General features: G+C 47.6%; 2 protein-coding genes and 1 pseudogene across 6 annotated transcripts; 2 read left to right on the top strand and 1 right to left on the bottom strand.

Annotated features, from left to right (window-relative positions):
* The first annotated feature begins 3,036 nt into the window (after positions 1 to 3,036).
* Trim39 (tripartite motif containing 39) lies at positions 3,037 to 22,105 on the top strand. 3 transcript variants are annotated; one of them, XM_048348143.1, is made up of 11 exons: positions 3,037 to 3,607; positions 5,530 to 5,989; positions 7,734 to 7,829; positions 10,765 to 10,995; positions 14,077 to 14,099; positions 14,853 to 14,968; positions 15,903 to 16,087; positions 20,018 to 20,118; positions 20,222 to 20,304; positions 21,702 to 21,827; positions 21,976 to 22,105. In XM_048348143.1, the coding sequence occupies exons 2-11, from the start codon at positions 5,537 to 5,539 to the stop codon at positions 22,083 to 22,085; spliced, it is 1,524 nt and encodes a 507-aa protein (XP_048204100.1). In that variant the 5' UTR covers positions 3,037 to 3,607; positions 5,530 to 5,536; the 3' UTR covers positions 22,086 to 22,105. The 3 variants fall into 3 exon arrangements, with proteins under 3 accessions (XP_048204100.1, XP_048204098.1, XP_048204099.1); XM_048348141.1 differs by lacking the exons at positions 3,037 to 3,607; positions 20,018 to 20,118; positions 20,222 to 20,304; positions 21,702 to 21,827; positions 21,976 to 22,105 and adding an exon at positions 3,636 to 3,719 and having other exon boundaries at positions 15,903 to 16,876; XM_048348142.1 differs by lacking the exons at positions 3,037 to 3,607; positions 5,530 to 5,989; positions 7,734 to 7,829; ... (2 more) ...; positions 14,853 to 14,968; positions 15,903 to 16,087 and adding an exon at positions 19,836 to 19,943.
* An 893-nt stretch (positions 22,106 to 22,998) lies between these two features.
* Positions 22,999 to 25,661, top strand: LOC125353526 (annotated as a pseudogene).
* Positions 25,662 to 36,451: 10,790 nt separating this feature from the next.
* LOC125352791 (saoe class I histocompatibility antigen, A alpha chain-like) lies at positions 36,452 to 65,143 on the bottom strand. 3 transcript variants are annotated; one of them, XM_048348163.1, is made up of 8 exons: positions 64,987 to 65,143; positions 64,469 to 64,738; positions 64,010 to 64,282; positions 62,860 to 63,135; positions 62,625 to 62,735; positions 62,183 to 62,215; positions 37,043 to 37,090; positions 36,452 to 36,884 (listed from the first exon to the last, which is right to left on the bottom strand). In XM_048348163.1, exons 1-8 carry the CDS (start codon positions 65,048 to 65,050, stop codon positions 36,880 to 36,882), a joined length of 1,080 nt encoding a protein of 359 aa, XP_048204120.1. In that variant the 5' UTR covers positions 65,051 to 65,143; the 3' UTR covers positions 36,452 to 36,879. The 3 variants fall into 3 exon arrangements, with proteins under 3 accessions (XP_048204120.1, XP_048204119.1, XP_048204121.1); XM_048348162.1 differs by lacking the exons at positions 62,183 to 62,215; positions 62,625 to 62,735; positions 62,860 to 63,135; ... (1 more) ...; positions 64,469 to 64,738; positions 64,987 to 65,143 and adding exons at positions 37,221 to 37,253; positions 37,664 to 37,774; positions 37,900 to 38,175; ... (1 more) ...; positions 39,733 to 40,002; positions 40,264 to 40,407; XM_048348164.1 differs by lacking the exons at positions 36,452 to 36,884; positions 37,043 to 37,090 and adding exons at positions 61,679 to 61,852; positions 62,011 to 62,058.
* Between the last annotated feature and the right edge of the window lie 534 nt (positions 65,144 to 65,677).

The raw sequence follows: 65,677 nt of genomic DNA, 5'->3' as shown, positions 1-65,677 counted from the left end.
CAACCCCACCCCCAGTTGGTCATATGGCTTGCACTCTGGGCCTGGGCACTGTCCTTGAGCTTGGTACTGTACTACTTGAGCCACAATCCACTTCTGGTTTTCTGGTAGTTAATTAGAGATAAGAGTCTCAAGGACTTTCCTGCCCGGGCTGGCTTTGAACTGTAGTCCTCAGATCTTAGCCTCCTGAGTAGCTAGGATTATAAGCATGAGCCCCCAGCACCTGGTTGAGGAAAAAGATTTCTGAAAGCATTAATAATACTTTGGTCAAGCTTGGGTGAGTCCCTCTAAGATGCACACTAAGCCCCATTGATTCTACCCCAACTTGCGGAGATCCCCTTGTACACCTTCTGGTCCTGGAGATGTTAACTTTTTTGTGGTATTATTTGAGGTGAAAGCCATGGGTTAATTAGGATTATGGAGCCCAGGAAATTAATCCACATTTGTTGGCTTCCCCCCCCCCCATGTGAACTCGGCATCACTTGTGTCTTAAGGATTAATAAATAAGCAATTCTTTAATTCAAGTGTCTAATATTGAGACGAGGCTCTGAGTGTTTGTAACAAGCCCACCAGCCATCCTCTGCCAGATGGTCAGTAAGGTCAGTGATCAGAGAAGATAGATTTTTTAAATTACTTTATTGTTATTATAAAGGTGTGTATAGAGGGATTACAATTACAAGTCAGAGAACGAGTACATTTCCTTTTGTACAGTATTCCCTCACTCCCACTCATGAGTAGTATAGTTCACTTTCATCAGTGTCTGGTGAGCTTTACTGCTGCACCTTTTCATTTCTTTTCCCTCCAGTTCTCTACCCTCCCACCCCTATTGTCCCAAAGATATACACATGAATACACCATACATAAAGAAAAGAAGCAGAATAATCAAAAAGTAAACTTAAAAAAAAAAAAAGAGATCTCAGGGTTGGGAATATGGCCTACTGGTAAAGTGCTGGCCTCGTATACATGAAGCCCTGGGTTCAATTCCTCAGCACCACATATATAGAAAAAGCCACAAGTAGCGCTGTGGTAGAGTGCTAGCCTTGAGCACAGGTCCTGAGTTCAAGCCCCAGGACTGGCAAAAAAAAAAGAGATCTCGTTTCCATATCGTGGGAGTTTTTCTCCACATATATTTTTTATTTTATGTAAACATACAGACACATAGTGATTATGCCTTTGTGTTTCTCTCCTAAGAGTGTCTTCTTTTGGTCTCACTGTGTGTGTCTAGAATCTTGTATAATTTATCACATCCCAGTGTATTTTAGATCTAATTTCCACATGTTGGCAAGAACATGTGCCATTTGTCTCTATGAGCTTGGCTTACCTCACTTAGCATGGTTTGTTCTAGTTCCATTCATTTCCCTGAAAAATGACATAATTTTATTCTTTCTAATGGCTGTGTAAAAAAGCCATTGTGTATAGGGACCACATTTTTTTAATCCACCCATCTATTGTGTGGCATCTGGGCTGTTTCCCTATCTTGCCTATTGTGACTAGTGTGGCAATGAACATGGATATGCATGTTTCTTATACCCTAGCTCTAGATGTTCAGCGTAGATACCCAGGAGTCATATGGCTGGGTCATAAGGAAGATCTATATTTCGTTTTTTGAGGAACCTCCAGACTGCTGTCCAGAACAGTTGTACTAGCTTACATTCCCACCAACAGGGAAGTGGGGTGGTAAGGAGGAATCTTAAGTGCACATTTCAAGTTATTTCTTTTTCTCACAAGTGCAAACCAAGACAAGTTTCACCTTACAAGCCAATTCTAATTAGTAGCAGCTTATGAAAAAATGAAAAAATCTACAGCTGCATCTGGATTCAACAGGAAAAAATGTAATATAGCAATTTTATGAGACTTGAAATTTTAATAAATTAATAAAGTTACTTTTTTTCTTTTGTGCCAGTCCTGGGGCTTGAACTCAGGGCTAGGACACTGTCCCTGAACTTTTTGCTCAATGCTAGCACCCTACCACTAAGTCACAGCTTCACTTCTGGTAAGAGTTTCATGAACTTTCCTGCCCCAGTGGGCTTTGAACTGTGAGATACTCAGCCCTCAACTTTCTTGTGGCTAGAATTATAGGTGTGAGCCACCAGTGCCCAGATATTCTTAGTATGCCCTCTAGATGATCATTTCCTTAAACCACATTCCTCATACAGACAGAAAGCCAGGGAGAAAAAACAGCGCCTAACATTATGCTACAAACTAATCAAAACCTCAATACCAGCATTACTCCCTCAGAGGCAAGCCTAAAGAAGTTGACAGTCTAGTGACCTTCAAACTATAACACTGTTTCTGAGCCATATCAGTGGTACTAATAAAGTCCCTAAAGGTCAAATAGCAATGAGAAGGTGGAAGAAAGTTAACACATTTTTCTCAAGTTTAATCTTCAGGTTGTTGGAAACAGAAAGAAAAGCAAACGGCAAGGGAATAAGGAAATAAAAATTCAACACATGCCATTATATGTGTTGCCCCTAAATCTTTATACCTTGGTCACAGGGCTCTCAGGATGGGGCTAAGTACTGCACAGCGTTTGTAAACAGAAATGACGAAACCTACACAGGAACAAGTCAAACCATTTCCTGTCCAAGAAGGCTACAGTAAAGTTTGCTCCTCTCTTTCAAACGCGCAGCATGCCAAGTGCTGGCGGGGATAGGGACCGGGCAAGGCTACCTTAGCCGCAGGGCCGTGACTCCTCCCCCCGCCCCCCAACGCTGACTCCTCCCGAGCCCTGTCACACAGTTTCAGCGCTTTCCCTCGCCAGCTTCCTCCTAGATCAGACTTGCACAGCTTTACTGCGGCGAGAGGCCGGAGAAGGCAGGCTACAGCGCCCACCCCCTCACAAGCATCCTCTGCTTGGGGAGAAAACGAGTTACAGCCCCGAGTGGGAAGAACTGGGCTGCAGACCGCGTCCGATCGCTGCGGCCCAGTGCGGACAGCGGGGCCGCGCGCGGTACCCCAGGGCCCCTCGCTCGCCCGCCAGCAGAGGGAGACCGTTCCGACCCAGCTAGATAAGCAGGAGGGCCGGAGGGGCAACCCTGGGAGCCTAACTGGGGCAGAACTCACCCAGTCCCCGAAGCATGAACAGGCCCGACCTCAGGCGGTCGGAAGTGACGTAGCCACCGAGATCCGCGGGGCCGCCACGTAATAGGCCTCCGCCTCAAGTCGCCGTCTTCCACCCGGACTGACCCAAAGAGAGGGGAAGTGTGGCCGAAAGCCGCACCACCCGCCCTCACCCGGCATCCAGCGACTCCCAGGCCCCACCGGGGAACCCGGCAGCACCTAACTGGAACTCGAACCCGCAACCTGGACGGTGCCGCCGCGTCGGCCTGCGCGCCCGTGTGGCGGCGCTCAGCGAGCCATGGGCTTCGGCGCTTCCCCACGCGCATGCGCGGCCCTCGGTCTCGGGAGGACTCCGCGGGTGACCGACACGCGGGCCTCACAGCCGCCGGCACTCCGGGTTCCCAGGTCGCCCTGGTCTCCGGCTGGTCCTGACCTGCGGCCGCGCTTCTCCTCCTCCTGCGGCGCGGTGCGGCGGGGAAGCCCTCCGCGGCCGTCCACCCGCGCCTCAGGCTCGCCCTGACACGAAGTGTCGGCGCGGCTTCCGCTTCCGGTGAGTATTGTGTGCCCAGCCGCAGGGCGGGGGCGAGGGGAGGAGGAAGGAGGGAGGCAGCGCTCGCTCCGGCGGCTCCGCGCCCCGCACTCCCGGACCCGGAGCCGGGAAGGTAGGTGCTGTCCCGCCGCCGCGCCGGGGCCGCACGGCCCACCCCCGCTGGCCGGCTCCTCTCGCCGCATCCCTGCGCCCGGCCACTGCGTCACCGGCCCCCCACACGTAACCACCGCTGCCTCCGCCCGCCTTGGGCCCGGGCGGAGGACGTTTTGCCGCCCCGGCGACGTCAGCGCGTCCGGCGTTGCTTGGCTACCCCGCCGATCCCCCGTCCCGCAGCCACTCGGCTCCCCGGGGGAAGCTGACACCGTCACCGCGGGTCTCGGCTGCGTCAGAGCGCCAGGCATCCCACCTTCACGTCACGCCTCTGCCTCACCTGGACGCGCATCCCTCTCCCCCTCACCACGGCCGCTGTCCCTTCTCTCCAGTCCCCCTGCCCCAGATGTGGCAGGAGGAGATGGAGATGCGGGAGGGACCGGAGAGGGTCGCCAGAAAGAAGCTAAACAGTGATAGAAACAAAATGAGAACATCCCAGAAGTCTGCCCTTCACGAGGGACTGAGGGAGAAGGAAGGACCCACCCAAAGGAACCCCAAGCCCCACGGCTGGCCTCGTCACTCCCCTCCACCCCACCCCCCAGCTCCAGCGCCTCTCCATTTTTTCACTAACATTTTCCCATTTACTCTCTCACACCACTTCTCTGCCAGTCTGTAGCTCCATTGTGGTCCACAAATGTGCATTCAATTCAACTCCTCCAGGTGAGGAAGCCACCCAGGACTAGAAGACTGGCAAAGAGGCAGAGTTCCTAGTCAAAGTTAGATTCAGAGAAAAAAATATATATCATTCAACTGAACTGTCTGATATAGAGAGATGAAATTCAGATCTACATTAGTTACCAGCTGCTACTCCAAAGTAAACACTCTCACCTGTGCCATCCACCTCCCAGAGGTCAAGGCGTAGCTCAGTGGTAGAACACTTGCCTGGCATGCACAAAGCCCTGGGTTTGATGTGGTTTTGCCCCAGTTCATCACATGGCTACTTCTGTGCAGTACTTAGACCTTCCAAATGGCCTTCTTTTGACTGTGTCACTTTGGGAGAAGAGGCAGAAAAGCTTATGGAAATAGAGAGATCAACTTAATCGTGGATAACCATATTGATCTTTTAAGAATGGACTAGGGGACCTGCATTCTGTTTTAAAAATCTGTCAGATACATTTTGAGACCTGACACTTCACATGAGGGTGATTTGATTGCCTCTTCTTCATTTAATTCCCAATTAAGTAGCTATTTGGAAGACTTCAGTGGTTGCTTCCTCTTTAGAATGGATTTACTAGCTCTCCTCTCAAGAAGTTCCTGTCCCAAAGCACACAAGCAGAATGTTGCTTGAAGGTTCTAGACTAAGCAGAGAGTACACTTCGTGTAGGCTAGACTGGTAAAAGGAAGAATAATTTCATTCTTGTTACCTTTAACCTGACTCAACTCATTACCTTCTGTACGCATGAGAGGATGGCGGAAAACCAAGCTTAGGCTCCAATTGACTATTAGAATAAAATTCTTCTGTAACATTAGACTTTAAAATATACCTAATTTAAGAAATCTTAATGCTTTGGCTTATATGGTACTTCTCAAGTCCCACATTCCTTTTTCAGCTATTAGAAAAATAAGCCAAACTAGGATACATTGCTCTGGAACTGTTGGTTCTACAATTACAAGTAAGATCTCCAGAAGAAGTATGTAGATTTTGGATTACACCTTCTGTTTCTAATAAGAGAAAGCACAGATAAAATATAGGATATTGTTCATTAGTTTGCTAACGAAGGAAGAAAATTATTAAATTTCTAATACTTTTTTTTTTCTTTTCTCCTTGCAAGTTAAATAATGGCAGAGACAAGTCTGTTAGAGGCTGGGGCCTCTGCAGCCTCCACAGCTGCTGCACTGGAGAACCTACAGGTGGAGGCGAGCTGCTCTGTGTGCCTGGAGTATCTGAAGGAGCCTGTCATCATCGAGTGTGGGCATAACTTCTGTAAAGCTTGTATTACCCGCTGGTGGGAGGACCTAGAAAGGGACTTCCCTTGTCCTGTATGTCGGAAGACATCTCGCTACCGCAGTCTCCGGCCCAATCGGCAGCTAGGCAGTATGGTAGAAATTGCCAAGCAGCTCCAGGCTGTGAAGCGGAAGATCCGAGATGAGAGCCTCTGCCCGCAGCATCATGAAGCCCTCAGCCTCTTCTGCTATGAAGACCAGGAAGCTGTATGTTTGATATGTGCCATTTCCCACACCCACCGGGCCCACACCGTTGTTCCACTGGATGATGCAACACAGGAGTACAAGGTGAGCAAGGAGATGATGCCAATGTGGAGGAAAAGGGAGAAGCAGCAGAGGGTTGTCACCCCTCAAACCTACATACACGGGTACACAATACATATGATCAGTTCTCTACAATAAGAAAAGTAGAGAAGTGTACCCCCAAATTTTCTATAACTATTGCAGCACATTTGGTCTTATGAGTGCATATTGGTATATGTAGTTTCGGAATAGTGAGTGAAACTGCATGGAGAGGATCAAACTTCAGAGAGCATTTTGATTTCTTGATTCTGCTCCCTGCCTTGTTTTCCCATTGGTTGAAATAGGTAACATCATTTGAGACTGACATCCACCAGACTATTTGCATCTTCCCTTAGATAATGAGTAACATGGCATCTGGTTTAACTAATGGCTGAGCCACAGGGTAAATGTCTGAGTAATACAAAGTAGAGTAGCATTTTATCACATATTTTGCTTAATTATATATAACAAGATGTTGAACTATATTTAAGGTGATTTGTGGCTTAAGTAATGAAGTTTTTGTTCTATTTATAAGTGGTTAGAATTGGATGGGAGGACATGGCACAAAGGTTACTTTGAGCTGAAAATGTAGCTTAGTGGGACAGCATGTGCTTACCATATATAAGTTCCTAGGCTTGATCCCCAGCATCATCACCAAGGGGGTGGGGGAAGTTAGCTTTAGCCAGGGACTGGTAGCCCATGCCTGTAGTCCTAGTTACTCAGAGATTAAAAATCTGAAGACCACAGTTCGAAGCCAACCTGGCCAGGAAAGTCTACAAGATTCATTTCCATTTACCCACCAGAAAAGTCAGAAGTAGAGCTGTGGCCCAAGTGATAGAGTGGTAGAGTGCTAGTCTTGAGCAAAAAAGCTCAAGGACAGCACCCAGGCCCTGAGTTCAAGACCCAGAACTGGCACACACACAAAATAAATATGAGCTGGAAATGTGGCTTAGTGGTAGAGTGCTTGCTATCATGCACAAAGCCCTGGGTTCAATTCTTCAGTACCACATAAACGGAAAAGGCCAGAAGTAGCCCTGTGGCTCAACTGGTAGAGTGCTAGCCATGAGCAAAAGAAGCTCAGACCCTGAGTTCAAGCTCTAGGACTGGCACACACACATGCGCGCGCACACACACACACACTGTAGCTTTGACAGCAATAGACAGTTGTTCTTAAGATAATGGATTGGGTCAGGGAAGGATACAGAGTTGATTACAACTAGAAAACTAGATTCAGTGGGAGGAAAACTGGGTGAGCTGCAAAGCAGATGAGGATAAGCAAGTGGCAAGAGATAGGGATAGGCCTGTAGGAAGTTAACATCTCAAATTACGGGCAAAGAAGGGAGTTGTATGAAGAAATGGTGAGATAGATAGGAACTAAACAAATGGTTTAGAAGTGGAAATGTAGGTCAGTGGTAGAATACTTGAGTAGCCCCAGGTTTTCAAACAGATTAGTAAAACAAATGGATTAGGGCTGGGATATGGCCTAGTGGCAAGAATGCTTGCCTCATATACATGAAGCCCTGGGTTCGATTCCCCAGCACCACATATATGGGAAATGGCCAGAAGTGGCACTGTGGCTCAAGTGGCAGATTGCTAGCCTTGAGCAAAAAGAAGCCAGGGAAAGTGCTCAGTCCAAGGCCCAGGACTGGCAAAAAAAATAAAAAATAAAAAAATTGATTAATCTCTGAGCAAGAGATGTGCCAGTACATCCCAGCTAATACCACCACTCCTATTCTTCCCAACCCCTCAGGAAAAACTGCAGAAGTGCCTGGAGCCCCTGGAATACAAGCTGCAGGAAATCACCCGCTGCAAATCCTCTGAGGAAAAGAAGCCAGGGGAGCTCAAGGTAAAGACAGGAGGTCTTTTTCACACCGCCCTCCAGGTCCTTTGCTTCTGAGGGAATTAAGCACTTGCTATTTAATCACCAGTTCTGATTCTGTAGAAAAACTCTGTTCTCTCAAAAAAAGGTTATTTTTTGATTGTTATTCAACACTGTACTGAAATTACTTGTCATAAATTAATTTTTGAGCAGAAGGATGAAAGAGATGAAGAATATGGTAGAGTACCTGTTAGCAAGTGCAAAGCCCTAAACTCAAACCCCAGCAATTCCAACAAAATAAAACAAAAAGAAGACTCTCTCCTGAGAGTGCCAAAATAGGAGCTTGTTAAAAGAATTGAGGAAAGAAGGATCTGAAAGATTCCCTGGGGAACAAGGGAGAATTCCCAGAGCTTCCCACTGACATTAGGGCCAACCATATTCTCATAACTCAAGTAAGGATAAGTTGGCTAGATCACGTTGCTTCATTCCTTCCCCTCTCCATCCTCACCTGTAGAATTCCGTCTATCTTCCAACTCAGACAAAAGCTACTTCCCCTTCAGTATTCTGACCCTTCACAAATTAACCTACTTAAAGTTTATGTATTTTTGCCAATTGCCAGTGGCTCATGCTTGTGTCCTAGCTACGCAGAACGTTGAGATCTGAGGATTGAGATGCAAAGCTAACTAGGCAGGAAAATCTATGAGACTCTTATATCCAATTAACCACCAAAAAGCCAGAAGTGGAGTTGTAGCTTAAGTGGTAGAGCTCTAGCCTTGAGTACAAAAGCTCAGAGACAGTGTCCAGGCCCTGAATTCAAGCCCCAGGACTGGCGCGCGCACACACACGTGCACACTCGCGCGCGCACACACACACAGAATTTATATGCTTTTGTATCTTTTCCATAGCAGTTCCTTATTTGCAATGTGGTATCTTGCTACATGAATTCTTTCTTCTATTGGACACTGAACAGTCAGCAGTAGCAGCAAAAATAGTACCATTAAATAATATTGAGTAATATTGAGTCCTGTGCTTTAATTTGTTGGTTGTCTGTGACCTTCCAAATTTATACAGTTGTACTAAGTCTTGAAATTCTGCCCAGGTTGGAGGTCTAAGAGTTCATGCTAAGCGTGGAACAGGTAGGATATAGAGAAGCTACAAAGACAAATAGAAGATCCTGAAACCATCTTTGACAGGGGTAAACTTAGATATACTGTAAGGTAGATATTATCATTCCATGTTTACATAGGAGCAAATGAAACTGGGATAAGTATCTAGTCCAAAACCATAAGGCCAATAAGTGACAAAACCGGGGATACTAACTTTTTTTTTTTTTTTTGTCAGTCATGGGGCTTGAACTCTGGGCCTGGGTGCTGTCCCTGAGCTCTTCAACTCAAGGCTAGTGCTCTACCACTGGAACCACAGTACCACTTCTGGTTTTCTGGTAGCTACTTGGAGATAAGAGTCTCACAGACTTTCCTGCCAGGGTTGGCTTTGAACCATGATCCTCAGGTCTTAGCCTCCTGAGTAGCTAGGATTACAGGCATGAGGCACCAGTGCCTAGCTGAGACTAACCATTTTCGAATCAGTAAATTTATTTATTTCTTGGGGTTAGAGTCATGCTTCAGGTGGTAGAGCACCAGCCAAGGAACGAAAATGTCAGATAGGGAGTTTGAGTCCCAGTCTCAGGCAAAAAAGGAAAAACAAATTTATCTAGCTCTTGACATAGGTGTTTGACCATAGCTATCAATGATGAACAAAAACACAATCCATGCCTTCCTTGTACTTAAAAGTCAGGTGAAGAGAATAGGTAATGCCATGTTAAAGGCTTCTGCAAGTAATGAGTGGAGTTGAAATTCAGGGATTACTGGAAAGTAAACATAGGTTTTGAAATATAAACACTAGTTTTCTTTTTTTTTTTAATTTAATTTATGTATTAATTGAACACAAATTTTTTTTTTTGGCCAGTCCTGGGCCTTGGACTCAGGGCCTGAGCACTGTCCCTGGCTTCTTCCCGCTCAAGGCTAGCACTCTGCCACTTGAGCCACAGTGCCGCTTCTGGCCGTTTTCTGTATATGTGGTGCTGGGGAATCGAACCCAGGGCCTCGTGTATCCGAGGCAGGCACTCTTGCCACTAGGCCATATCCCCAGCCCGTGAACACAAATTTTTTTGACAAGGTGTTGTGCAAAAAGGGTACAGTTACATTGTGTACATTTCTTGTGATATCTTATGCCCTGTTTTACTAGTTTTCTAATAATGAGTGATAAACAGAAAACTAGGGCTGTGTGTGTGTGTACTCAGACTTGAACTCAAGGCCTAAGTACTGTCCCTGATCTTTTTTTTTGGGGGGGGGGGGCCAGTCCTGGGGCTTGGACCCAGGGCCTGAGCACTGTCCCTGGCTTCTTCTTGCTCAAGGCTAGCACTCTGCCACTTGAGCCACAGCACCACTTCTGGCCATTTTCTGTATATGTGGTGCTGGGGAATCGAACCTAGGGCCTCATGTATACGAGGCAAGCACTCTTGCCACTAGGCCATATCCCCAGCCCCCCTGATCTTTTTTATATTTTGTTTTTGCTGGTCCTGGGGCTTGAACTCAAGGCGTGGGCACGGTCCCTGTATTTTTTTGTTCAAGGCTGGTGCTCTACCAGTTTGAGCCACAGCACCACATCCAGTTTTCTGGTGGTTAATAGGAGATAAGAGTCTCACGGACTTTCCTGCTAGCTTTGAACTGTGATCCTCAGATCTCAGTCTCCTGAGTAGCTAGGATTATAGGTGTGAGCCAGGATGCCCAGCGAAATTAATTCCTTAAACATTGATGGCCCTCACTACCAGTCCTCTGAATGTGTGTCATTTTAAGCTATCTCCAGGGACACTGGAAGCCTGTGTTCTTGCATGTACATGATGGGCTGGGAGCAGCTCCGTCAGGCCCCACACCCTGTTGACCCAGTCTTCCTCGTTTCTCAGAGACTAGTGGAGAGTCGCCGGCAGCAAATCTTGAAGGAATTTGAAGAGCTTCATAGGCGCCTGGATGAAGAACAGCAGATTCTGCTTTCACGATTGGAAGAGGAGGAACAGGACATCCTACAACAACTGCGGGAAAATGCTGCCCATCTGGGGGACAAGCGCCGGGCCCTGGCCCACCTGGCTGCTGAGGTGGAGGACAAGTGCTTACAGTCTGGCTTCGAGATGCTGAAGGTTTGACCTTTGCCCATGCATAGTTCTTCAGGCCAAGTCCATTATAGCTTTGCAGTCTAGTCTGTCAGCCTGGGCTGCTCTCTCCCCCTGCTCAGCTTCCCTAAGCCCAGCTCTCTCTTTTTTTCTATGGGAAGGTTCCTCTGACTTCCCCATGCCCTTGTATCATTTTTGTGTTATTTATATTTTGTCAACAATCAAAGGCTTAATTTATACCAAAAAAACCCTTCTTTTGTAGGAAGAAAGTCTGAAGTATTTAGATGTGCATTAAAAGTTTCATTTATACAGGCCTGGGGCCTGTAGCTCATGCCTATAATCTTAGCTACTCAGGAGGCTGAGATGTGAGAATCAAAATTCCAAGCCAGCCCAGAAAGTGTTTTTTTTTTTCTTTTTAAGTCCTGGGGCCTGAACTTCGGGCCTGGGCACTGTCCCTGAGCTTCTTTTGCTCAAGGCTAACACTCTACCACTTAAGCCACAGTTCCACACTCTTCTTTGTCTATTTATGTGGTACTAAAGAATTGAACCCAGAGATTCATGCATGCTAGGCAAGCACTCTACCACTCAGCCACATTCCCAGCCCTGTCTCTAAGGGTTTTTTTTTTGTCTGTGCCAGTCCTGAGGCTTGAACTCAGGACCTGAGCACTGTCCCTGGCTTCTTTTTGCTCAAGACTAGCGCTCTACCACTTGAGCCACAGCACCACTTCTGGCTTTTTCTATATATGTGGTGCTGAGGAATCGAACCCAAGGCTTCATGTATAGGAGGCAAGCACTCTACCATTCGGCCATATTACCAGCTCCCTGTCTCTGAGTTTTTACACTCAAGGTTAGCACTCTACCACTTTGAGTCACAGTACCACTTCTGGTTTTCTGGTGGTTAATTGGAGAGAAGAGTCTCACTGACTACTCCATGATCCTCTTATCTTAGCCTCCAAAGTAGCTGGTATTACAGATGTGTGAGCCTCAGGGCACTGGCTTTCCTAGAGACACTTATCTACAGTTAGCCACCAAAAAAAAATAAAAGTGAAAAAATTGCTGGGGGTGAAGGTGTGGCTCCAGTAGTAGAGCCTAGCCTTCAGCAAAAGAGCTGAAAGGCAGGACCTAAGTCCTGAGTTCAAGCCCCAGGACCAAAACAAGAGAAATTTCTTTTAAAGTTTCAGCTCCCGAGTCTGTGCTGCGTCCCTGGCCAGTTAGTTCACTTTTTTACATCCCCAATAAATCCATCCGTCTCTGTGTGGTGGACTCTGGAGGGACGTGGATTTGAGTCCTACTTGGGTTACCTCCCCCGAACCCCATAAATGCAGCTACCATTGCTTTCCAGTACTAGAATTTGATTTACCTCATGCTAAAAAGAATAGAAACATAACTTAAATGATATTTGAAAGTACAGATTATATTTTGTTTCTTAAATGTCAATGGGATCTCTAAATTTTTTTGAAATAGTTCTGCTCTAAAGATGCATAATGCCGGCCAAGCGCCGAAGCTCACACCTGTAATCTTAGCTACTCAGGAGGCTGAAATCCGAGAATCGAGGTTCAAAGCTAGCCCAGGTAGGAAAGTCCATGAGACTTATCTCTAATTAACCACCAGAAAACCAGAAGTGGTACTGTGGTTCAGAGTGGTGGAGCACTAGCCTTGAACACAAAAGCTCATGGACAGGGGGCTGGGAGTATGGGCCTAGTGGCAAGAGCACTTCCCTCGTATACATTTCCTCAGCACCACATATATAGAAAAGGCCAGAAGAGGCACTGTGGCTCAAGTGGCAGAGTGCTAGCCTTGAGCAAAAAGAAGCCAGGGACAGTGCTCAGGCCCTGAGTTCAAGCCCCAGGACTGGCAAAAAAAAAAAAAAAAAAAAGCTCATGGACAGAGCCCAGGCCCTGAGTTCAAGCCCTACACTGACAAAAATAAATAAGTAAATAAGCACAATGTTGGTAAAGCCGATTATTTTATCTTAGATATCAAATAATCTATTTGAATTAGAAAAGCTGCAATGTATACTTATTTGCATATTATATATTACATATTATTTCCTGTGTCGTTTAACATTGGTGCATCTGCTTTCCACATTAAACTTGAAAATCTTTGTGAAGCAGAGATTTATTGTCTTTGTCTTCTTTTTTTTTTTTTTTTTGGCCAGTCCTGGGCCTTGGACCTAAAGGGCCTGAGCACTGGCCCTGGCTTCTTTTTGCTCAAGGCTAGCACTCTGCCACTTGAGCCACAGCGCCACTTCTGGCCATTTTCTGTATATGTGGTGCTGGGGAATTGAACCCAGGACCTCATGTATTCAGGAGGCAAGCACTCTTGCCACTAGGCCATATCCCCAACCCATCTTTGTCTTAACCCCCACATATTTTCTAAATCAGGACTAGTACACATTTACTAATGAATTATCCAGTGCCAGATAGGGGCTACCAAACCACAGTGGGAAAGTATGATTATTTTCCTATGCCACCAGCCTGTACTGATGATCATGGAGACTGAAGTGTGGTCAGTATTTGAAGGACAAAGTAAGGAGCTGATCAAATTTCTGTCTCGTACTGGGAGCTGCCAGTGTCCTGAAGAAGCAAAGACAAACATGAGAAATCATTTGGGAGTAATACTAACTGCCATGCTTCATGATGACCAGCAGTTGAAAGTGGATTGGGTTGACAGAGACACTTAGTTCCTTTTGAAGCTCTTCCCCTTGAGTTGTGACCTTCAGTTTGCCCAGGGACTGTTTTTCCCCTGCTGGGCTTGAACTTAGGGCCTGGGTGCTGTCCCTGAGCTTTTTCAGTTCAAGGCTAATGTTTTAGGTGCCACTTGAGCCACAGCTCAGCTTTCAGCTTTTTCTTTGTGGTGGTGGGAGGTGGGGGGGTTACTTGGAGATTAAGGGTCTCATGGACTTTCCTACCTGGGCTGGCTTTGAACAGTGATCCTCGGATCTCAACCTCCTGAGGTGTAAGGATTACAGGCATGAGGCACTGATGCCTGGCTTACCCAGGGCCTATTTTACAGATCTAGAACTTCGGAGAGAGGTGGAACCTTTTGTCTTCATGATTCTTGAATATCAAGACAAATCTTTCTCTTTTTATTTCTCTTTCCCTGTAGGATGTCAAAAGTACCCTGGAAAAGTAAGTGATTTGTGTATCTCTTTGAGTTAAGTTTTGGGTTGAGGAGTCCAGAAATGAGTTGGGGGTAGAAAGAATGAGATGGGCATACAAAGTCTGGGAAGGATATAAGGAAAGATTCATTCATCCACGAAGCACAATTCCTTAAGAGTAACAACCACTGGCCTTTTTCCCTTGGAGCATGAGGATGTGGTTGGTAAGAAGAATGATAATATAGAACCAGATTCTTTTTTTTTTTTTTTTTTTTTTTTTTGCCAGTCCTAGGCCTTGGACTCAGAGCCTGAGCACTGTCCCTGACTTCTATTTGCTCAAGGCTAGCACTCTGCCACTTGAGCGACAGCACCACTTCTGGCCTTTTCTATATATGTGGTGCTGAGGAAGCGAACCCAGGGCTTCATGTATACAAGGCAAGCCCTCTTGCCACTAGACCATATCCTCAGCCCTAGAACCAGATTCTATTTGTGCTCTGGATGGATTCTATCCAAACAAAATGGCAGGAGAAAAGGGCTGAGAGAACCAGAGATGATTATTCATTTGCATGAGGTACCAGAATGCCCCTAGGAAGTTCTGAGGCTCATTCTCAACATAAGGAACTGTCTAGGGTACCATATAGCTCTATAAAGAAAACACTTGTCATCAAGGAGGAGGGAGAAAGTGGGGAGATGGAAATTTTTACTTATTCACTTTTACATATTCACTTGACTAAAGCTTCCTCTGATCCTGTCTTTTCTTCCCCTACCTCCATGTCCCTGCTAGATGTGAGAAGGTTAAAACTATGGCAGTGACTTCGGTATCCATAGAGTTGAAAAAGAACTTCAGCCATTTTCCCCGACAGTACTTTGCCCTGAGGAAAATCCTTAAACAGCTAATTGGTAAGTTGTTCACAAAAGGAAACTAGCAGAGAAAAGAAAGTCTTTAGATCCTACCTATGAGCTCAAATTCCTTCCTGCCCACACACTCCCACTCTGCTACCTAGCTTTCAGTCTCATCCTGAGTCACAGTGAGAAGCCTTAGGTGTCATGTATTTTAACTTAAGATCCACACCTTTATAAATAGGGACCCAGAAAGGTTCCCTAAGAACCTTTCTGGCTTAGGTTAGAATTTACCTAAGTCATAAGATAGAGTGATCATATAATTTATTAACTCAGCTGGGACAATCTTGAGAGTGAAAAAGAATGTCATTATTATTAATACATATGCAGAGAAAATAATTGTGCCATTCCAGGAAAGCAGGTTCTTCCCCTCACGTGCTTCTTTTTCTATTTATTTTATTTATTTATTTTTTGGTGTCATATTGAGCTCAGGGCCTTGTGCTTAGTAGGCAGGTAGTCTATCACTTGAGCCTCAGCCCTCATTTTTTTGGGGGGGTGAGGGGTTGTCATTTGTGGGCCTGAACTCAGGACCTGAGCACTGCCCCTGAGCTCTTTTTGCTCAAGGTCTTGAGCCCCAACGCCACTTCCAGTTTTGCGTGGTTAATTGGAGATAGGTGTCTTTTCTTTCTTTCCAGCCTACAGACCTCCTCCTTTGCACTTCTGTACACATGATATAAATGTAGGTGTGAGAAAGGAAGAAGATAGAGCAGGAATCTAGAGCCCTGCAAAGTTAAGGAAGATCTTAACCTATTTGAGAGTCTGGGTTCGTGAATCCATTGTTCTTCCCTTCCCTTAGGCAAAACCATGGATTGAGAAAGTTAGCCATCTGGTGGTTTTAAAGAGCCCAGCTTTGTACTAACGAGCTGGAAAAGTGAGACTAGGACACTTAGCAATTCCTGTCCTCATTTACCTCCCTTCTCTGGCATCTTCTCAGCGGATGTGACCTTGGACCCTGAGACCGCTCATCCTAACCTCGTCCTGTCAGAAGATCGCAAGAGTGTCAAGTTCGTAGAGACTAGACTCCGAGATCTCCCTGACACGCCCCAGCGTTTTACCTTCTACCCTTGCGTCTTGGCTACTGAAGGTTTCACCTCAGGTCGACATTACTGGGAGGTGGAAGTGGGCGACAAGACCCACTGGGCAGTGGGTGTGTGCCGGGACTCCGTGAGCCGAAAGGGCGAGCTGACTCCACTCCCTGAGACTGGCTACTGGCGGGTACGGCTGTGGAATGGGGACAAGTATGCAGCCACCACCACACCTTTCACCCCTTTGCACATCAAAGTGAAGCCCAAGAGAGTGGGCATATTCCTAGACTATGAGGCTGGCACACTGTCTTTTTACAACGTCACAGACCGCTCTCATATCTATACCTTCACTGATACTTTTACAGAGAAACTTTGGCCCCTCTTCTATCCAGGCATCCGGGCTGGTCGGAAGAATGCTGCACCACTTACCATCCGGCCCCCAACAGATTGGGAGTGACAGGTTGGCAAATAGGTTTTATTGGGATGAGGCAGGGTCAAGAGCTTCGGGCCTTCATTCCTGTGTCCCGCTGAAATGTCTTGGTGTTTCCTGGGTTCCAGGTCAGAGTCATCTTGGAGAAACACCTTGGCGGTCTCTCTGATGGTTTGGTTAGAGGAATAGGTAGGCCTGGGCTGCATGATAACACTGAGGCTCCCTCCTCACCCTAGGAAGGAAGCCTCACTCCCAGGGAACTGTAGCCCTGCCATCCATCAGGTTTCCTATTGCACAAGGACAGGTCAGGAAGGATGGAGAGGCTTTTGCAGAAACAAAGAAGTCGAGGAGAGGGTCCAACTTGCCCGAACAAGATGAAACTGAAACTTTTAGTGGTTTGTTTTTGGTTTTGGACCCAAAAAACTATTCCACTTTGTTCCTTGAGGAACGTTGGAAAAAACATGAAGCACAGTTGCTGTCATGGGTCTGGAAGTTAAGCAGTTTTTTCTGAGGACAGAGATTGAGCATCAAGAATGTTAGAAGGGGGGCTGGGAATATGGCCTAGTGGCAAGAGAGCTTGTCTCGTATACATGAAGCCCTGGGTTCGATTCCCCAGCACCACATATATAGAAAATAGCCAGAAGTGGCTTTGTGGCTCAAGTGACAGAGTGCTAGCCTTGAGCAAATAGAAGCCAGGGACAGTGCTCAGGCCCTGAGTTCAAGGCCCAGGACTGGCAAAAAAAAAAAATGTTAGAAGGGGGGCTGGGGATATGGCCTAGTGGCAAGAGTGCTTGCCTCATATACATGAAGCCCTGGGTTTAATTCCTCAGCACCACATATATAGAAAATGGCCAGAAGTGGCACTGTGGCTCAAGTGGCAGAGTGCTAGCCTTGAGCAAAAAGAAGCCAGGGACAGTGCTCAGGCCCTGAGTTCAAGTCCCAGGACTGGCAAAAAAAAAAAAAAGAATGTTAGAAGGACGATCAGGGAAAAGGGCTAGAGAAACATAATCCTAGAAACTAATAAAGAAGAGGGAGATATCTTTGATCTTATTCCCAGGGTAAGGCTGCCATTATGAGCAGGATGGCCAGAAGTAGGGAACAAGGGACATGGGAAGAAGGAAAGAGTGGGATGAAGAACTCAAGTCCTTGTGGAGTTTGCTTCTTGCCTACCTCCTTACAGTTGGTTATCTCCAAGAAGTTGCTTACCTGGCTCCTCTCCAGAGGTGAAGTGGGAGAGATCCTGCTAGACACATCTACCCTTCCACAGTTTTCCCAAGAGAAAATGATAGAGTCAGGTATTAGAGGAAAGAGGTGTGTCTACCTAAAGCCCCTAAAGACTGTCACTAAGTACTCCCAAGTTGTCATCCCTGTTACCTGGCTCAGGTATCTTAGGAAAGAAGGAAGGGAAGAAGAAAAGAAAGAAGGGTAATGGAGTCTAAAGGAGTCTTTCTCACCCTAATGACAGGGTAGAAGAGGTTGGTATATGTAAGGAAGGACCAGATAGGCAACTGCCTTTTTCCAGTGAGCATCTGATCCAGAACTGAGTGCTCACAACAGCCTTTTGCTTGTTTGTTACCATCCTTCACCATTCACCATTCCCCTTTACAGAGAATGTATATCATTTTTTATCTTAGGCCAAAATAACCTGTAGGGTACACTGTCAAAGGTAAAGTGATGCATGTCAAACCAAACTAAAACAACTTGGATTATCTGCTGCTCTGAAGACTGAGACAAGAAACTGCAGTTTATTGAGGGCATTGAGTTCCTCCTACCACCTCACCAGGACTTTGTCCACTCTCCTCCTCTACCTTTGTGCCTTGACTGTGGTTCTTTGTGGCCAGATACTTCAGTTGTTTAAAAAAAACAAAAAAAACAATATGAACAAAGGATCCACTGAAGTGATCTTGGTGTTGTGTGATAATTTGATAATAGCCTTATGATGATGTATAAGAATCCCTGAATATGAAAAATGCCTATTAATGGGCCTTACCTTAAGTGCTTATTGAGCACTTGAGTGCTTGATTGGGAATCTAAATTTTAACCACATGCTTCCCATTGACATTTATGAAATGCTACACTGAGGAAGCCTTAGCTAATCTTCCTGTGGGCTGAAGGCCTGGTTCTCTACCCGGCCTGGTGGGAGGTCTGTAATGGGAGGAGTCTTACCTTCTCCTGACTTATGCTGCCCTTCCTATCTCAGAACTCAGTCCACTTCTTTCAACCCCAACCCTTCCATTCCCCAGCTTGCATCCCTCAGCTTCTGACCTCAGGCACTGGGAGTCAGAGGTAAACATGGGGGCATCAAAACAAATGGGAGACATCTAGCGCAAGTGTATGGCTGCCTTGCTTAGGTTGGGCTGTATTGGTGGAGAGAGACTGTTAGAGGATACTGTTGACAAGTTTAACAGGTTTTTGTGCCATGTTGGGAGTTGGGAACTATTCATTAGCAAGTGAAGATTACCTGTTTCATGACCAGGCTGTGTAATACCGAATGTATTTCTTTGTTAAATGGAAAAGTGGAAGTAAGCTTGTGTTTACTGAGGTCCAAGAGCTCTCCATATTATTCCCTCTGATCTGATCCTTTCCATTTTTACTCCCACAGGGACCAGTACTTTGTGTGCATGCCTGCCTGAACTCAGGGCCTGGGGTACTGTCCCTGAGATTTTTTTTTTTTTTTTGGCCATTCCTGGGGCTTGAACTCAGGGCCTGGGCTCTGTCCCTGAGCCTTCCTGTGCTTAAAGCTAGCACCCTACTGCTTGAGCCATAGCACCACTTCTAACTTTTTCTGTTTATGTGCTACTGATGAATCGAACCTAGGGCTTCATGCATGCTGGGCAAGCACTCTTACCAGTAAACCACATTCCCAGCTCCTGTCCCTGAGCTGCTTTTGCTCAAAGCTAGTGCACTACCACATGAGCCACAGCTCCACTTCTGGCTTTTTTTAGTTTATTGGAGATCAGAGTCTCTTGGACTTTATTGCCCTCACTGGCTTCAAACTGCTATCCCCAGATCTCAGCATCCTGATTAGCTAGGATTACAGGGGTTAGCCACTGGTGCATGGCAAGCAATAGTTAAAATAAAAACTATAAACTAAAACCCTCTATTCCTTCAATCTAGATGTTCTAGGCATCTGGCTTTGGCTTCTGGAGCATGGAATGGGAAATGGGGTATAAACTCACCAGTTTAGCTAAATGAAGAAACTAGATTTCTGTCCTGGAAATATCCAACAGCTTAAGATTCTTTCCTATTGTGCTAGTAGCCTCTCTAGTCTTTACTTAATACCATGGTTTTGAGGACGCCTGAAAGGAATCTAAAATAAAGGCCCTGGAATGCCTGGGAGTGGAGGGGGGAGGATGAGTTGACAGGTGCGCCTGTGGGGCTTTGGGCCAAGGCACTACATTTCCCAGGAGGCCTCGCGCGGGCGGAGGAGGCGGAGCCTGCGCGTACGTCCTCCATCTGCGCGATGGCGGGGCCGGTGAAGGACCGTGAGGCCTTCCAGAGGCTCAGCTTCTTGTACCAGGTGAGTCGGCGAGGGGGGCGTGGGAAAAGGGGCTCGGTGCCATCGGTCTCGTAGTGATCGCTCGGCGTCCCCAGGCCGCGCACTGTGTCCTAGCGCAGGACCCCGAGAACCAGGCTCTAGCGAGGTTTTACTGCCACACGGAGAAGACCATCGCCAAGAGGCTCGTCCTGCGGAGGTGAGGGGTGCACGCCCGCCGCGCGACGGGGGACAGAGGGCGGGGCCCAGCAAGCACGGGGGACGGACGGCGGGGCTCTGCTCACCTTCGCCTCCGCCCCCAGGGACCCCTCGGTGAAAAGGACCGTGTGTCGCGGCTGCTCCTCGCTCCTCATCCCGGGTCTCACCTGTACTCAGCGCCAGAGACGTGAGTGCTGCTTCCGCCCGTCGCAGGGCGTTTGCGGAGCCCTGGGGAGGGCCCGGCGGGTCGCCAAACTGCTCCTCCGGCTCCTTAGATGGGTGGGGGCTTGGGATTGCGGGAGCCAGCCTTCTCCCGCTCCCACTCCACTTAAACTAAGGTCAGGACTTGGCTTTTCTTCCCCTACTCGTCCGTAGAAAATTGATCATGCCCTAAAAGAGGAGCCTCGCAGACGAGGTAGCCATTCGTCAAGAAGTGTCAAGTTTCTAAGATTTATAAATGCTAGGTTCATCATTGTTATTCGAACTACAGACTGAAAGAGTAACTATTTTTGTTAGTCGTGGAGCTTGAACTCGAGGCCTGGGCGTTTTCCCTGGGCTTGTCTGCTCCAGGCTACCGCTCTACTACTTTGACCCACAGCTCCACTTCGGTTTTCTGGTAGTTAATTGGAGCTAAGAGGCTCATGGGCTTTTCTGCCAGATCTGGCTTTGAACCCAGAGCCTCAAATCTCAGCCTCTTGCATTGCTAGGATTACAGGCTTGCAACACCAGAACCAGGATCAAGAAAATTTTAAGCAGTGTAGAAAAAAGGCTTTCACTGAGAAAGGAGATTGTTTTGTTCTCATACAAATATTGGTAGGATTTCGATAGCGAAAATCTAGGCCTGGGTTAGGATTCCCAGACAAGAGAATGCTTGCCCTCAGACAATGAGGGTTCTGGATGCTGGAGTTTCAGATAGGCAGGGGCAAGAAAGAGGTAGGGTTAAAGAGGAATACACCAAGCTGGGGATGTGCCTTAGTGGTAGAATGCTTGCCTAGCATGCATGCATCCCTGGGTTTGATCCCTCTGTACCACATAAACCTTAGTGGTGCTGTGGCTCAAGTGGTAGAATGCCAGCCTTAAGCAAAAAGAAGCTCAGGAACAGTGCCCAGACTCTAAGTTCAAGCCCCAGGACTGGCACAAAAATAATAATAATAGGGAAACACCATATTTTAAAGAGTTTAGTTAAGGAATTTGGAATTTATCTTAAACTAGTTAGAAGAGATTGATTGAAAGTTCCATTCTGCTTTTGGGTTTTTGTTTTGTTTTTTTTTGCCAGTCCTGGGCCTTGGACTCAGGGCCTGAGCACTGTCCCTGGCTTCTTTTTGCTCAAGGCTAGCTCCCTACCACTTGATCCACAGCGCTACTTCTGGTCATTTTCTATATATGTGGTGCTGGGGATTCTAACCCAGAGCTTCATGTATACAAGGCAAGCACTCTTGCCACTAGGCTATATTCCCAGCCCTGAAAGTTCCATTCTAGAGAGAAGTAGGAGTGGGATTCCTACTGAAAAGTAGTGGAGGCAAAACTGGTGCAGACCGTTGCTCCTCAGAAGCCTGGGCTCTTCCTTTTCCCACCTTTACCTAGGCCGCAGGGGACAGCGTTGGACAGTACAGACTTGCCTAACATGCTGGCGCAGCCAGCGCTTCCTCAATGACCCCAATCATCTGCTCTGGGGGGACCGGCCTGAGGCCCAGCTAGGGAACCAGCCAGGTGAGCCTTGGTAGGAAAAAGGGGATACCCTGGGGGATGCCACGGTGGAGGCATGGACATGTGGATGGATAGCTGTGGGGACTGGTTAGGGTAAATGGTGCCCAGTCTTAGAAAATTAATTGTGCTCTGATTCTGCTCTTCTACCCAGATTCCAAAGCACCACAGCCCCTGCCAAACACATCCCCCCTTCCTAAAGAGAAAACACAGCCTGAGGCTGCTGCAGCCACTGGGGATGGAGTTACCTCTCCTTCCACATAAATAAAGTTGAACTGTGTTTGTGTGAGTCTGTGATTCTGTTCAGTGGGCATTGGAAGTCACTGTCAAATCTGCCTTCATTCCTACATGTCTGTACTCCCACAATGCAGGGAGCTCCCATAGGCCAGTTGGTCCCATGAAGCAGCTCCCATTTCCAGGGATAACAGAAATGTGGTTGAAAGAATACCTCATGACCTCACACCTGTCATTCTAGATCCTCAGTAGACTGAGATCTGGAGATCGTAGTTCTAAGCCAACGCAGGCAGGATAGTCTGTGAGACTCTTTTTGCTCATTCAAACCTTAAGAACTTTTCTGACAGACTTGTTGGATTCAAAACAAGAGACACACAGGAGATCTCAGAAATAGCCATGTGTCTGGCTGGGAATATGGCTTACCAGTAGAGTGCTTGCCTTGCATTCGTGAAGCACTGGGTTCGAATCCTCAAAACAAAAGGCCAAAGTGGCACTCTCAAGTGGTAGAGTGCTAGCCTTCAGCACAAAGAAGCCAGGGACGGTGCTCAGTTCCTGAATCCAAGCCCCAGGATTGGAAAAAGAAAAGAAAAAGAAATAGCCATGTACAAGCCGCAGTCCCAACATCTGTTGCCTTCCAGTGCATGCAAATCAGAAAAAGACATACTTCATCCTGACTCCAGGCCAATGCATAAGGATGACTACCTTGACCCTGGTCTTTATGTCTGCCAGGGAATTCCAGCTAGACGTGAACATCATGAAGGTCATAGGAAAGTTTGTTAGAAGACAAAATAGGGGCAACATGGCCCCTGCGTGTCCTCCCTCCCAAGGGCACCTGCAGCCAGAAGGGCAGAGCCAGCCCGCTGGGTCCCTGTATGCTCTGTCCAGCCGGGAAGGGTGCAAGTGTGCGACCCCTGGGTGAAAGGAGACACACAGTGCAATGAGCATGGTGGCAAGCTTTGTGGATGGTGGCAGCATGGGCTCCTCCAAGCAATCACCTCACCAAAATACCCATGATGGGCCAAAGACGGATGATGAGAACCCCAGAACCAGCAGTGACAGTTCAGATACAGACCCCAGCAAGACCCAACGGCTCCATAGCCTGAAGAACAGGAAGAAAGCAAACCTTGTACCACCCAGCAGAGGAAAAACAAACTCCCCAGCAAAACCCCTGCAGGTTACCCACTAATGCTGCATGAAGTCAGGAGGAGCATGCGCACATGACCCTTGCTCCTCATCCTAACTGCATTGCTGGGCCAAGAGCAGGTAACATTTTTGAACGAAGATCAGCTGTATGTGGTCCACCAGGTTCTGTGTGGAAAGGTGATGGGCTTTGGGTTTTTTGTATTTTTTAAAATCAGATTATCTGTGTCAGCCACCACAGGTTACTTTCCACACCAGAATCCACCACAGCAACATCAGTCAAGAGCCAGGGAGCCATTGGCCCTGACATCCTTAAACACAAATGCAGTCCTGATTTGACTGTTTCAAAGGGTTTGCTGTGTATTTCTTCCCTTTTGACAGACTATAACCTTGCAGATCTTGTGGTTGGAAGCACAGCCACTCAGTCTTCGACCAACAGAGCAAAGTATGCCATAACCAGACTGGGACCCAGAAAGACCAACATAATTCACATGATTTGTATGCAGTGTGAAGGAACCAAAGCCCTCTTCTCACAGTGCTGCAAATCTGTATTCCCTTTACAATGCACGTTTCTGTATATGTGTTATACTGACTCCACTTCTATCCTTTGGAGACTGGGAGGGTCCCTAGAAAGGTAAATGCTATCAAGAGTAGAATTTTGTACCTGTAGATCAGTTATTTTTAAAAGGTCTGTTTAGCGGGGTGCTGATGACTAATGCTTATAATCCTAGGTACTCAGCTGGCTGAAATCTATAGATAGAGGTTTAAAGCAAGCCAGGCAGGGAAGCCTGGGAGATTCTTATCTCCAATTAACTTCCCGAAAACAGGAAGTGGTGTTGTGACTCAAAGTGGTAGAGCACTAACCTTGAGGTAAAGAGCTCAAGGACAGTTCCCAGGCCTCTCAACCAACAAAGAGAGAGGGAGGGAGGAAGGAAGGAAGGAAGAAAAGAGTCTACTTGTATCCAGTGCTGGTTGCTCCAGATCTGGGGATCGATGTTCAGTCTGTGAGACTTATTGCAAATTAACCACTGAGAAGTCAAAAGTGGTACTGTGGCTCAAGTGGTATAGTGCTAGGCTTGCAGGGGAACTCAATCCCAAGAAACAGAGAAGACACCATTTAAGACACTGAATTAGGGGCTGGGGATATGGCCTAGTGGCAAGAGGACTTGCCTCGTATACATGAAGCCCTGGGTTCAATTCCCCAGCACCACATATATAGAAATGGCCAGAAGTGGCGCTGTGGCTCAAGTGGTAGAGTGCTAGCCTTGAGCAAAAAGAAGCCAGGGACAGTGCTCAGGCCCTGAGTCCAAGGCCCAGGACTGGCAAAAACAAAACAAAACAAAGACACTGAATTAGGAGTCTTTATTGGAGAGCCGGAGGACTGCTGGTGGACTCTTGTCTCAAAGACCAGCATCCAGAATGCAGCTAGCACACAGCTTATATAAGCCAAAACACACAAAAGGTATGAGGAATTTATCCTAACAAAAGTGTTATACAGAAGCAAAGAAAACCAAATGAGGACACATAAACTTAATGAAGGTGTTAAATACAAATAAAGCATCTTAAGGAAACTGGAGAAAATCAAGGGCCAATTATCTAAGCTAAGTAAGACTTTTCTGGAGCTTAACAACTCAGGACACATTTGTAATCCAAAGAACGTCCTCTGTCACTTCTAGAGTTTTTCAGAGCTGGGTAGAAAGCTCCCTTCACCCAGAAAGGCCACCAGGGCTAGGACAAGGCATATTGCTTCAAGGCAAATTGCTTAGACCCACTCTCCTTACCTCACTAGCTTTAAGCAAGAAAAGAAGCTCAGGGACAGCTCCCTGGTCCTGAGTTAAAAGTCTTGCTTTTGGGGAGGTGTCTGTCTGCCTGTCTGTCTGTCTCTCTATCTATTTAATCTGTTGGTCCTCGTGCTTTAACTAAGGGCCTGAGCACTGTCACAGAGCTTACCCCCCACACACAAGGCTAGCACTCTACCACTTGACCCACAGTTCCACATGGAGCTTTTTTGGTTAATTGGAGATAAAACTCTCCTGGCTTTTAGTCCCCCAAGTGGCTTTGAACCACAATCCTCAGATGACGACCTTCTGAGTACCTAAGATAACTGGTATGAGCCACTGATGCCTGTTTAAAAAAAAAAAATGTGATGTACGAAGGATATGTTCCTGAAGTCTACCAAGTATTATAGTGCATTTTAGCCTAATTCACTCTCTGTATGAAGTTACAGAAGTGGCTGTAGATGACTGGGAATTTTGTCATTTGTATTAAGCCCAGATCTGTTTCTCCAATCTGTGGTTCATGACACTGTAGCTCAGAGAACACAGAAGTATCTCAAACACAATGAATATGCTCCTGAAGCCATGGTTTCCTGCCCTATTGTTTCCTGCAGTCTTGCCAGAAGATGTTTCTAAGATGATTGCTGATGAAACACAAGTTGTGGATATGAGACTTACGACTGAGGACTAGTACCAATGAAAGACTTATTAAATTGAGAAATCCTGAGGGGGTGTGGGGAAGAAATGTGGCAGAAAAAGACAGTCCATGGCACAGACCCTCAGTCCATCTCAGCCATCTTGTTCCACTTCAGGATTACAGAAATTGGGGCCTTAGGTTAAATAGGGCAAATTGCAGTCCTTGAAGACACCTTTCAGATTGGTGGGCCTTGTTTCTATTTCCTGTAAAGTCCCAGTGCCAAAGATTTTGTGCTTCATCATTATTTCCTCATTCTTTTAGTCTTTGTCCTTCATTCTTTTGTAGCCCCCAGTCCCTATTTCAGTGTCTGCAGATTATGGTTTATCCACTTGTTCTACCACCTGTAAGTTCTTTGGCCTGGCCTACTACACGTGTGTGTGTGTGTGTGTGTGTGTGTGTGTGTGTGCATGTGAGTGCGCTTACACGCGCTGATCCTGGGTCTTGAACTCAGGGCTTGGACCTACCTCTTGGACCACAGATCTGCTTCTAGCTTTTAGGTGACTAAAAGTCTCCTAAGACTCCTAAGTCTCTGAGACTTTCCTACCCAAGCTGGCTTCAAACCACAATTGAATCTAGCCATTGGTGGCTGACAGCTGTAATCCTAGCTACTCAGGAGGCTGAGATCTGAGGATCTCAGTTCAAAGCCAACCCAGGCAGAAAAGTTCATTAAGACACTTATCTCCAATAAACTACTCAGAAAAAGCCTGAAGTGGCACTGTGGCTCAAGTGGTAGAGCACCAGCCTTGAGCACAAAAGACTCTAAGGAACAGTACCCAAACCCTGAGTTCAAGCCTTAGGACCCAATTAAAAACAAACCTTAAGAGGGTGAGTGACACTGTTCAAAAAGAAATATACTCCTTACCTGACTTATGTAACTGTGACCTCTCTGTACATCACCTTCCCAATAATTTTTTCAGTCGTGGGGCTTGAACTCTGGGGCTTGGTGCTGTCCCTGAGATCTTCAGCTCAAGGCTAGTGCTCTAGGCTGGGAATATGGCCTGGTGGCAAGAGTGCTTGCCTCGTATACATGAAGCCCTGGGTTTGATTCTCCAACGCCACATATATAGAAAATGGCCAGAAGTAGCGCTGTGGCTCAAATGATAGAGTACTAGTCTTGAGCAAAAAGAAGCCAGGAACAGTGCTCAGGCCCTGAGTCCAAGGCCCAGGACTGGCAAAAAAAAAAAAAAAAGGCTAGTGCTCTACCACTTGACCCACTGCACCATTTCTGGTTTTCTTGTAGTTAATTGGAGATAAGAATCTCATGGATGTTCCTGTCTGGGCTGACAATGAACTGTAATTCCAGATCTCAGCCTCTCGAGTACATAAGATGACAGAGGTGAATCACCAGTGCCCAGCAATACAATACTTAAAAATTAAAAACACACACACAGGCTAGGAATATGTCCTAGTGGTAAAGTGCTTGCCTTGTATACATGAAACCTTGGATTCTATTCCTCAGTACCACATATATAGAAAAAGCCAGAAATGGTGCTGTGGCTCAAGTGGTAGAGTGCTAGCCTTGAGCAAAGAGAAGCCAGGGACAGTGCTCAGACCCCAAGTCCAAGGCCCAGGACTGGCAATATACAGACAGACAGACACACACACACACACACACATACACACACACACACACACACACACACACACACAATTGATCCTTAGATCGCAGCCTCCTGAGGCAAGCTAGGACTCCAGGGGTGAGCCACCCATACCCAGCCACTGCCTTCATTTCTACTAACTCATATTACCATGGTTCAAATGGTTCATGCCACTTGCCTAGCAAGTGCAAAGCCCTGAGTTCAAACCCTAGAACAACCAACCTTCTTATTTTTAATAAAAATACCTAGCAATAAACCTAATCAAGAAGATTAAAGACCTCTACAATGAAACACAAAAACACCAAGAAATTGATGGGAAAGACCTCCCATGGTCATGGTTGGACAGAGTTAAACTGTTGAGCTGCTTATAATGTGTGGGATTTTAGAATACAAGGGCAGGAAGTGGCTCTGTGGTTCAAATTGGTAAAGCACTAGCCTTGAGCACAAAAGCTTAGAGACACCATCAAGACCCTAGGTTTAAGTCCCTTGTGTGCCTGCTTACCTCTCTCCCCCGCTCCCAATAAAAGAAGGAAGAGGCTGGCAAGGAAGCAGTGTTTGAATCAGGCTGATCCCCTGCAGCTCTCAGGGTTGAGGAGCCCCTAGTTGTCTGCTGTTTGGCCCTGAGGCAAGTAGGGTTAAGGATTAGAGTCTCCCCAATGACTCAGGTGCATTGGGTGGTTTGCATATCCAAGCTGTTCTCTTGAGACTGTCTTACTTTCTTTACAGGTGCTAACCTTGGGAGGAGTATTCTTTGCCTAGTTTGCTTGGCTCTGTAGTCAAAATATCAGTGCAGTTAAAGCACCCTAACCCAGGCAGCGCAAGGTTAGATTGTTGCAGGCCAGGCCTACAAGGTCTCTTTGACATCAAAAGTTCCCTGAGCCCTGAGCAGTGCAGCCCGGCGGTTGGCAGGGGAGGACACTTCATCCGTGTTAGTTGATGTAGGGATGATCCCTGTTGTCTGCACTGCAAAGTGGAGAAAATGACAACCCCAACCACTTCTCTCTTTCCCGTTGCTCAGATTCTTCTCTTCTCCTTTCTTTCCACTTCTCAGCATCCCTGGAACCTTGTGTACATGCTGAACTGTTGGGATTTAGTACATTCTCCATGTTTGCCTGTACATGTATGTGTTAAAATTTATTTTAAATGTTCTTCTTTGCTAATCTGATTACATCCAGTTGAAGCTCCTTCTTCCTTCATCCTAGGAACTGTGGCTGGATCTGTCCATGGTGCTGAAAGGAATAACAGGTCAGATCTCACTGACTTCACTAATGGTTGCTGCCTTCTTGCTTGCCTGCCTGCCTTTCCTCCCTCCCTCTCTCCCCTTATCTCCCTCCCTCTCTCCCTCCTTTCCTTTCTTTTCTTTTCTTTCATTTTTGTGCCTGTCCTGGAGCTTGAACTTGGCACATAGGTGCTGTCCCTGAGCTAGCCCTTGACCACTTGAGATATAGCTCCAATTCCAGCTTTATAAAAAAATTTCCAGTACTGAGGCTTCAACTCAGGGCCTGGGCACTGTCCCTGAGCTTCTCTGCTCAATGCCAGCACTACCACTGAGACACAGCACCACTTCTGGCTCTTTCTGTTTATGTGGTACCAAGGAATCGAGCCCAGGGATTCATGCATGCTAGGCAAGCACTCTCCCACTAAGCCACATTCCCAGCCACTAATTCCAGCTTTTGGTGGTTAATTGGAGATGAGTCTCACAGGCTTTTTTGCCAGGGCTGACATTGAATTGCAATTCCAGATCTCAGCCTCCCGAGTACATAAGATTACAGGTGTGAATCACTAATACCTAGCTCATCTACATTTTTATTCTATTCAGAGTTAACCTTGGGCTGGGAGCAAAAAGAACTTCAGGGACAGTGCTCAGGCTTTGCGTTCACGGACTAGGACTAGCAAAAAACAAGAGTTAACCTTAATTTCAACTAATCCCAACCTTTACATTTGTTTTTGTTCTTTTATTTTTCCTTTAATCTCAATGTATACGTAATATCTTTCCTTTGACCTAGAGTACATTCTACAGGATTTCCTTTGGTTCTCTAAAATTTTCCCCAGTCTTTTTGTGTCAAATTGTTCTTATCTGGAAATTCCAATGATATTTCATTTCTAGATGTTAAATATTTTTCTTTTCTTAATTTCCTGGTCATTATTTTTACTATTTATTTTGAAAAAATAGTTTATTTTTTAAATAAGATTATCAGTTTTTATGTAACTCTTATTGTAATCTCTAATTTACATGATCCTGTTTCATATGTGTTGTTCTTTCATGAGACCTGGATTCTCTGTGTGTGTGTGTGCGCGCGCGTGCGCGCACGCGCGCAAACACCTATCCTGGGATTACTACTCATGGCCTGGGCACTATCCCTGAGCTTTTGTGCTAAAGGCTAATGATCTACTGCTTGAGCCAGAGCTCCACTTCTAACTGGCCCAGGCTGGCTTCAAACTGTGATCCTCAGATCTCAGTCTCCTCAATAATTAAGTTTATAGGCATGAACCACCAGCACAGCTGCCTGGATTCCTTATTTAAATTAACTTACATTATTTACATAGGAGGAAAGAGTGTTGTTAAATTTGTTGTATTTCCCCAAGTTTTCTATTGTGAGAAAAGCCTATTTTCTTTTTCTTTTTTTTTTTTGCCAGTCCTGGGGCTTGAATTCAGGGCCTGAGCACTGTCCCTGGCTTCTATTTGCAAAAGGCTAACACTCTGCCACTTGAGCCACACCACTTCCTACTTTTTCTATATATGTGTGTGGGCTCTCTCTCTCTCTCGACTTCCCCTTGCTTGGGGGAAGGGGCTTGTCCGCCTCTTCATGGGTGGTCCATTACCGCTCAGGAGGGAGCGATGGCCACGGGTAGCCTCGGTGGCATGTGGTCGCAGGGTGCCCCAAAGCCGCCAAGAACAACACGGGCACGTGGGTCCCTAGAGAAAACCTCTAGGGCTTCTGTTTATTCAAATGAGGAGCCTCCCAGATATACTGCAAAGGCGGGCACAAGAGAGGGGCCCCTGATTGGTCCCAAGGAGCTGTCCCTCAAGTGATGTCAGACTTCCTTCTCTTCCCGTTAAAGACAGGAAGGGAAGGGACAGGCTGAGGTCAGCTGTGGCCCCTTAAAGGTGCAGCTGACCCCAGCATATGTGGTGCTGAGGAATGGAACCCAGGGCTTCATGTATACCAGGCCAGCACTTTACCACTGCGTCATATTCCCAGACCCTAGAAAAGCCTATTTTCTATGGAAGTAGTTTGATTCTTTCCTGATACTCTTAAGAGAATTGTTTTTCTGAAGAGTGTCTGCTTTGGCCAGGTGGCTTGGCCCTTGTTAATTACATTTTAGTTACATTTTTTTCCTGTTGCATTTAAATGAAGAAATCCTGTTAGGAACTTCTTGAATTTTAGGTGCATCCTGCTAATTAAGCCACATCCTTTTGCAGAGTGTGGAGCTGAGCTCAGCCAATGTGAGCCAAGGGGCGGGGCCTGCTGGGTTAGGGATAAGAGGGAGCAGCACCCTGCCTGCTCTGGGTGCTTGCTAGCCAGATGTTGGACTGACAGACCGCACTTCTGCAGGAGGAACCATTGCCTTGCCAAGTCCTTTTTAATGGTGTCCTCATTCCTACACAGCACTCCAACATCCTGAGCTGCTTCTAACGTTATGTGATAGGAAAGAGCAAGTGGATAGAAGGAAAGAAAGAAGAGAGGGCTCAGCAGATCACAGTAGGATTTAATCATCACAGCAGAAGCCACCGAGTACCTGTGTCTAGGAGCAGAGCAGGAGATACAAGGAGAGCAGAGGGAGGGGGCGGGGTCTAGGAAGAGCCAAATGAGGAAGCTAAGAGTTGCAAAATTTAGCCTGGGTTCCATATTTGCAAATAATCCATTTCCACAGTATTCAATCCCCTTCCTGCTCTTTGTTTACCCAGTGCCCCTACTAGTACCTGCCCCCCAAGACAGTCTGTTTCTCTTCCTCTCCCCCTATTGTTTAACAGCATTCACTGGGTATTGTTATGTGGTTTTCATATAGTTTTCTCAATGTATTATCAAATTATTCACCCTCTATCTTTTTTCCTCCTTCCCCTTCTACTCCTAAATATTCCTTTAATTGGATTCAATCTACATGTATATCCATATGTATGATACCTATCTAAATATATCCATGTATGATATATACATATATGTGATTTATTATATATCATTATTTGTGTATGACATATATAGTTATTAAGGTAATTGTATTTTATATATTACATAATATAAATATGGTATGTTATATGATATATAATATATGATATTATATATAATATATGATATATGATATATAATAATATAATATACATTCTATTAAGTATATGAATGTGTGGATGTGTGTGTGCATGTATGTCTTTTAGGTCCATTGAAAATATATGATTTTTTGAGCTTGGCTTGTCTCATTCCATATGACATCCTTCAATTACATCCATTTTCCCACAGATGACATGATTTCCTTTTTTTGTGTGGTTGTATAATATTCCATAGTTTATACATATGTGAATACATAAATATATTCCAACTTCTTTATCCATTCACCTCTTGTTGGGTCTCCTAGCTGATTGGATTGTTTAGCCATTGGGAAGAGTGTAAAAATAAATGTGCAGTGAATTCTGATACACTGATTTACTCTCCTTTATAATGTGACCTCTATTACACTCATTTTATCTCACCATTTAGCTTAATTCCTGGGTGTGTAAAACACATGACTCATCAGCAGTTGATGCCCCACTGACGTTATGGCAGAACCACCTAGGAGTGTGCACACAGTAGCACACACACTCACACACTAATAGAAATGTCAGTGCAGATATGGATCTGCTGATGCCTTTCTGACTTGGGAGCTCTTTTTTTTTTTCCCCTGCAGGGCCTAGGGCTTGAAATCAGCACCTGAGTGCTGTCCCTCAACTTCTTTTGCTTAAGGCTAGCACTGTACTAGTTGAGCCACAACTCCACTTCCAGATTTTTCTGAGTAGTTTATGAGAGACTAGACTTTCAGAGACTCCTGGCTGGGCTGTCTTCGAACCACTGTCCACAGAGCTCAGCCGCCTGAACAACTAGGATTACACAGGATTAGAGCTGTGAGCCACCAGCTCCTAGCTCTGGGTGCTTGTTAGTGTGAGTGTGCACGCACACACTCACTGATCCTGGAACTTGAATCAGGGCCTGTGTGTGAGCCTTTGTGCTCTAGGCTGTCTGCCGCTTCACCCAAAAATCCACGTCCAGTGTTTTGGTGGTTAATTGCAGATAGGAGTCTTATGGACTCTGTTACTTGAGCTGACATCCAAACACAATCTTCAGATCTCACCCCTGAGTAGCTAAAATTACTGATGTGAGCCACCAGCACCTAGTTCATTCCCAAATTCTTTCTTTAATCCTATCAACAAATTAGATGTCAAGACGAGGCTTTAAATAATTATTTTACCACCCACAGAGCCACCGCTCCTATCTGAGAGTATAAAAGAGTCTATTGGAGTGAGTTCCAAATAATGTACCTGAGGTGTCATGTATTTCTTATTGGCAGTGTGAATTTTCTGGGGAAGCACAATGCAATCCTGTACCTCCAAACAAAGATAAGGGCAACAGATGCAAAACATGGACACAAATTTAGTTTGATGAGCTAAAAATGAGTGTAATAGGGGCTGGGAATGTGGCTCAGTGGTAGAGTCCTTGCCTAGCATGCATGAAGCCCTGGCTTCAATTCCTCAGCACCACATAAACAGAAAAAGCCAAAAGTGGTGCTGTGGCTCAAGAGGTAGAGTGCTAGACTTGAGCAAAAGAAGCCAGGGATAGTACTCAGGCCCTTAATCCAAGCTCCAGGACTAGCAAAAAAAAAAAAAAAAAAAAAAAAAAGATGTAATATTGATCATACACAGAGCAATGGAAGACTTTACCTACAAACAGTTGTATTTAGCCAAAGATGTCCAAGTAACAAGGTTGCCCCCTTCCTGCCAACTCAGCACTTTTATTTGTTGTTGTTCTGGATCTTGAAATCAATGCCTGGGAACCAGCCCTGGGCCCTTCTGTTCAAGGCTACTGCTCTACAATGTGCAGCCATAGCTCCACTTCCAGTTTTCTTATGGTTAATTGAAGATAATGAGTCTCATGGATTTTCTGCCTGGGCTGTCTTTGAACTGTGATTATCAGATCTCAGCCTACTGAGTAGCTATGATCACAGGCAGGAGCCACTGGCACCAAGGTTAAGTACATATTTACATAGTTCTAAAGTGACACAGAAAAATACTACAACAAAGCAGTTGGATTTATATATCCATACTGTGATCAAATGTGGAAACTACTGGAAAGATGAAAAACATACTCTGGGGGCTGGGAATCTGGCTCTATGGTAGAGTGCTCGCCTAGCATGCATAAAGCCCTAGGTGTGATTCCCCAGCACCACATATGCAGAAAATGGCCAGAGGTGTCGCTATGGCTCAAGTGGCAGAGTGCTAGCCTTGAGCAAAAAGAAGCCAGGGACAGTGTTCAGGCCCTGAGTCCATGCCCCAGGACTGGCCAAAAAAAAAAAACAAAAGCTCAACGCCAAGGACCTACAAAAAAGAAAAGAAAAGAAAAACACTGTCAAAGCAGGCACTGGTGGATCATGCCTAGACTCCTGGCTACTCAGGAATCTGAGATCTGAGGATCATGGTTTGAAGCCGGCCCTGACAGCAAAGGCTAAAGGATTTCCCAAAGGCAGGAATTCCTGTCCAGCTGTGGCTCCAGTGGCCCAAAACTAGCCTTAACCAAGAACAAGCTTAGGAACAGCACTCAGGTCCTGCATTCAAACCCCAGGATTGACACACATCAAAAAATGCCTTAGGCTGGGAAGGGGGAAAAGTGGTGTAGTGTTTCTCTAGCATGCATGAAGGCCTGGGTTCAATTCCTCAGTACCACATAAACAAAAAGGGCTAAAAGTGGTGCTGTGGTTCATTGAGCCAAAGAAGCTCAGGAACAGAACCCAGGCCCTGAGTTCAACACCCAGGACTGACAAAAAAATAAATCAATCAAGTAAGAATCTTTTCTTCAGACCTCATCTCAAAAACGCTACTCAGAAAATCCCAGATTCCTGGCTATCCACAGAATACAGATAAGATCGGGCTCCAAGCAAGATCTTTTCACAAAGGATCTTCCAGCTTACAAACACCTTCCCTAGATATCCACTTGGCAAAGGCCATCATACCTGTCAAAACTTCCCTCCCAGGTCATGATGAACAACGAGTAGTGCAGTCATCTTCCCTGTCCCCACAGTCACACCGTCACCCTGTCCTGTAGCACTGCCTTCCTCCTGAATGACATGGACCTTCCTTGTTCCCTGAGAGAGCAAGCCACCTGCCTCTTCTCCCTAAAACATGTATGTGCTACACAAGGATGACAGTTCTGGCTGCATTTGACTTTCAAGAGGGATCTCAAATTCCATCTGCAGATGAATTCCAATGCCTGGGAATGGGGCTTAGTGTTAGAATGCTTGCCTAGCATGCATAAAGTCCTGGTTTCAATTCCTCATTACCACATACACAGAAAAGGCCAGAAGTGGTGCTGGGGCTCAAGTGGTAGAATGCTAACCTTGAGCAAGGAATCTCACAGACAGTGCACAGGCCCTGAGTTCAAGCCACAGGACTGGACAAAAAGAAAAAGAAAAAAAGGAACTACGCTGTTCAGTAATCAGAGAGAGCAACCACACCCCTCTGTCAGGGGTTTCACATAATAATTTGGATTTGGGGGAAGAAGTTAGGCAAAAGTGTGTGTCAGCCAAATGGCCTCCTTTCTGAGAGCTTGTGATCCTTTCCCAGAACCAGGCAGGCACCTGCCCTGAGAGGTCATGCACGGGGCTTGGGCCATATAAGGTAACTGCAGACCTCTTAACTACCACTCGGGCAAATGGGTTGTCACCTCAGACAAATAGTGGCACTTCTCTTTTATGGAGAGGGGACATGCGGGTCCCTATGGTGGCAATAAACCTTTCTTTGTTCCCTGTGCCAGGATGTCCATGTAATTTTCTCCTGTGCCTAACAATGCCTTTTTGGTCAAGGTTTGTTTTATTTTGTTTTTGCCAGTCCTAGGCAGTGAACTCAGGGCCTGAGCTGGGCTTCTTTTTTGCTCAAGGCTAGCACTCTGCCACTTGAGCCACAACACCACTTCTGGCCATTTTCTGTATTGAGGAATCGAACCCAGGGCCTCATGTATACGAGGCAAGCACTCTTGCCACTAGGCCATATTCCCAGCCCTTTGGTCAAAGTTGGAAGACTGAATCCACCCTGCAAGAAAGGGCAGGCAGAGCAGGAAGCACAGCGCCCCTCCTGGCAGCACGAGGCAGAGCAGTCAGGGACCAGAGAAAAACACAGCCCCCACTGTTCCACCACCTCCATAACTGTTGACAGTTTGAATCCACAAGTGGCTGACACAACACACTAGATAGAGTCCCATGACCCAATTCTCCTAGAAATGCCCTGAAAGACACAAGTGCCTATGAGCTCTATTAACCTCTCAGGTCCTGTCAGCGAATCAAGATCAGCACCATAAACCTCTCCTCACTCTGCTTTTCAATGAAGGAACTGGGGTTGGAGTAGAGCTGGCACTAGCCAGAGCTCAGGGCAGGTGGAGAGGATCAGGAAGGGAGCTCACAGGAGAACCCTGAGGTCCCACCTCTCTGCTCTTCCCACAGCGGGCTCCCGGAAGGGCACTGGGGAAAGGACAGAACCACTGTCCAGGAAGCAGTGCTCCAAGGAAAGCAAGTGGCCTCAAACTGCCTTGCTCCACTCCACACTCACCTGTGCAGGCTGCCTTGTGCTGTGGGAGGCAGTGGCAGGAAAACACCTCTTGCTGCTGTCAGAGGGACACCCGGAAGGGCGAGAGGACCCCATGCAGGATGACAAGAAGGGGAATAACTTGGGAGCAAAGCATGAATATAGGACTCAGGCCTAGTATCACCTGCATAGACAGCCCTGTGTCCTACATGAACAGGCCTGGGAATCTCTAAGTTGTCTGTTCTGAGGTTCTCATGGAGAAGGTTCTAGGAAAGGGAGAGGACTAACAAGCAAAGAAGACAACTCAGGTGAGGAATGACTACATAACTGTAGGACTCATTCAGACTCCAGCCCACATTGCTATCCATTTTTTCCTGTTCACAACCTACCCCTATCCACACCAAAATACAGACCAGCAAACATCCTCATTCTGGAATACCGTCAAGTTTTATTTCTTTATCTAAACTTTCAGGAATCACATTTTGACTTATTAGCTATTCAGGCTTATATCATGGCAATAATTTCAGAAACAAGTCCACATCCACATTCTCTTATGAATAGAGAATGAAGGAGCTGCAGCAACCTGCAGTGCAGTCAGGGATGGGGACGCCCTGGCTCCTCCTCTGCTGGGGCAGCAGGTGGATGGAGAAAGACACCCAGCCCAGTGTGGGGAGGGTTGGTGCTCAGGGCTGGGCTGGCCTCCTCATTTCCTCACAGGATGCTGACAGGACACAGATTCAGGGACATGGAGAGAATTCACATGCAGAAAGAGAAGTCAGGAGCTCAAGGTGTCCAAGAAGGAGGAGGAGAGGCAGGAACAAATGTTATTCCTCTCAGTGCCACACAAAGCAGCTGTTCACACTACAGGAGAAAAAACAAAGAGAACAATTCAGATCAGTTACTGTGAGAGACACATTCTGAGCAGCCACCTAACCCCCAAATCCATGAGCCCTACAACCATAACACAGCCTTCCTTGTGCCCCAGTCCTGCCCCCCACCTAGAGGACCCAGATTGTCACCTTTTTCTGCTCTGAGGGAAGCATCAGAGCCCTGGTCACTGTTGTCTCCTGTGGTGGGAGAGGAACTGGTTAGAGCCCACAGGCGGCACTAGAGGAATTCTGGGTGGATGTGGATGAGCTCCACAGCTCTCTGCACCACAACAAAGGTCACCTCCCTCCCCTCCCCTGTGATACTCACTTGCAGCCTTGTCATAGCCTTCTCTTTTCTCACCTGTAAGGAGAAAGGACCTGTGAGAGGTGGGGTACAGGAAATGACACCATGACCTGAATGAATCCCACGCCTTGAGCTCCTGGGGAGTTTCCAGAAATGTGACTACACAACCAAGGAGCATGGAGAACAATGAGCACAACTGCTGGGAAGAGAGACCCCAGGACCTCCTGCAGTCTGCCTCAGTGGGGACCTTCCCTGTGGCCCTGAGTGCTGGAATCTGCTCCCCATCACCACCATCAGGTGGGGGAGTTTGTGTCCTTCATTTTCCATGTGATTTACAGGAGAGGAGCTGTCAGGCTGGGGAAGGCCCTGAGGGTGGAGCAGCTTCCCGTTATGTGTGCAGGGCACACTGCTACCTGGAGCCTGAAACCCCACCAGTGGTCAGGGAATTCAGGGCTCCACCTGCCTACCTGCATTCCACTTCCTCCACAGCATAAAACCCCCCACAGCAGCTAGAATAACCAGAACTGCCAGGCCGATGACAAGTCCGATGATAGAAATGGCAGGCTGAGCAGGAGGCTCTGGGAAGAGAAGGGAAAGGATGATGAGGGGTGTGACCCCAGCTCTCAGTGCTTACCTGCTCAGGGGCCCCAGATGCCTCCTGCTTTCTCTGACCACAAGCTCTGTGCCCTCAGCCCCTGCTCACCCCATGTCAGGGTGAGGGGCTCAGGCAGCCCCTCATGCCGCACTTGGCAGGTGTATCTCTGCTCCTCTCCAGAAGACACCCTGATAGCTGCCCACTTCTGGAAGGTTCCATCTCCTGCAGGCCTGGTGTCCACAAGCTCCATTTCCTGGATCTGGTCCTCTCCATCCCTCTGCCAGGTCAGGGTGATCTCCGCAGGGTAGAAGCCCAGGGCCCAGCACCTCAGGGTGACCTCATGGTCAGAGGTCGGGTGGTGAGTCACACGTGCCTTTGGAGGTGCTGAGGAAAACCCAGAAAGTCAGATTGATCTCTTTGCCACCCATGGGCCACTGTGTCGGGTCTAGTGTCCAGACTAAATACTGACAGCACAGCAAGAAGGAGGGGGGCAGGGATGGCTGATACAGCCTGGAGGTAGGTTTCCTTTTTTTTTTTTTTTTTTTTTTGTCAGTCCAGGGCCTTGGACTCAGGGCCTGAGCACTGTCCCTGGCTTCTTTTTGCTCAAGGCTAGCACTCTGCGACTTGAGCCACAGCGCCTCTTCTGGCTGTTTTCTATATATGTAGTGCTGGAGAATCGAACCCAGGTCTTCATGTATATGAGGCAAGCACTCTTGCCACCAGGCCATATTCCCAGCCTCTGGAAGTAGGTTTCTAGAATCCCCTCATAAACATTGCAATGCTGTAGAGTGAGGTTGAGATGACCCATGGCCCAAAGCCCCCAGCGTCTCAAGAGTCACTCTGTCTCTGTCCTGACTAGAGAGAACAGATTTTCTCAAAAAATCCTGGAAGAGGGCTGGGGATATAGCCTAGTGGCAAGAGTGCCTGCCTCGGATACACGAGGCCCTAGGTTCGATTCCCCAGCACCACATATACAGAAAACGGCCAGAAGCGGCGCTGTGGCTCAAGTGGCAGAGTGCTAGCCTTGAGCGGGAAGAAGCCAGGGACAGTGCTCAGGCCCTGAGTCCAAGGCCCAGGACTGGCCAAAAAAAAAAAAAAAAAAAAAAAAAAATCCTGGAAGAGACTTCTAGCCACAAGAGGTCCAGTTTGAGGACAAATGCTGGGAGCTCCTGGTGGTTCCTAGGGCCACCGCGAGAGTGGAAGGGACTCGCTGGACATTTCTTTCAGGGAAGGTCATCCCCTCTGTGGATGGAGAACAGCAAAGTGTCTCCTTTTAACTGTCCTAAGGTGAAGGTGGAGCTCAGAGCCACTCAGACTCCGCACGTGAAAGGCAGGAGGGCGCATTGCCCTCTGTACCAGAGGGAGGGTGTGCTGGGGTGCGTCCCATTCTCCTCTCTTGTTGTGGGACTGGTGGGGGACAGCCACACGAGATGGAAGACCCCGGCCTCTGGTACCTGTGCGCAGCAGTGTCTCCTTGTCGTGTCCCAGGTATCTGCGCAGCCACTCCACGCACGTGTCCTGCACATAGGCCCTCCATTGCTCAGTCACCCCGGTCCTCTCCCACTTGCGCTTGGTGATCTGAGCCGCCATGTCCTCCGCGGTCCAGGAGCTCAGGTCCTCGTTCAGGGCGATGTAGTCCTTGCCGTCATAAGCGTGCTGATAGTACCCGCGGAGGAGATGACCGCCTGGACCCACTTCGCAGCCATACATTATCTGGATGGTGTGAGGAGCTGCCCCGCCCCCACGGTCAGCCCCACGCCGCGCGGGGACTTCGGCCTAAACCCGGATGAACCCGGCCCCGACCCCGCGGCTCTTTCCCGGGATGCCGGTCCCCCCGCAGCTCCCAGCCTTGGGTGACCCTCAGTCCTGAGACCCCGGGGGCCCGGGCTGGTGGGCGGGGAGGTCGAGGAGGGGTCGTGACCTCCGGCCCGGGTCACTCACCGTCCCCGCTCTGGTTGTAGTAGCGCAGCAGCGTCTTCAGGTTCTCTCTGTCAACCTGTGCGTTGCTCTTGCAGTTCCGCGTCTGCCCCTCCCAGTACTCGCCCGGCTCCTGCTCCATCCACAGCGCCCGCGGCTCCGTCCTGGGGTTCGCGGCGTCGCTGTCGAACCCCACGAACGGCGTGTCGTCCACGTAGCCGACGGCGATGAAGCGGGGTTCCCCGCGGCCCGGCCGAGACACGGAGGTTTGGAAATACAGCAGGGAGTGGGGGCCTGCGTGGAGGGGGGGGGGGATGAGACCCGGGGCCAGGACCGCGCGGCGGAAGGGAGGGAAAGGTCCGGGACTCGGGAATGGAAAGGGGGCGGTGGGATGACCCCGGCGGCGCCCAGGAGAGGGGACCCCAGGACGGTGCGGGCGGGGGAGACGGGGACGCGGCTTCCCGGTGCTGCCCCCCCCCCCCATCCCCTCACCCTCCCGGCCCGTCCCCTCTCTCTGCGCTGCAGACTTCGCTCTCCTGCTGATCCCAGACTCACCCGCCCAGGTCCCGGTCAGCGCCAGGGCCCCCGACAGCAGCAGCAGGACGGACCGGGGCGCCATCACCCCAGCCTCTCAATATGGGCAGAACCTGAGTCCCGTCAGCTCCGCGGGGACTTTAGAACCCGGAACCCCAGTGACACTGATTGGCTGCTCCAGACCGTGCCAGCCAATGGAAGCGAGAAAAGAGGCGGCGTCAGCAGTGTCCGGGCAGAAGCCGCCGACACAGGTTGGAGAAGAAGTGAAACTGGGGAGGCCGGGAATCCCCAGCGCTGAGCTTCCGCACCCAGAGCCGCTCTGGGTCTGAGACCCTGAGATCTGTGTCCGGGAAACCCGGGCTTGGCCTGATCCCTGTCCTCCTGCTCTAGCACCCTGTACAAGAATTTTCTGCGTTCCTGTCCCAGGGATCAGTTCAGAGGTTCTCAATGGGTTTGCTTCCATGATCTCTGCACACACAACATTCCTGTGAGCCCCAAAGGTGTTTGCCCCCTGTGTATTCTGTCGGTATTCACCACGTTACACACGAAACTGCCCTGAAAGCAGGTGCCTCATGTCTTGTAATCCTAGCTACTCAGGACGCTGAAAGCTGAGGATGGAGATTCAAAGGCAGCCCAGACTAGAAGTCCCTGACACTCATCTCCAATTAATCACCAGGAAACCGGAGGTGGGGCTGTGACTCCAGGTGCTAGTGGAATGGCTGAGGGCTAGCACCCAGGCCCTGAGTTCAAGTCCTCCACCAACAAAAACAACAACAGGCCTTAAAAATGCTTGTTTTGGCAAAAATGGACAGGCAAATGGTGAACAAATGCAACCGAGGTACTCACTAAACTCTACTATTGAAAATGAACTCTACAACTTGGGTAGAGAAAGGAGGGAAAAGCTAGGGGACCAAGGGAAGGGGTACATTGTCGAAAAAGAAATGTATTCGTTACCTGCATTTTGTAACTATAACCCCACTGTACATCACCTTTATCATACCAATAAAGTATACTTGATTTGTTTGTAATTCAAATAATTAATTTCAAGTTAACAGAAACAGTTTTTGTTATTGGATATTTTTCTCTTGTTTTGTGTTTTGTGCTAGTACTTGGTCTTACACTCAGGCCCCGGGGGCCATTCTCTTAGGGACTTAGCAGAATGCTAGATCTCTGCCACTGTAGCCACAGCTCCACTTTTGGCTCTTTTAGCTGATTATTTTGGAGATAAGAATCTCATGGCTTTTCCTTCTCTGGCTTTGAACTTCAATCCTCAGATCCTAGCCTCTTGAGTAGCCTGGATTACAGGGCTGCTTCGGACTTTAACGGGTAATTAGACCTGAGTCTCTTGGGTTTGTCTTCCCAGGAGGGCTTCAATCCACAATCCTCAGATTTTAGCATCCTTAGTAGCTAGGATTACAAATGTGAGCCACCATCCCTCAGCTGATTCTGTGTTAGCTTCTCAAAAGTGAAACAAAAAGACAGCTGTTGAGGTATGCCAAGTGTATGTCCTTTTCTAGGCCTGTGGCCAATTGGGAAATACACGCTAAATGTCCAGGTTGTCCCAGAAGACAGGGACAGCTGAGCCGCTGTGGTTGGAGCCTAGCCAGCCTGTCTGCAGGTGTGATGAGTGGGAAATCTCAGCCTCAGCAGGGGACCCCCGTTCCCCTTCTCTCTTGCGTATCTTGATGACTTACCCATCCTCTTACTTCGTTTTCTGAGCCTCTCTCCAGGCTTCTCCTCTCAGCCTCATTTCTATGGAAGGAGCACTCTGTGCTTAGTCTTCATGAGCCCTCAGAGCAGGACACAGGCCCCTGGCTGGGAACTCCATCCCTGGCTCCCTGGCATGTGATTGGGCTGTGGCCTGGCTCTTCAGATGGCTCCTGCACCCCTTAGGTGGGTGGAGGCTTTGGATGGGCAGGAGGCAGCTTTCTCCAGCTCCCACTCCACTTCAGTGTCAGAACAGGGCTTTTGTTCCCCTACCCTGGGCATAGAAAACTCATCTTGTCCTAAGAGGAGGCTCACACACACAGTAAGCATTTCTCAAGAAGTGTCAGTTTCCTAAGATTTATCAAATTCTAGATTCATCATTGCTATTGAAATTACACTCTAAAATAAGAGTAATTTCTTATTTTCCTTTTGTATTTTTGGCAATCTAGGAGCTTGAACCCAGGCCTGGGCACTGTCCCTGGGCCTTTCTGCCCAAGGCAAGCACTCTACTCCCTCCAGCCACAGCTCCACTTCCAGTTTCCTGGTGGTTACTTGGAGATAAGTGTCTCACCAGCTTTCCTGCCTGGTGTGGCTTTGAACCTTGATCTTCAGATGTCAGCCTCCTGAGTAGCTAGGATTACAGGCTTGCCACAACAGAACCTGGATCAAGAAGAATTTCAATAGTGTAGAAAAAAGGCTTTCATTGACAAAGTCAATTGTTTTGTTCTCATACCAATATTGGTGGGGCTCTTTTTTATTAATTAAATTTTATTGACAAGGTGTTTTGCAAAAGGGGTACAGTTACATAATAAGGCAGTGAGTACATTTCTTCTGATATCTTACACCCTCATTTTTCTTTCCCTTCCCTAGGTCAGGTAGGCATATATACAATGTCCAGTGGACCAAAATCATATAGAGTAACCACACATAGGCCTACGCCAAAGGAAATTCATCTAGAACTTTAAATGTAATGTCAACAATAGAATCTTCCTATGTCCTACTCTTGGAGTTGTTTTTGCTTCTCCTTGTCTTATACGATCATGTTTACAATGCTGTTGAGCTGTTGTGATCCACTGATAGGTCTATTCTAGACATTTATATGTTTAATAGTTGTTTGGTTTTAGATACATAATGTAACTTGCAAAACTGTTTGGTGTGAATGAACTGAACAACTCTTGGGGGGGGGGGGGAAGGTGGAGAAGGGAGGGGAGAATGAGGGAGGAGGTAACAAACAGTAAAAGAAATGTATCCAATGCCTTAAGTATGAAACTGTAACCTCTGTGGACCTCACTATTGACAATTATTATTTTTTTTTTTTGGCTAGTCCTGGGCCTTGGACTCAGGCCTGAGCACTGTCCCTGGCTTCCTTTTGCTCAAGGCTAGCACTCTGCCACTTGAGCCACAGCGCCACTTCTGGCCGTTTCTGTATATGTGGTGCTGGGGAATCGAACCCAGGGCCTCTTGTATACGAGGCAAGCTCTCTTGCCACTAGGCCATATCCCCAGCCGACAATAAAATTTTTTTAAAAATATACATAATGTAAAGTCGCTGACCCAAACATGTGGAAATACCATTTGAAAAGAAGTTTGTTGATTTGCAGACCTGGTCTCTAGTGTCCCCACCCCACCCCCAGGTGGGGTTCTTAAAAACGGAGAAATTCTAGGCCTGGGTGAGGATTCCCAAACAAGAACTTGCTTGAACTCAGGCAATGAGGGTTCTGCAGGCTGGAGTTTGAGGTAGGCAGGGACAAGAAAAGGTGAGGTTAAAGAAGGAAATACTCAGCGCTGGGAATGTAGCTTAGTGGTAGAGAGCTTATCTTGCATGCACAAAGCCCTGGGTTCAATTCCTTAGCACCCCAAAAACAGGAAAAGCCCAAATTGGTACTGTAGTTCTAGAGGTAGAGTGCTAGCCTTGAGGAAAAGAAGCTCAGGGACACTGTCTAGCCCAGAGTTCAAGACCTAGGATTTGCAAAAAGAATTGAATACATTAAAAATAAAGAAATTACAGCTCTTGAGGAATCTCGTTAAAGAATTTGGCACTTGTCTTACAGTATTAAAAGTTGCATTCCCTAGAGAACTAAGAGTAAGATTCCTACAGGAAAGCAGGGGAGGCAAAACTGGTGCAGACCGTTGCTCCTCAGAAGCCTGGGCTCTTCCTTTTCCCACCTTTACCTAGGCCGCAGGGGACAGCGTTGGACAGTACAGACTTACCTAACATGCTGGCACAGCCAGCGCTTCCTCAATGACCCCAATCATCTGCTCTGAGGGCATAGGCCTGAGGCCCAGCTAGGGAACCAGCCAGGCCAGCCTTGGTAGTGGCAAAAGGGGATACTCCAGGCGATGCCACGGTGGAGGCATGGACATGTGGACAGATAGCAGTGGGGACTGGTGAGGGTAAATGGTGCCCAGTCTTAGAAAATTAATTGTGCTCTGATTCTGCTCTTCTACCCAGATTCCAAAGCACCACAGCCCCTGCCAAACACATCCCCCCTTCCTAAAGAGAAAACACAGCCTGAGGCTGCCGCAGCCTCTGGGGATGGGGTTACCTCTCCTTCCACATAAATAAATTTGAACTGTGTTTGTGTGAGTCTGTGATTCTGTTCAGTGGGCATTGGAAGTCACTGTCAAATCTGCCTTCATTCCTACATGTCTGTACTCCCACATTGCAGGGAGCTCCCATAGGCCAGTTGGTCCCATAAAGCAGCTCCCATTTCTGGGGATAACAGAAACATGTGGTTGAAAGAACACCTCATGACGTCACACCTGTCATTCTAGATACTCAGGAGACAGAGATCTCGAGATCAGAGTTCAAAGCCAGCCCAGGCACGAAAGTCTGTGAGACTCTTTCTGCTCATTCAAACTTTACGCAATTTTCTGAAAGACTTGTTGAGTTCAAGACAAGAGACACAAAGGAGATCCCAGAAATAGTCATGTGCAAGCCACACTACCAGGATCTGTGACCTTGGATCAGTTCATCCAAGTCAGAAAAAGACATGCTTCATCTGTACTAGAGGCCAATGCCGTGAGGTTAGGGTAGCTAAGTTGATCTTGGTCTTTGTTTCTAGCAAGAAAATTCCAGCTAGATATGCACATCATAAAGGTCGTAGGAAAGTTTGTTAGAAGACAAAATAACATGGCTCCTGTGTGTCCTCCCTCCCAAGGGCACCTGTAGCCAGAAAGGCAGAGCCAGCCCGCTGGGTGTCCATCTGCTCTATCCAGCCAGGAAGGGTGCATGTGTACGGCCCCTGGATGAAAGGAGACACACAGTGCAATGAGCATGGCGGCGAGCTTTTAGGACAGTGGCAACAAGGGCTCCTCCAAGCACTCACCTTACCAAAGTACCCCATGATGGGCCAAAGACGGATGAGGAGAACCCCAAAACCAGCAGTGACAGCTCAGATACAGACTCCAGCAAGACCAAATGACTCCATAGCCTGAAGAACAGGAAGGAAGCAAACCTTGCACCACCCAGCAGAGGAAAAACAACTCCCCAGCAAAACCCCTGCCAGGTTACCCAGTAGTACTGAAAGAAGACAGGAGGAGCACACGCATGTTAACCTTGTTCCTCGTCCTAAGGGCATTGCAGGCCCAAAAGCCGATAACAATTTTTAATTAAATTTTATTGACAAGGTGATGTGCAAAGGGGGTACACTTACATAGTAAAGTAGTGAGTACATTTCTTTTTTTTTTTTGACCAGTCCTGGGCCTTGGACTCAGGGCCTGAGCACTGTTCCTGGCTTCCTTTTGCTCAAGGCTAGCACTCTGCCACTTGAGCCACAGCGCCACTTCTGGCCATTTTCTGTATATGTGGTGCTGGGGAATCGAACCCAGGGCCTCATGTATAGGAGGCAAGCTCTCTTGCCACTAGGCCATATCCCCAGCCCCCGTGAGTACATTTCTTGTCCTATTCGTTACACCCTCATTTTTCTTTCCCTTCCCTAGTTCAGGTAACCATATATACAATATCCAGTGTACCAAAATTATATACAGTAACCACATAGGGTATGCCAAAGGAAATTCACCTAGAACAGTAAACATATTGACACCAATAGAAGCAGGTAACATTTTTGAATGAAGAGCAGCTATATGCGTTCCAGCAGGTTCTGTGTGCAAAGGTGATGGGTTTTCTTGCAGGTTATCCATTGAAGCCACCAAATGTTATTTCCCATACTGCCACTGCAATATCAGTCAGAATATTTCAAAGGTTTGACTCTATTCCCACCCTTTTGACTGCCTATAACCCTGCAAATCTCACAGTTGGAAGCATAATCACTCACTATTTAACCAACAGGGCAGAATATGACAGCATAGCCAGACTGTGGAGCCTGAGATCTGGGACACAATTCACAGCATTGGATGCAGGATGAAGGAACCAAAGTCAGCTTCTCATTGTGCTGCAAATACTTATAGCCTTTAATAATGCAGGTTTCTGTGTATGTGTTATACTGAGTCTATGCTCTGCTTTTATCCTTTGGAGACTAGGAGACTCCTTCAAAAGGTAAATGCAGTGGCTGTAGACTAGTTATGTTTAAAAGGCCTACTTGTACCTAGTACCAGTGAGTCACTCCTATATTCCTAGGATTCGAGCGGGGGGGGGGGGGGGGGCTGACATAGGAGGATCAAGGTTCAGTTTGTGGAACTTTTTTTGTTTGTTGTTTTGTTTTTCTTATTTATTGTCAAAGTGATGTACAGAGAGGTTACAGTTTCATACGTTAGGCCTTGGGTACATTTCTTGTACTGTTTGTTACCTCCTCCCTCATTTCCACCTTCCCCCTCCCTCTTTCCCTCTCCCCCCATGATTTGTCAGTTGGTTTACACCAAATGGTTTTGCAAGTATTGCTTTTGCAGTCGTTTGTCTTTTTATCCTTTGTCTCTCGATTTTGATATTCCCTTTCACTTCAGTAGTTCTAATACCAGTGTATGCAGTATGCAGGCTACTCAGATGAGATACAGTGATAGTGTGGGGACAACCACAGGAAGGGGATACAAGAGGATCATCAACAATAGAAGCTACAGTTTCACATGGTATGTTGAAAGTGATTACAACAGTGAAACTCTTATCTCCAATTAACCCCCAAAAAGTCATAAGGCTCACATCTGTAATCCTAGGTCCTCAAGAGGCAGAGATATGAAATCTGAGGATTGCAGCTCAAAGCTAGCCCCAGCAGGAAAGTCCCAAAGACTCTTCTCACCAACTAAACACCAGAAAACCTGAAGTGGTGCTGTGACTCAAATGGTAGAGCACCAAGCTTGAACTGAAGAGCACAGGAAAAACGCCAAGGCCAAGAGTTCAAGCTCCAGGACTGACAAAAAATTAAAAAGTCAGAAGTGGTGCTATGGGTCAAATACTGGAATGCTAGCTTTATGCCCCAAACAAACAAACAAACAAACTCAGGGACAACCCACAGGTCCTGATTTTAGGCCCAGAACTGGTACAATAAAATCTACTTGCATCTCTTGCTCATTTGGAGTATCTCTCCATCTCTCTCTCTTACATATATATATGATATATATGTGTATATATGTATATGATATATATGTGCATATATATATATATACACACAGACACATATATTTATAGTGGGTTCTCGAAGCTTTATTTCTTTCTAGGTTAGCACTCTATCACTTGAGCCACAGCTCCCTTTGGAGCTTTTGGTGGCTAATTAGAGACAAGAATCTTTCCTCTTTCCCGAGTTGACTTTGAGCCACAGTCTTCAGATCTCAAGCTCCTGAGTGGCTAGGATTACTGATTTGAGCCACTTCTACCTGCTTTCAAAATATATTCTGTGACATACTGAGGATATTGTTCCTGTAGTCTACCAAGTATTATAGTGAATTTTAACCTAATTATGTATGTGACCTTACAGAAGTAAATGTGGATGCCTGGGAATTTTGTCATTTGTATTAAGCCCAGATCTGTTTCTCCAGTCCCTGTTTCATGACACTAAAAAGTGTTTTACTTTGCCAGTTTGTAATGGGAGACTTCCTTTTACTCTTTGCAGTTCAGAAAGCACTGAGGTATCCAGTCAAACACAATGAATATGCTGCTGAAGCCATGGTTCCTATCCTCATGTTTCCTGCAGTCTTGCCAGAACTGTTTCTGAGATGATTGTCGATGAAACACAAGTTGTGGATACAAAGACTGATGACTAGTACCAATGAAAGAATTATTAAATTGAGAAATCCTGAGGGGGAAAACAGAAATGGGGCCGATAAACACAGCCCATGGGCCAAGCAAAGCGGCTCAGGGACAGTGTGCTGCCCATGTGGGCTGGGCATACACACACACACACACACACACACACACACACACACACCCTCAAGAGGGTGTCACTGTAATCCTAGCTCCTCAAAGCCTGAGATCTGAGTAATACAGTTCAACCCCAGCTCTGGCAGGAAAATTGCACTCTTATCTCTAATTAACCACCACAAAACCAACAGTGGCACTGCGGCTCACTGGTAGAGCACTAGCTTTGAGCTGAAGAGCTCAGGGACAGCGTCCAGTCCCAGAGATCAAACCCTATGAAAGACAACAGCAACAAAAAACAGCATATTTACTCATTACTTGTAATCCCTCTGTGCATCCCCTTCAGAATAAAACTAAAATTCAAAACAAAATTCATAATTGATCCTCAGAGCTCAGTCTCCTGAGGCAAGCGAGGACTCCAGTGTGAGCCGTCCACACCCACGCACTGCCTGCCTTTCTACTAATATCAGCCTGCTTCAAGTTGTGAGCACTTGCCTAGCCAATGCCAAGCCCTCAGTTCAAAACCCAGTACAACCAAACTATTTTTATATTAAGATTCCTAGCAATAAAAGTAATCAAGAAGATGAAAGACCTCTACAGTGAAACTTATAAAACACTGAATGAATGGAGGGGAAAGACCTCCCATGGTCATGGATGGGCAGAGGTAAACTGTTGAGCTGCTTGTAATGTGTGGGTTTTCAGGAAGAGAAGTGCAGGAAGAGGTGCTGTGGTTCTAAGGGATGGACTGCTAGCCTTGAGTGCCAAAGCTCAGAGACACCATGCAGACCCTAATTTCAAGTCCTATCACAGACACTACCCCCAGCCTCCCCCTCAAAGAAAAAGAAGAGAAGGCAGGGAAGCAGTGGTAGAATCAGCTTGTTTGAATCCCCTGCAGCTCTCAGGGTAGAGGAGCCCCTAGCTGTCTGCTGTTTGGCCCTGAGGCAAGTAGGGTTAAGGATTAGAGTCTCCCCAATGACTCAGGTGCATTGGGTGGTTTGCATATCCAAGCTGTTCTCTTGAGATTGTCTTACTTTCTTTACAGGTGCTAACCTTGGGAGGAGTATTTCTTGCTTAGTTTTCTAGGCTGTGTAGTCAAAATATCAGTGCAGTTAAAGCACCCTAACCCAAGGCAGCTCAAGGCTGCGTTGTTGCTGGCCAGGCCTCTGGGAGAGCAAGTGTCTAGTCCTGCTCTGCCTGGTGCCAGGTGGCTTGCGTTTTTGTTCCCCGCTGTGGAGGTCTCAGTCTGAAGCCCAGGCTGGCTTTGAACTCTCAACCCTCCCACCTCCACTGCTGGATCTCAGGCATGTCCCATCGTTCCTAGCTGACCCACGCTGCTTCAGGATCCTTCCCTGGACTGGGTGATTGTTCTGGATCCCTATGCCAAGCCCAGAGCCAGCTACCTATTTCTGTCCCAGTTTCCATGCTGGCATCTCACCGAACGTTTCTCCTGGGCAGCAGAGGCTGAGACCTTTGACTAAAACTGGTGGTATGCAGGAGATCATTTACTTATTCATTTCTCCCCACCCCTCTCTGGCTGGTACTGAGGCTGGAACTCAGGGCCTCTTATAAATTCACTTTGCTTGCCTAGAGGGCTCTTTAGCACTGGAGCCACAACTACAGCCCAGCCTTTTTACTGTTTAATTGAGGATGAAATCTCTCAGACTTTACTGCCCAGGCTGACTTTCAACTATGATCCTAAGCTGAGGAGATGGGATTACAGGTGGAAGCCTCCTGTGCCTGGCAGGCTAGTTTTCTTGTAATCACACTAAGATATACTGCATAGTAAACAACTTCACCTAAAACAACCATTTCAATCATTTTATTGTGTATAGTCTATCAGCCTTAAGCAATTCACCATATTTTATAATGAATCTTTATGTATTTAGATTAAATCCTATTAGTATGGTGTAAATTGTTATGTTTCATGTATTTTTTTTAACTTGGAACCATTCAGGATTTATTTTTACTTTTTCATTGGTTTCATTTCTATTACTATGTTTTCGGTAGGTCCTGAGGCTTGAACGCATGGCCTGGGCGCTGTCCCTGAGCTTCTTTTGCTCAAGGCTGGCGCTCAACCACCTGACCCAGGGCTCCGATTCAGGATTGGGGGTAGGAGTGTGAGAGGCGCTCTTCCCGCCAGCCCTGCTTTGAATTTCGGCTCCCGCAGGACCCTTGGTGTGGTCGGCAGCGGACTGCGGGCTGGGCGGTGCCTGCTTCGTCCTCCCTGTCGCTGCCCTGCGCTCCGCCGTCCACGCCGCCTCCTGCGCAGCCCGGGCTGCCCGATACGGTCGGCCAAGGAAGGTGCTCCTACTGCGGGGTCGGCGGGCTGCGGGGCTGGCGGCCTGCGCCCAGGCAGCGGGCAGGGGAAGAACTGCTGTCGGCGTCCCTGGAACCTCGCCATTTGCCAAGCACAGTGTCAATCAAATGCCCGCTCGCGGGGACCAGGCTGGGACAAAACCCAACAGCGCTCCAAGGAGGGACGGCCAGGGCTCCGGGGCGCTGCTCCCTGCTTCTGCCTCCGGAGCTGCCATGCTGAGCTCGGCTGTAGGGGGGGGTGGAGGTGAGGGGGGGTGGTGTTGGTGACAGTTGTGGTGATGGCAGTGATGGTGATGGTAGTGATGATGGTGACCATGGTGGTATGGGAATTCTAGGGACTGGCTAGAACACTGGTGTGGGCGCCTGGGTCCCTGGGTCCCACGGGAGGATGAGCAGGTGCCCGCACAGCTGGTGAAGCAGCTGGTGACTCGCCCTCCTTGCCTTTGCGTGGTCATCTCGCTTGCTGCCCCTTAAAGCAACTGTCCACAAGGCAGCCCTCAAGCTGCGCTCGGAATTCTGCCCTGTTTTGTAAAAGCAATGGAGCCTGTCATAGCTGTTTTCTTTGGTTTCTGTTCTTCAGGTTGTTTTTCACACACTCTGGCACTTTGCTGTTCAATCTGGGTGGTTAAGCACATAACTGATCACTAGACGTCTCTGTCTCAGCTGCTGTTTGCGCTTCTCCTCTTCCCCCTGTCTGATTGCTTTAGGATTGGGAAGCATTTCCACAGAACACAGGATTGTCGTTCATCTCAGCACTGAGGAAAATGCCTGCATTAGGTGGGTCAGCTGCCAGGGAATGATGGTGGCACAGCATCCATTTCCACAGTGATTTTAGTCTGGTTTTATTTTTCTCATTCTGGGGATTTGTACCTAGGGCCAAGCACAAGTGCACTTCCACAGAGTTCCATCCTCACCCTTGTTCTTCCGCACTGGCAGGGGCTGCAGGAGGCACTGCGGGCTCACACCCCTAATCCTGGCTACTCTGGAGGCTGAGATTCGAGGGTTCCCATCTGAAGCCAGCCTCAGCAAGAAAATCTGTGACTCTCTTCCATCCAATTACCTCCCAAAAAAGCCAGAAGTGGAACTATGGCTCTAGTGGTAGAGTGCCACCCTGAGAGATGCTGAGTTCAAGCCCCAGGATTACTACAAAACAATCGTAATTTTAAAAAGAGAGAAAGAAAGACAAAGTAGGTCAGTTATGTAGCACAGGCTGGCCTTGAACTTGCTATGCAGCTTGTGTGGGATTCCGACTCACTACTTCTCAATACTTGTGCTATTACAGGCAGGCCCACTGTGCTGGCACCAGAGCAATGCGTGTTGCTGAATGAATGCGTGGCGCTCATGGGCTGTGAGTTGGATGATGCCACAAGGCCAAATTCCACATGGACTCTGGGAATGCTGAGACTGTTATTCCTCAAGAGCTCAGAAACCTTTAGAAATTCCTTTCCTGGCAGTCACCCGAATTTTGCTCTGAAACCATGAATCCCTTTCTAGAACAGAAATTCCAGCCTGTCACACAGTCTGTGTAGAGCCCAAAGAAACTGGGGCTGATGGATCAGGTGGCCAGGGCAGTGAGCAGCAGGGAGGGAGCAAGATAGCCCACTGAGTCCCAAGGCCCCACAGCTATTCACAGATTCCAAGGAGAGAATGAAACCCGACCCGAGCTGCAAGGCAGGGAGTGGCCTGCCGGTGGCAGGCTTCTCTCTGGCCACCTAACCAACCAGCTGTCCTCACAGGGGCCTGTTTGAGCAAAGGAATTTCCTGAGCTCTGAGCAGCTCAGCCCAGCGGTTGGCAGGGGAGGACACTTCATCAGTGTTAGTTGATTTAGGGATGAGCCCTGTTGTCTTCACTGTAAAGTGGAGAAAATGACAACCCCAACCCCTTCTAGCTCTTTCCATTTGCACAGATTCATCTCCTTTCCTTCCACATCTTAGGATTCCTGGGACCACGTGTAAAAACTAAACTTTTGGGATTTAGTACATTCCCCAGGTGTGTGCATGTGAGTGAGTGAGAGACAGACAGACAGACAGAATGTATTATATGTTCCTCTCTGCTAATCTGGTGGCATCCAGGTGAAGTTCCTGCTTCCTTCATCCTAGGCCCTGTGGCTGGATCTGTCCACGGTTCTGAAAAGAACATATGCTCAGATCTCAGTGTCTTCAGTAAAGACATTCTTATCAGGAAAAGTTGCCACTGCTGGAATCTGCACACTCAGTACTTCCCAAGGTTAGAGCATCTGCATTCTGAACAGTCCTCCACCACAGTGGGAGAGAACCGTAGAGAGCCCACAGCATGCTGTCTTCACACGCTGTCCAATGAAATGTCCAAGACAAAACAAAATAGACCTGGTTACCAGTGAGTTTATCTTGAAATTCATAGGGAGAAATCCAGCATTACTGTAGGGAAAAAAAGAAAAAAATTACATTTTAGTGAACTTCTTTTTGATTCCTGTCCTGGGGCTTGAACTCAGGAGCTGGGTGGTAGCCCAGACCTAGCACTCTACCCCTGGCTCTATAGCTCCCATTCTAGCCTTTGGTGGTTAATTGGAGAGAAGAGTCTCACACACTTTCCTGCTTGGACTGACATTGAGCTGCAATTCTAGATCTCAGCCTGCTTTCTAGATAGATTTTCAGAGGTCAACCACTAACATCTACCTCATCTGACATTTTTATTCTACCCACAGTTATCCTTAATTTCTATTAATCTGTGCCCTTACATTTTTCTCTTTTCCTTTCTTCTCAATATATACCTAGAGTCTTTCCTCTTGCATAAAGCACATCTCCTAGGATTTTCTTTAGTCCTGTAGAAATTGTTGCACAGTAGTCTTGTGTCAATTTGTTCTTTGGGTCTGTAGCTTTTTTTTTTTTTTTTTTTTTTTTTTTTTTGCCAGTCCTGGGGCTTGGACTCAGGACCTAAGCACTGTCCTGGATTCATTTTGCTCAAGGCTAGCACTCTGCCACTTGAGCCACAGTGCCACTTCTGGCCTTTTTCTATATATGTGGTGCTGAGAAATCGAACCCAGGGCTTCATGTATATGAGGCAAGCACTCTTGCCACTATGCCATATTCCCAGGCCCCTTCAATTTGTTCTTATCTGGAAATTCCAATGAGATTTTAATATTAATTTCCAGGTGCTCAATATTTCTCTTTTCAAACTTTCCTGGCCATTTTTGGCCAAGAGACATATGAAAAAGTGCTCTACATCACTGGCCATAAAAGAAATACAAATCAAAACAACATTGAGATTCCATCTCACCCCAGAAAGAATGTCCTATATCAAGAAAACTAACAATAACAATTGTTGGAGGGGATGTGGCCAAAAGGGAACCCTACTTCATTGTTCGTGGGAATGTAAACTGGTTCAGCCACTCTGGCAAGCAGTATGGAGATTCCTCAGAAGGCTAAACATAGAGCTCCCCTATGACCCTGCAGCCCCATTTTTGGGTATCTATCCAAAAGACCACAAACAAAATCACACCAAAGCCACCAGCACAATAATATTCATCACAGCACAATTTGTCATAGTGAGAATCTGGAACCAACCCAGATGCCCCTCAGCAGACGAATGGATCAGGAAAATGTGGTACATATACACAATGGAATTTTATGCCTCTACCAGAAAGAATGACATTGCCCCATTTCTAAGGAAATGGATGGACGTGGAAAAAATTGTACAAAGTGAAGTGAGCCAGACCCAAAGAAACATGGACTCTATAGTCTCCCTCATAGGGAATAATAGCACAGGTTTAGACAAGTCACAGCAGAGGATCACAAGAGCCCAATAACTATACCCTTATGAACACATAAGATGATGCTAAGTGAAATGAACTAGATGTTATGGAAACAATTGTTATATCACTTTTGTAACTACTTTAAACGTTCTATGTGTAACTTCTATGTGTAGCTTCTATTATTGACGATCTTCTTGTATCCCCTTCCTGTGGTTGTACCTACACTATCTCTCTATCTTATCTGAGTATATTGGAAACCGTGTATACTGGTATTAGAACTAGGATATTGAAAGGGAATACCAAAATCCAGAGACACAGGGTAAAAAAAGATAAACAACTACAAAAGCAGTACTTGCAAAAATGTTTGGTGTAAATGAACTGAACAATTCATGGGGGGGGAAGGGAAAGGAGAGGGGGAAGGGCGGAATGAGGGACGAGGTAACAAACAGTACAAGATATGTATCCAATGCCTCATGTATGAAACTGTAACCTCTCTGTACATCACTTTGATAATAAAAATTTAAAAATTTTTCCTGGCCATTTTTATATTACCTGGTAACTTTAAATACACTAACTTTGATTTTAATCATAAGATTATGATTTATATTTTACTGCAGTTATTATAATTTCCAACTTAAATGGTTCTCTTTCATCCGTGTTCTTTCCTGAGGCCTGCTTCCTTTGTGTGTGTGTGTTGTGTGCATATGCACACTGTATGTGCCTGTCCTGGGGCTTTAATTCATGGCCTGGGCACTATCCTTCAGCTTTCATGCTCAAAGCTAACTCTCTACAACTGGAGCCAGAGCTGCATTTCTCCCTTTTTGGTAGTGAATTGGACATAAGAGTCTCATGACCTTTCCTGCCCAGGCTGGCCTCAAACTGTGATCCTCAGATCTCAGCTTCAGAAATACTTCCGATTACAGGCCTTGTTTCTTTTTGTAAATTAGCTTACATTTGTATATAAGGAAGAAAGACTCTTGTTTTAATGTTTCCAGATGTTTTCTATTATGAGAAGGGCCTATTTTCTACCAAGGGTTTTTTGCTATTATTCTTGAGAGAATTGTTTTTCTCAAGGGTTCCTGTTTTGGCCAGGTGGCTTGGTCCTTGTTAATTACCTTTTAGTTACATTCTTCTCCTGTTGCATTTATTTATTTATCTATCTATGTATCTATCTATCTATTTATTTATTTATTTATTTATTGGCCAGTCCTAGGCTGTGAACTCAGGGCCTGAGCACTGTCCCTGGCTTCTTTTTTTGCTCAAGGCTAGCTTGACCCACAGCGCCACTTCTGGCCATTTTCTGTATATGTGGTGCTGAGGAATCCAACCCAGGGCCTTAAGTATACGAGGCAAGCACTCTTGCCAGTAGGCCATATCCCCAGCCCTCCTGTTGCATTTAAATGAAGAAATCCTGTTAGGAACTTCTTGAATTTTAGGTGCATCCTGCAAATTAAGCCACATCCTTTTGCAGAGTGTAAAGCTGAGCTCAGCCAATGTGAGGCAAGGGGCGGGGCCTGCTGGGTTGGGGATAAGAGGGAGCAACCCCCTGCCTGCTCTGGGTGCTTGCTAGCCAGATGTTGGACTGACAGACCGCACTTCTGCAGGAGGAACCATTGCCTTGCCATGTCCTTTTTAATGGGTGTCCTCATTCCTACACAACACCCCAACGTCCTGAGCTGCTTCTGACATTATGTGATAGGAAAGAACAAGTGGATAGAAGGAAAGAAAGAAGAGAGGGCTCAGCAGATCACAGCAGGATTTAATCATCACAGCAGAGTCCACCCAGTACCTGTGTCTAGGAGCAGAACAGGAGATACAAGGAGAGCTGAGGGAGGGGGCGGGGTCTAGGAAGAGCCAAATGAGGAAGCTAACAGTTGCAAAATTCAGCCTGGGTTCCATATTTGCAAATAATACATTTCCACAGTATTCAATCCCCTTCCTGCTCTTTGTTTACCCAATGCCCCCACCAGTACCTGCCCCCCAAGACAGTCTGTTTCTCTTCCTCTCCCCTTACCCCTACTGTTCAAAAGCATTCAGTGGGTAACGTTATGTGGTTTTCATATAGTTTTCTCAATGTATAATGAAATTATTCACCCTCTGTCTTTTTTTCCTCCTTCCCCTGCTACTCCTAAATATTCCTTTAATTTGATTCAATTTATATGTATATCCATATGTATTATACATATCTAAATATATCCATATGAGATATATACATATAATACATGTGATTTATTATATATCATTATTTGTGTATGACATATATTATATAGTTATTAACATAATTGTATTTTATATATTATATAATATAAATATGGTATATGATATATAATATGTAATATATACATTCTATTAAGTATGTGAATGTGTGGATTTGTGTGTGCATGTATGTCTTGTAGGTCAATTGAAAACATATGATATTTTGCTTTGAGCTTGGCTTGTCTCATTCCATATGACATCCGTCAATTACATCCATTTTCCCGCAGATGACATGATTTCCTTTTTTGTGTGCTTGTGTAATATTCCATAGTTTATACGTATGTGAATACATAAATATATTCCATCTTCTTTATCCATTCACCTCTTGTTGGGCCTCCTAGCTGATTCTATTGTTTGGCCATTGGGAAGAGTGTAAACATAAATGTGCAGTTAATTCTGATACATTGATTTACTCTCCTTTATAATGTGACCTCTATTACACTCATTTTATCTCACCATTTAGCTTAAGTCCTGGGTGTGTAAAACACATGACTCATCAGCAGTTGATGCACCACTGACGTTATGGCAGAACCACCTAGGAGTGTGCACACAGTAGCACACACACTCACACACTAATAGAAATGCCAGTGCAGATATGGATCCTCTGATGCCTTTCTGACTTGGGAGCTCTTTTTTTTTTTTTCCCCTGCAGGGCCTAGGACTTGAAATCAGCACCTGTGTGCTGTCCCTCAACTTCTTTTGCTTAAGGCTAGCACTGTACTAGTTGAGCCACAACTCCACTTTCTGATTTTTCTGAGTAGTTTATGAGAGGTTAGACTTTCAGAGACTTTCCTGGCTGGGCTGTCTTCGAACCACTGTGCACAGAGCTCAGCCGCCTGAACAACTAGGATTACACAGGATTAGAGCTGTGAGCCACCAGCTCCTACCTCTGGGTGCTTGTTAGTGTGAGTGTGTACACACGCTCACTGATCCTGGAACTTGAATCAGGGCCTGCGTGTGAGCCTTTTTGCTCTAGGCTAACTGTCTGCCACTTGACCCACAAATCCACTTCCAGTGTTTTGGTGGTTAATTGCAGATAGGAGTCTTATGGACTCTGTTACTTGAGCTGACATCCAAACACAATCTTCAGATCTCACCACTGAGTAGCTAAAATTACTGATGTGAGCCACCAGCACATAGTTCATTCCCAAATTCTTTAATCCTATCAACAAATTAGATGTCAAGAAGAGGCTTTAAATAATTATTTTACCACCCACAGAGCCACTGCACCTATCTGAGAGTATAAAAGAGTCTATTGGAGTGAGTTCCAAATAATGTACCTGAGGTGTCATATATTTCTTATTGGCAGTGTGAATTTTCTGGGGAAGCACAATGCAATCCTGTACCTCCAAACAAAGATAAGGGCAACAGATGCAAAACATGGACACAGTTTAGTTTGATGAGCTAAAAATGAGTGTAATAGGGGCTGGGAATGTGGCTCAGTGGTAGAGTCCTTGCCTAGCATGCACGAAGCCCTGGCTTCAATTCCTCAGCACCACATAAACATAAAAAGCCAAAAGTGGTGCTGTGGCTCAAGAGGTAGAGTGCTAGACTTGAGCAAAAGAAGCCAGGGATAGTACTCAGGCCCTTAATCCAAGCTCCAGGACTAGCAAAAAAAAAAAGATGTAATATTGATCATACACAGAGCAATGGAAGACTTTACCTACCAACAGTTGTATTTACCCAAAGATGTCCAAGTAACAAGGTTGCCCCCTTCCTGCCAACTCAGCACTTTTATTTGTTGTTGTTCTGGATCTTGAAATCAATGCCTGGTTACCAGCCCTGGGCCCTTCTGTTCAAGGCTACTGCTCTACAATGTTCAGCCATAGCTCCACTTCCAGTTTTCTTATGGTTAATTGAAGATAACGAGTCTCATGGATTTTCTGCCTGGTCTGTCTTTGAACTGTGATTCTCAGATCTCAGCCTACTGAGTAGCTATGATCACGGGCATGAGCCACTGGCACCCAGGTTAAGTACATATTTACATAGTTCTAAAGTGACACAGAAAAATACTACAACAAAGCAGTTGGATTTATATATCCATACTGTGATCAAATGTGGAAACTACTGGAAAGATGAAAAACATACTCTGGGGGCTGGGAATCTGGCTCTAGGGTAGAGTGCTTGCCTAGCATGCATGAAGCCCTAGGTGTGATTCCCCAGCACCACATATACAGAAAATGGCCAGAAGTGTCGCTGTGGCTCAAGTGGCAGAGTGCTAGCCTTGAGCAAAAAGAAGCCAGGGACAGTGTTCAGGCCCTGAGTCCATGCCCCAGGACTGGCCAAAAAAAAAAGCTCAACGCCAAGGACCTACAAAAAAGAAAAGAAAAGAAAAACACTGTCAAAGCAGGCACTGGTGGATCATGCCTAGACTCCTGGCTACTCAGGAGTCTGAGATCTGAGGATCATGGTTTGAAGCCGGCCCTGACAGCAAAGGCTAAAGGATTTCCCAAAGGCAGGAATTCCTGTCCAGCTGTGGCTCCAGTGGCCCAAAACTAGCCTTGACCAAGAACAAGCTTAGGAACAGCACTCAGGTCCTGCATTCAAACCCGAGGATTGACACACATCAAAAAATCCCTTAGGCTGGGAAGGGGGAAAAGTGGTGTAGTATTTCTCTAGCATGCATGAAGGCCTGGGTTCAATTCCTCAGTACCACATAAACTAAAAGGGCTACAAGTGGTGCTGTGGTTCATTGAGACAAAGAAGCTCAGGAACAGAACCCAGGCCCTGAGTTCAACACCCAGGACTGACAAAAAAATAAATCAATCAAGTAAGAATCTTTTCTTCAGACCTCATCTCAAAAACGCTACTCAGAAAATCCCAGATTCCTGGCTATCCACAGAATACAGATAAGATCAGGCTCCAAGCAAGATCTTTTCACAAAGGATCTTCCAGCTTACAAACACCTTCCCTAGATATCCACTTGGCAAAGGCCATCATACCTGTCAAAACTTCCCTCCCAGGTCATGATGAAGAAGAATGAGTAGTGCAGTCATCTTCCCTGTCCCCACAGCCACACCGTCACCCTGTCCTGTAGCACTGCCTGCTCCTGACTGACATGGACCTTCCTTGTTCCCTGAGAGAGCAAGCCACCTGCCTCTTCTCCCTAAAACATGTATGTGCTACACAAGGATGACAGCTCTGGCTGCATTTGACTTTCATGAGGGATCTCAAATTCCATCTGCAGATGAATTCCAATGCCTGGGAATGGGGCTAAGTGTTAGAATGCTTGCCTAGCATGCATAAAGTGCTGGGTTCCATTCCTCATTACCACATACACAGAAAAGGCCAGAAGTGGTGCTGGGGCTCAAGTGGTAGAATGCTAACCTTGAGCAAGGAATCTCACAGACAGTGCACAGGCCCTGAGTTCAAGCCACAGGACTGGACAAAAGGGAAAAAAAAAAAAAGGAACTACGCTGTTCAGTAATCAGAGAGAGCAACCACACCCCTCTGTCAGGGGTTTCACATAATAATTTGGATTTGGGGGAAGAAGTTAGGCAAAAGTGTGTGTCAGCCCAATGGCCTCCTTTCTGAGAGCTTGTGCTCCTTCCCCAGAACCAGGCAGGCACCTGCCCTGAGAGGTCATGCACGGGGCTTGGGCCATATAAGGTAACTGCAGACCTCTTAACTACCACTCAGACAAATAGTGGCACTTCTCTTTTATGGAGAGGGGACATGCGGGTCCCTATGGTGGCAATAAACCTTTCTTTGTTCCCTGTGCCAGGATGTCCATGTAATTTTCTGCTGGGCCTAACAATGCCTTTGGTCAAGGTTTGTTTTATTTTGTTTTTGCCAGTCCTAGGCAGTGAACTCAGGGCCTGAGCTGGGCTTCTTTTTTGCTCAAGGATAGCACTCTGCCACTTGAGCCACAACACCACTTCTGGCCATTTTCTGTATTGAGGAATCGAACCCAGGGCCTCATGTATACGAGGCAAGCACTCTTGCCACTAGGCCATATTCCCAGCCCTTTGGTCAAAGTTGGAAGACTGAATCCACCCTGCAAGAAAGGGCAGGCAGAGCAGGAAGCACAGCGCCCCTCCTGGCAGCACGAGGCAGAGCAGTCAGGGACCAGAGAAAAACACAGCCCCCACTGTTCCACCACCTCCATAACTGTTGACAGTTTGAATCCACAAGTGGCTGACACAACACACTAGATAGAGTCCCATGACCCAATTCTGCTAGAAATGCCCTGAAAGACACAAGTGCATATGAGCTCTATTAACCTCTCAGGTCCTTTCAGCGAATCAAGATCAGCACCATAAACCCCTCCTCACTCTGCTTTTCAGTGCAGGAACTGGGGTTGGAGCAGAGCTGGCACTAGCCAGAGCTCAAGGCAGGTGGAGAGGATCAGGAAGGGAGCTCACAGGAGAACCCTGAGGTCCCAGCTCTCTGCTCTTCCCACAGCAGGCTCCCTGAAGGGCACTGGGGAAAGAACAGAACCACTGTCCAGGAAGCAGTGCTCCAAGGAAAGCAAGCGGCCTCAAACTGCCTTGCTCCACTCCACACTCACCCGTGCAGGCTGCCTTGTGCTGTGGGAGGCAGTGACAGGAAAACACCTCCTGCTGCTGTCAGAGGGACACCCCGAAGGGCGAGAGGACCCCATGCAGGATGACAAGAAGGGGAATAACTTGGGAGCAAAGCATGAATATAGGACTCAGGCCTGAGCCGAGTATCACCTGCATAGACAGCCCTGTGTCCTACATGAACAGCCCTGGGAATCTCTAAGTTGTCTGTTCTCAGGTTCTCATGGAGAAGGTTCTAGAAAAGGGAGAGGACTAACAAGCAAAGAAGACAACGCAGGTGAGGACTGACTACAAAACTGTAGGACTCATTCAGATCCCAGCCCACATTGCTATCCATTCTTGCCTGTTCACAACCTACCCCTGTCCACACCAAAAAAACAGACCAGCAAACATCCTCATTCTGGAATACAGTCAAGTTTTATTTCTTTATCTAAACTTTCAGGAATCACATTTTGACTTATTAGCTATTCAGGCTTATATCATGCGAACAATTTCAGAAACAAGTCCACATCCACATTCTCTTATGAATAGAGAATGAAGGAGCTGCAGCAACCTGCAGTGCAGTCAGGGATGGGGACGCCCTGGCTCCTCCTCTGCTGGGGCAGCAGGTGGATGGAGAAAGACACCCAGCCCAGTGTGGGGAGGGTCGGTGCTCAGGGCTGGGCTGGGCTCCTCATTTCCTCACAGGATGTTGACAGGACACAGATTCAGGGACATGGAGAGAATTCACATGCAGAAAGAGAAGTCAGGAGCTCAAGGTATCCAAGAAGTAGGAGGAGAGGCAGGAACAAATGTTATTCCTCTCAGTGCCACACAAAGCAGCCGTTCACACTACAGGAGAAAAAACAAAGAGAACAATTCAGATCAGTTACTGTGAGAGACACATTCTGAGCAGCCACCTAACCCCCAAATCCATGAGCCCTACAACCATAACACAGCCTTCCTTGTGCCCCAGTCCTGCCCCCCACCTAGAGGACCCAGATTGTCACCTTTTTCTGCTCTGAGGGAAGCATCAGAGCCCTGGTCACTATCGTCTCCTGTGGTGGGAGAGGAACTGGTTAGAGCCCACAGGCGGCACTAGAGGAATTCTGGGTGGATGAGCTCCACAGCTCTCTGCACCACAACAAAGGTCACCTCCCTCCCCTCCCCTGTGATACTCACTTGCAGCCTTGTCATAGCCTTCTCTTTTCTCACCTGTAAGGAGAAAGAACCTGTGAGAGGTGGGGTACAGGAAATGACACCATGACCTGAATGAATCCCTAGCCTTGAGCTCCTGGGGAGTTTCCAGAAATGTGACTACACAACCAAGGAGCATGGAGAACAATGAGCACAACTGCTGGGAAGAGAGACCCCAGGACCTCTTGCAGTCTGCCTCAGTGGGGACCTTCCCTGTGGCCCTGAGTGCTGGAATCTGCTCCCCATCACCACCATCAGGTGGGGGAGTTTGTGACTTTCACTTTCCAGGTGACTACAAGAAAGGAGCTGTCAGGCTGGAGAAGGCCCTGAAGGTGGAGCAGCTTCCCGTTATGTGTGCAGGGCACACTGCTACCTGGAGCCTGAAACCCCACCAGTGGTCAGGGAATTCAGGGCTCCACCTGCCTACCTGCATTCCTCTTCCTCCACAGCATAAAACCCACCACAGCAGCTAGAATAACCAGAACTGCCAGGCCGATGACAAGTACGATGATGGAAATGGCAGGCTGAGCAGGAGGCTCTGGGAAGAGAAGGGAAAGGATGATGAGGGGTGTGACCCCAGCTCTCACTGCTTACCTGCTCAGGGCCCCAGATGCCTCCTGCTTTCTCTGACCACAAGCTCTGTGCCCTCAGCCCCTGCTCACCCCATGTCAGGGTGAGGGGCTCAGGCAGCCCCTCATGCCACACTTGGCAGGTGTATCTCTGCTCCTCTCCAGAAGACACCCTGATAGCTGCCCACTTCTGGAAGGTTCCATCTCCTGCAGGCCTGGTGTCCACAAGCTCCATTTCCTGGATCTGGTCCTCTCCATCCCGCTGCCAGGTCAGGGTGATCTCCGCAGGGTAGAAGCCCAGGGCCCAGCACCTCAGGGTGACCTCATGGTCAGAGGTCGGGTGGTGGGTCACACGTACCTTTGGGGGATCTGAGGAGAACCCAGAAATTCAGATTGATCTCCTTGCCTCCCAAGGGGCACTGTGCCGGGTTCAGATTGATCTCTTTGCCACCCATGGGCCACTGTGCCGGGTCTGGTGTCCAGACTAAATACTGACAGCACAGCAAGAGGGAGGGGGGCAGGGATGGCTGATACAGCTTGGAGGTAGGTTTCCTTTTTTTTTTTTTTTGTCAGTCCAGGGCCTTGGACTCAGGGCCTGAGCACTGTCCCTGGCTTCTTTTTGCTCAAGGCTAGCACTCTGCCACTTGAGCCACAGTGCCTCTTCTGGCTGTTTTCTATATATGTAGTGCTGGAGAATCGAACCCAGGTCTTCATGTATATGAGGCAAGCACTCTTGCCACCAGGCCGTATTCCCAGCCTCTGGAAGTAGGTTTCTAGAATCCCCTCATAAACTTTGCAGTGCTGTAGATGAGGTTGAGATGACCCATGGCCCAAAGCCCCCAGCGTCTCAAGAGTCACTCTGTCTCTGTCCTGGCTAGAGAGAACAGATTTTCTCTAAAAAACCTGGAAGAGACTTCTGGCCACACAGGGTCCTGTTTGAGGACAAATGCTGGGAGCTCCTGGTGGTGTCCAGGGCCACCGCTAGAGTAGAGGGGACTCGCTGGACATTTGTCTCAGGGACAGTCTTCCCCTCTGTGGATGGAGAACAGGAAAGTGTCTCCTCTTAACTGTCCTGAGGTGAAGGTGGAGCTCAGAGCCACTCAGACTCCGCACGTGAAAGGCAGGAGGGCGCACTGCCCTCTGTACCAGAGGGAGGGTGTGCTGGGGTGCGTCCCATTCTCCTCTCTTGTTGTGGAGTGGTGGGGGACAGTCACAGGAGATGGAAGACCCCGGCCCCTGGTACCTGTGCGCAGCAGTGTCTCCTTGCCGTGTCCCAGGTATCTGCGCAGCCACTCCACGCACGTGTCCATGTAGGCCCTCCATTGCTCAGTCACCCCGGTCCTCTCCCACTTGCGCTTGGTGATCTGAGCCGCCATGTCCTCCGCGGTCCAGGAGCTCCGGTCCTCGTTCAGGGCGATGTAGTCCTTGCCGTCGTAGGCGAGCTGATAGTACCCGCGGAGGAGATGACCGTCTGGACCCACTTCGCAGCCGGACATTCTCTGCATGGTGTGAGGAGCTGCCCCGCCCCCACGGTCAGCCCCACCCGGATGAACCCGGCCCCGACCCCGCGGCTCTTTCCCGGGATGCCGGTCCCCCCGCAGCTCCCAGCCTTGGGTGACCCTCAGTCCTGAGACCCCGGGGGCTCGGGCTGGTGGGCGGGGAGGTCGAGGAGGGGTCGTGACCTCCGGCCCGGGTCACTCACCGTCCCCGCTCTGGTTGTAGTAGCGGAGCGCAGTCTTCAGGTTCTCTCTGTTAACCTGTGCGCTGCTCTTGCAGATCCGCGTCTGCCCCTCCCAGTACTCGCCCGGCTCCTGCTCCATCCACAGCGCCCGCGGCTCCATCCTGGGGTTCGCGGCGTCGCTGTCGAACCCCACGAACGGTGTGTCGTCCACGTAGCCGACCTCGATGTAGCGGGGCTCCCCGCGGCCGGGCCGGGACACGGAGGTTTGGAAATACAGCAGGGAGTGGGGGCCTGCGGGGAGGGGGGCGGGATGAGACCCGGGGCCAGGACCGCGCGGCGGAAGGGCTGGGACTCGGGAGGTGAAAAGGGGGCGGTGGGATGACCCCGGCGGCGCCCAGGAGAGGGGACCCCAGGACGGTGCGGGCGGAGGAGACGGGGACGCGGCTTCAGGGTGCTGCCCCCCCCCCGGTCCCCTCACCCTCCCCCCCTCCCCTCGCTCTGCCCTGCAGACTTTGCTCTCCTGGTGTTCCCAGACTCACCCGCCCAGGTCCCGGTCAGCGCCAGGGCCCCCGACAGCAGCAGCAGGACGAACCGGGGCGCCATCACCCCAGCCTCTCAATCTGGGCAGAACCTGAGTCCCGTCAGCTCCGCGGGGACTTTAGAACCCGGAACCCCAGTGACACTGATTGGCTGCTCCAGACCGTGACAGCCAATGGAAGCGAGAAGCGGGGCCGCGTCACCAGTGTCCGGGCAGAAGCCGCCGACACAGGTTGGAGAAGAAGTGAAACTGGGGAGGCCGGGAGCCCCAGCTCTGAGCTTCTGCATCCAGAGCCGCTCTGGGTCTGAGACCCTGAGATCTGTGCCCGGGTAACCCGGGCTTGGCCTGATCCCTATCCTCCTGCTCTAGCTTCCTGTACCAGAATTTTCTGGGTTCCTGTCCCATGGATCAGGTCAGGAGTTCTCGATGGGTTTGGTTCCATGATCTCTGCACACACAACATTCCTGTGGGCCCCAAAGTTGTTTGCCCCGTGTATATTCTATCTGTTGGCGGTTTTCACCACGTTACACACGAAACTGCCCTGAAAGCATGTGCCTCATGTCTTGTAATCCTAGCTACTCAGGACGCAGAAAGCTGAGGATGGAGATTCAAAGGCAGCCCAGTCTAGAAGTCCCTGACACTCATCTCCAATTAATCACCAGGAAACCGGAGGTGGAGCTGTGACTCCATGT

Source organism: Perognathus longimembris, chromosome 6, assembly GCF_023159225.1.
Source record: "Perognathus longimembris pacificus isolate PPM17 chromosome 6, ASM2315922v1, whole genome shotgun sequence".
In the NCBI taxonomy this organism is placed as follows: Eukaryota; Metazoa; Chordata; class Mammalia; order Rodentia; family Heteromyidae; genus Perognathus; species Perognathus longimembris.
This window is presented reverse-complemented; position numbering and strand designations above follow the sequence as displayed.

Coding starts and splice junctions, on each gene's coding strand:
- Trim39 (XM_048348143.1), top strand. CDS start 5,537: ATGGCAGAGACAAGTCTGTTAGAGGCTGGGGCCTCTGCAGCCTCCACA. Junction 10,996..14,076: donor CTGGCTTCGAGATGCTGAAG/GTTTGACCTTTG, acceptor CTTTCCCTGTAG/GATGTCAAAAGTACCCTGGA. Junction 14,969..15,902: donor AATCCTTAAACAGCTAATTG/GTAAGTTGTTCA, acceptor GCATCTTCTCAG/CGGATGTGACCTTGGACCCT.
- LOC125352791 (XM_048348162.1), bottom strand. CDS start 40,327: ATGGCGCCCCGGTCCGTCCTGCTGCTGCTGTCGGGGGCCCTGGCGCTG. Junction 39,522..39,732: donor CTACAACCAGAGCGGGGACG/GTGAGTGACCCG, acceptor GGGGCGGGGCAG/CTCCTCACACCATCCAGATA. Junction 37,091..37,220: donor AGGCTATGACAAGGCTGCAA/GTGAGTATCACA, acceptor CTCCCACCACAG/GAGACAACAGTGACCAGGGC.